Source organism: Meriones unguiculatus, chromosome X, assembly GCF_030254825.1.
Source record: "Meriones unguiculatus strain TT.TT164.6M chromosome X, Bangor_MerUng_6.1, whole genome shotgun sequence".
NCBI lineage: Eukaryota > Metazoa > Chordata > Mammalia > Rodentia > Muridae > Meriones > Meriones unguiculatus.
The window spans coordinates 111,156,500-111,228,588 of NC_083369.1; the positions used below are offsets into that span (position 1 = coordinate 111,156,500).

The 72,089-nt window shown below is 38.1% G+C and overlaps 2 pseudogenes; one reads left to right on the top strand and one right to left on the bottom strand.

The window, feature by feature from the left end:
• The first annotated feature begins 33,239 nt into the window (after positions 1 to 33,239).
• Positions 33,240 to 33,921, top strand: LOC110544101 (isopentenyl-diphosphate Delta-isomerase 1-like; annotated as a pseudogene).
• An 8,584-nt stretch (positions 33,922 to 42,505) lies between these two features.
• LOC110544095 (voltage-dependent anion-selective channel protein 1-like) lies at positions 42,506 to 43,476 on the bottom strand (annotated as a pseudogene).
• Between the last annotated feature and the right edge of the window lie 28,613 nt (positions 43,477 to 72,089).

Consider the following 72,089-nt stretch of genomic DNA (forward strand, 5'->3'; position numbering starts at 1 on the left):
AGGTCAGTAACTATTGTCATTCAAGGGTCTAAGAAAAGGTCAGTTACATAGTTGGAAAAGCAAAAACAAAAACAAAACAAAACAAAAAAAACAAGTCATAGACACTATGCATGGCAAGTAACTTATCGAACAAGAAGTGTAGCCTTTTACTAGTAAAGATGAAAGCTGAGACACCAGAAAAACTAGTTTCAAGTCACAGAAACAATCAGTAGCACTGCTTGGACAAAGACTTAGACTGGTGTCCTTTCAACTCTATCATGCACAAACTTGTTCCTCATGTTAGAAATGCATGTATCACAGTTTTTCAAATTGTACAAAGGAGAAATTATTCATTTTGAAATAAAATTATTTTGATTTTTAAAAATGTCATACCAGTGTTCCTTAAATAGCAGGTGTCTTCCTGAAATTGGAATCGGACCTAACCCTTCCAGAATGCAAGATGCTCCTGTAGTACTGGGGAGTCCTCATTCCCTTTGACTAAATAAAGACTCTGATGAATTTTGAAATTAATTCCATTTGCATAAATAATCATAGTCCTTCCAATATACGTATGTAAATCCAGAGATGTCTGTTGGTTATTTTTATATAAACAGGAAAACTGCAAAGTCAGAGGAGCTGTAGGGTTAGGCACATATGAGTTTAAGTTGGTGATTGTCCTCCTCCAGTTCAAGACAGTTTGCTACTTATTTAGCCAAGTGTGGCCCCTGGGAAAAGTGGGAGTTCCAAGTTTCACCATGATTGCACTGTAATTTCCTCAAGGGCAAGTACAAAACCTTGATGTTCTTATCTGTATGTTCCTGCTTTGATCACAGATAAAACAACCTGAAATGACTATTTGTTGAAGAGAAACTTTAAGGGACAACTAATGTTTCTTCAAAATAAGCAAGGACTGTGAATACTTAACTCTCTATACAGAGGAATATGTGATGATTTTGTATTTAGAAACCAACAATGAAAATAAAATATACCATTTATCATATGGGAGAAAAGCAGAGTAGGGGTACTGACGGTACTAGAAAGGAGTTGATATTTTAAGCAAGAAGATCAGGAAAGAACTTTAAGAAATTTAAGTGATATTTAAGCAAATATTTGAAGGAGTTAAACTATTAAACTGTACCATTGATGGGATGTTAAGCAACACTGATAAAAACGGAGGCCAGTGAAAAGGTTTTCATGTGAAATTATCCCTGTCTGAACGCCAGGAAGAAGGCTGCCGTGAATGAAGGAAAGAAGATGGGTAATCAGAAGGAAGCATAACAGAAGTAAAAGACTTAAGGTTAGAAGGGTAACTAGCATCAAAAATAATAAAATATTTATTATAGCCCAAATCAGTGAGTTCTTACGGTTTTCTAAATATCACCCTGTCTCCAATGAACAGATTATGTTACAGGGATAATGAGTGAATTGGGGAGATCTATCATATGACTATCGTTAAAAAAATATTGGTCCAAGAGACAGGTACTCAAGTCACTTTGGGAAATGGTTAGTTTCTGGATGAAATAGTGTTTCCCAATGGATTATATTTCACATGCAAAAGATAATAATTACATATGGATCGACATTTTTTTGCTTAAGGAACTAGCAGTGTAAAGTTTCCATTGTCAAAGTAAGTTTGGAGTATAGACATGAATACCTCTGTATAAATATCATAAATGTAAAATATCTAAAAGAAATCATAGAACAGACTTCTGGAATTCATGGCAGCGACACAGACATATGGATGTCACTTAAAGTTAAGTTATTTAATACAATCAAGTTATAAGTTGATTTTCTCCCATCCGAGAGTTCATACGTTAAAGTCCTCTTTTCTAATACCTTAGAACATAAACTCATGTTGAGGCAGGTTTATTCAAGGGATTCATAAATTAAAATGTGATATGATTATTCTTATCACAATATTATTAGGCCTGAGGGCCTAATAAAATCAGCAGTGAGTAGTAGCTTTACACAAATGCACAGACACCAAATGAATGTCATGCAAACATGAATACAGCCATTCAAGGACAAGGAGCAATGTCTCAAATAGGAGATCCTTTACCTCAAGAAAAGAAAAATCTCAGTATCTCCTTCAATAGCATGGTGGATAGAATCATTTAGGGGCCCTCTGTGGAAGGCTCCTGTCCTGTTCCTTGCCTACTCCTACTTACTATGTCTACCCTGTTTGCCCTTGTAAATGAGGATTAAACATCTTCCCTAGGGTCCTCCTTGTTGTTTAACTTCTTTAGGACTATAGATTTTAGTATGTTTATCCTGTAGTATTCGGTTAATATCCAAATAAAAGTGAGTATATAGCATATGTATCTTTCTGCTCCTGCGTTACCTCACTCAGGATGATTATTTCTAGTTCCACCATTTGCCTGCAAATTTCTCTTGATTTCCTTGTTCTTCAATTGCTGAATAGTATTCCATTGTGTAAATGTACCACAATTTCTGTATCCATTCCTCCTATGAGGGACATCTGGGTTGTTTCCAGATTCTAGCTCTTACATATAGAGATGCTATGAACAGGGTTGAGAAAATGTCCTTATTGAATTGACACGTCCCGTGGGCTAGTCAAACAGGGTCCACCTGAAAGAGGGAGTGGAAATTGGGTGACAGAGACACGAAGAATGGAGACAAGACAGATTCCTGATCAAGTCTCAGTTTGCTGAACGTGCAAAGAACACTTATAAAGCAAAGGGTACAAGCAAAATTTTCTCACAATAGCAACACATCTGTGCCACCTGACAAGGCAACCAAGAATTCACTCAAGGTTACACAAAGTTTGCTGTCTGGTTCCCAAGGTTGCAGGGAGCTTGCTATCTAATTCTCAGGCTCAGAGTACCCTGCCTGCAGAGACCGCCAAGGACAGTCTCTGAGAAATGGAACTATGGATAAGACCCACATCTGCCAAGGTCAGGAGGCAGAACTCCAATAACCAGACTCCTTCAGTTCCCCCTTCTTTGTTTTAGGGAGAGCCTGTCTTAGGTTGGCGAAATGTTCATTTTTCTCTTACCCATTATCAAGGTCTCGGATGCGATTTTCACGAGCCTTTGTCTTAGGTTGGAAAAAAGCACAATTTCAAACTTGCCCGTCTTTGACTTACCTCCATATCAAACAGGGTTGTTAGAGATCTTTCATTTAAATTCATGCAACTGCACTTACATGCGTTGAAGTTGTTGAAGAAGGAACTGTAACACACAAGGAAGGCTGGCACAGGCCAACTAACCCATACCTGCATGCCTGCAAGTGTCAGTCCCTACTTAAACACAAAGTTACAAGATGGAAAGCACCTCCCGAGACTAGTAAATATATCCCAGGCTGTATTGGCAAATTCCAACTTAGGTTCTTTGGCAGATTCTATGTCATGGATCTTATTTCTCATCATTAACAAGTCCAATGAGAGGTTTTTGCTAAACCAAATACCAGCAAGGTGATTCTGAACGGGAGTCCAATTAAATTCTGTTTCATCATACCAAGAATCAGAAACCCTAACAGGAAGCATAACAAAAGCAGGTTGCTTAACAACTAATACTGAAAGAGCATTATTCTCAGCACTAACACAATTAGCAAGATTGCAATATACACATTCAGTCAAATAGGTATCATTGTTTTTAAAATGTCTTACTACAATGTTTCCAATTAGCAGTAAATAAGGAGGATTAATACATGTCAAAACAGAATTATACTTGATTAATTTAGCAATGCTAATTGCATTCCCAAAGAGAGTGCCTATATATTCCAAGGTAGCCTCCAATTTCCATACATAGGTTTGCCAGTTTTTATTTGAAATCCTCCAAAGTCCAGCACTAACAGCTTTTTCTAAAACAAAAGAATTTTGACTCCCTTTATCAGAAGCCAAGTTCTTAATACCCTTAACGATAGACCAGTCAACGACTGTAAATGCAGGGTCATTGTCCCAGGCGTAGATGGTGGGCGTTTCTCCAATGCATCTTGTCCAAGGAACAATTGGTGGAGGACAAGTGCATTGATCCCCTTTCTCACAGGGTGGGTAACTCATTGGAGATGTAAGACTGTCATTCTTAACTCCCGTAGGAAGGGACAATACTATCCCTCCAATGTTTCACTTTGCCTGGTTTCAAAGGGAGGCTTGAGCTGCCACCCCAACTTTAGAGCAGTAGGCATTCCGACCTATGACCTGGACAGGGGAGACTGGTAAGCAGTCCTGATATATACCCTTTCTGGTAAAGCAAAGAGGATGACCTCTTCCCATTCCTGAAAAGTTAAGAGTCTGTTTTACTTGCGTTCCTTCAAAAGCAACCCAGCAGCCAAGTGTTTTTGACATAAACAAGGACTTCTAGATCATCCCAGGAAACTGGATGTAGTAAAAGTGGATGTATGTCCAATTAGCAATCATCTTTCCTGGAGGTGTCTTCATTGACATCATTATCATTGTTAGGAGAAAACTCATCCATTTGTCACACCAGGCATTCTGGTAGCCATCGAGCTGCATCATTTTCCTGTGGAAAAAAAAAACACAGACAAGTCCTCATTCCCATATGAGTACAGGGTCGGGTCCATGCCATTGATTTGTTAAAGGATCCCTCTATTTTACTTTAGCAAAAGGTTTTTTTGTTTGTTTGTTTGTTTATTTTATTTATTTATTTATTTATCTTAGTTTCTGTATGCCAAAATCTATCTGCTGCAGATTTACCATGCTTATCCAAATTAAAAAAAAAAAAAAAATCAGAATGAAAATAACATGATTAAGATGATTCTGAGGTGTCCAGGGGAGTAGCTCCCCCTTCTTTGTTTTTTGCAAGTAAATCCTAATTCTATGGTGGACATGTTCTACCATGCCTTGTCCTTGAAGATTGTAAGGTATTTCAGTTATATGAGAAACTTGAAATTGTTGACAAAATCTTTTTTTTTTTTTGCATTTTAAAAATTCTTTTATTTTTATTTTTTTATTTTTTTTATCAGTTACATTTTATTAACTCTGTATCCCATCCGTGTCCCGATCCCTCATTCCCTCCCAGTTCCTCCCTCCCTCCCTCATCTCCACCGTGCCCCTTTCCAAGTCCACTGATAGGGGGGACCTCCTCCCCATTCATCTGATCCTGTTTTAGCAGGTATCTTCAGGACTGGCTGCAAAGCCCTCCTCTGTGGCCTAACAGGACTGCTCCTCCCTTCGGGGGTGGGGAGACCAAAGACCCAGTCATTGAGTTCCTGTTAGAAATAGTCCCTGTTCCCCTCACTTTGGGAAACCAATTGGTTACTGAGCTACCACAGGCTACATCTGAGTGGAGGTTCTAGGTTATATCCATACATGGTCCTTGGTTGAATGTCAGTCTCAGAAAAGACCCTGTGCCCAGATATATTTGGTCCTTGTGGAGCTCCTATCCTTTCCCCATCAGACTAACTCCCCTTCTTTCTTATGATTCCCTGTACTCTGCCAAAGGTTTGGTCATGAGTCTTTGCTTTGAAAACACTGCTAGTTAGAGTCTTTCAGATGCGCTCAGTAGACTCCTGTCATACGTTCAGTGCACATCCCATATGTCTTTCTAAATGAGAATTGATCATCTTACCCCATGTCCGTTCAATTGATTATCTTTTTTAGGTGTATAGATTTCATTATGTTTATCATATCTTATAGGTCTATATAAGTGAGTATATCCCATGTTTGTCTTTCTCCTTCTGGAATATTTCACTCAGAATGATCTTTTCTAGATCCCACCATTTGCCTGCAAATTTCATGATTTCCTCCTTTTTGATTGCTGAGTAGTATTCCATTGTATAAAAATACCACAATTTCTGTACCCATTCCACCGTTGATGGACATCTGGGTTGTTTCCAGGTTCTGGCTATTACAAATAGAGCTGCTATAAACATGGTTGAGCAAGTGTCCTTTTTGTGTACTTGAACAATCTTTGGGTATATACCTAGCAGTGGTATAGCTGGGTCTGGAGGAAGCACTATTCCTATTTGTCTTAGAAAGCGCCAAATAGCTTTCCAGAGTGGTTGTACCAGTTTACATTCCCACCAGCAGTGGAGGAGGGTTCCCCTTTCTCCACAACCTCTCCAGCTTGTGTTGTCACTTGAGTTTTTCATCTTGGCCATTCTGATGGGTGTAAGGTGAAATCTCAAGGTCGTTTTGATTTGCATTTCCCTGATGGCTAATGAGGATGAGCATTTCTTTAAGTGTTTTTCTGCCATTCGATATTCCTCTGTCGAGAATTCTCTGTTTAGCTCTGTTCCCCATTTTTTAATTGGATTACTTGGATTGCTGCTTTTCAGCTTCTTTAGTTCTTTGTATATACTGGATATTAGTCCTCTGTCAGATAAAGGGTTAGTGAAGATTCTTTCCCAATCTGTAGGCAGTCGTTTTGTTTTGATGACAGTATCCTTTGCTTTACAGAAACTTTTCAGTTTCATGAGGTCCCATTTATTGATTGTTGCTCTTAGAGCCTGTGCTGTTGGTGTTCTGTTCAGGAAGTTGTCTCCTGTGCCAATGAGTTCTAGGCTGTTCCCCACTTTTTTTCCAATTGATTTAGGGTATCTGGTTTTATGTTGAGGTCCTTGATCCACTTTGACTTTAGTTTTGACAAAATCTTTTAAAAGATTTGCTAGTATACCTGTTCCATTGTCAGTTTTAAACTGCTTAGGAACACCCAGAACATAAAAAGCCTGTAGACAATGAGCAATAACATTCTCTGCTGCTTCTCCTGGTTGAGGAGTGGCAAAAATAAATCCAGAATAGGTATCAATGCAAACATATACATATTTTATTTTTTTTTAATTTAAGAATATGAGTAATATCCATTTGCCAAATTTGATTTGGAATCAGTCCTTTAGGATTGACTCCCAAATGAGGAACAGGCTGAAATTGAGGACAAGTGCTGCAAGCCTTGACTAAACTACCAGCCTGTTCCTTAGTCAACCCATATTTAAGTCTCAAGGTTTGACTATTAAGATGAGGCATATTATAGGCATCCTGGGCTCTTTTTAACTGTGAACAATAAACTTTGGTGGCTTTATCTCCCAATGTATTTTCTTCAGACAGGGGTCCTGGCAAATCAGAATGAGCCCTTAAATATCCTATGAAAAAGGGAAAGTTTCTTTCTTGTATCAAATTTTGAATTTGTAAAAATAAAATTCCAGCAGAAGAAGATGTCTGAATTTGACCTGCAGTCTCTAACCTAGGCAAAGACTGAGCTACATATGCACTATCTGTAAAAATGTTCAAAGACTGCTTATTAAAACTATGAAACACAGACAAAACAGTAGATAACACTGCTATTTGCCCAGATGTGCTTGACACTTGAAAAGAAACTGTTTTTCTTTCATAAGCATAGGCAGCAACACCAGACAATGAACCATCAGTAAATACCGTTAAAGCATTAACAATTGGGCTAACTTTTGTTTTAAATGAAAAAACTATAGGTTGTACCTTTACAAAATTAATTAACTTGTTTTTTTTTTTGTGCCTCAACAGGTAAGACTCTGTCATAATAAGCTTACATATGTTAAAATGCCATATTTATCAGATCTCTGACAAGTCTGAAGGCTAGCATATTTGAGTTACTCTTTGTCTAGCTTTATCATCTGCTCTAAACTACATTATATAAAACAGGATGTTATAATCTCTAATTTTGGCATATTTTTAAAATGTATGATTTAGAACCAAATTTTAGGTAGATCTATATAGGCAAAATTTATGGTTACCCATTTTAGATTTAACCTTAAAAAAAAGAAACAACCTAAACAAAGAGACTAGGTAAAACTCAATCTTGTACTCGACTATAATCTTTAGCATAACTTTAAATCTGCTCTTTTTAAACTAAAATCAAAGAAAAACTTTTAATTAAGCATAATTTATAAAGGGGCTAGCAAATCTTATTAATCCTATCATATTGTATTAAAACTTGACAACAAAAAATTGAAGGACAAAAGTTTTATTTAGCATTAAACAGAGAACTAAACTTAGCCTGCAGCCCTCAGCAAAAATGGACTATTGTGGCCATACCAAATCCAGAAAGAAACAGCATTAAATCATTTATTTAGGTACTGGCAGCCAGGCATATATTTTATATAATGGTTAACAATGATCTGAATATAACGCTGCATAAACCTGGGCTAACATGGAACTGTAGCTCTTTTTCTCCTGTAAAAGAGCATAAGCAAACATTTTGCATTGAAGAATCTCCAGCTGTGGCAGCCTTTTTGGAGTTAATGGCAAATTTGGAGTTAATGGCATCTGAATAGTGGAATTCGGCCTCTTGGCTCTGGCTATTTTCCAAAGTCCAGTCTCTCATAGACTGGCCTTGGTGGTCCTACAGCGGACTGCTTTGACCCTGAGAAACTGTGCAACCATAGTAACCAGACAGCAGCCTCTGTGTAACCTCGAGTGAGCCCTCTTATGTTTTGGCTAAGTAAAATTGCCTACGTGAGAAACTGCTTATACTTTTTTGCCTACTTAAGTGTTAACCTGACACCCATTAAATTGACACTTTGATCAGCATATAGACTTGGTGTCCTTCTCTGTGTCGCCCTGTCTCTCTCTCTCCCCAGCCCTCTCTCAGGTCGTATTTAGGTGTCACTGCTGGCCGGTGATATCTAGACTTTTTAAATGAAGAACAGCATATTTTATAGTTTTTTTTACATGATATAATGTAATAACTGCAGTTTTTGTTTAATTGGCTCAAACAGCATGGCTTGGTTTTAGTTTCTAAATTAATAAAATAAGTACCAAGGTCTTTTGACCTCCCCCGAAGTGTTGAGAAACTGTTTTAAATTTTTTGTTATTCTGTCCAAGGGTTATTATTTTAAAATACCCGATAAATTTTAAAATGTTTTATAGGATTTTACTCTGATGGTTCAGGACCAAACTCAGAGGTGTTGATTTAAACTGTCTCATGTCCAAAAATATTAATATCGTCAGTCAGATTTTCAAATATCGTCAAGTCCACAAATAAACACATACACACATAGAGACATAGCTAAGGAACATAGAAATCTGACATTGTCACCTTGGAGTAACAGAATACCCAAATACCAGGAATTGTCCAGCCCTTACCCGACACAAGTACCACAAATTGCAGAAGGAGTGGACCCCCTCATGGGTCCCCTCCACACACTTAGATACCAGAAGGAACAGAGCCCCCTTGGCCCTTTCCACAGCTTCCAGATGGAGAGTGGGCTGCAGCAGACTTCTTTTCACACAGAGTAGGGTCCCAGTGACCCTCTCTCCTGGTGCCAAAAGAAACAGAGCTTTTACAAATCCCTTCCCTGGGAATTGGAGCATCCTCCATATTCCCTTGACCAAATTGGAAACTGTCCAAGTTTCCCCAGACCTCGCGAGCAAACTGAAAACCAGAAACCAAAACAGACAGCCGGCAGACAAAAACAAAAAACACAGAGACAAAGAAAAAACAACCGTAGTACCTGCTTTTTAAACATTTAAATATTTTTTTAAAACCTGTTTTTGTAATATTAAAATAAAACATCCTCTTTAGTAGTAAAATCATAAAGCACATTTATAATTTTAAAAGTCAAAACTAGACTTTAAAATTTACCAGTGCAAACAATCCAATTTTGTTGTTATTATTATTTATTATTACTATTATTATTACTATTGTTTTTTATTTTAATTTTTCTAATTCCCTTAATAACTGAATTTGTTCCCTTTCTAATTGGACTTTCTCTTGGACAATAGTAATATTTTCCTGCAGTGGTCCCGTATCTCCTCCACATGTGGCAGGGAAAGCCATGGGGGCACAGGGCACAGGCTGCCGGTCTGAATTATGAGACTTGGCAGTTTCTTCCTCTGACTCTGTTTTATCCTCACTATCTAACTCTTAAATTATTTTTACACAAATCTGTTTGAGCTCTTTTATGAACATTTGAAATAACCTTAGAAGTACTTTTTTTTTTCCTGCCTGTTTGGCTGCTCTATTTTCTCCAAGCAACTCTTTAGCTTGTGAGATCAAATTTTTCATTTTATCACTCTCATGCCTAGGATCCAGCATGTCTCTAATTAGAGCCCACAGAGAAAAAGTTATAACAGGTACTTTCTCAGGACCATTATTAGCATAATATTCTTGCAATTTTTTCCCTACCCTCTCCCAAGTTTCCAGATTTACATACCTTCAATTGGGAACCAGGGACAAACTTCACTTACAAACTAAAGAGGTTAAGGGTTTTTCTCCCAATTCCTTGCGTTTATTAGCATTGACTTTAAAGTCCTCATAAATAACTCCCTGCTACTCCTCTGCCCCATGAATGAGCTGCCTGCCTACCTTGACTTCCTCTTTGCGATGGGCGGTCGTCACGAAGCACTTTTTTTACTTAGGAATCCGGAGCTCCAAAAACCAGCATTTCTCACTTTTGCCCCTCTTCTCAAGGTCCCTTGTTTGGGGACACCAACTGACCCGTCCTCCCGTGGGCTAGTTGAAAAGGGTCCACCTGAAAGAGGGAGTGGAAATTGGGGGACAGAGACACGAAGAATGGAGACAAGACAGATTCCTGATCAAGTCTCAGTTTACTGAACATGCAAAGAACGCTTATAAAGCAAAGGGTACAAGCAAATTTTTTTTTCACAGTAGCAACACATCTGTGCCACCTGGCAAGGCATGCAGGAATTCACTCAAAGTTACACAAAGTTTGCTGTCTGGTTCCCAAGGTTGCAGGGAGCTTGCTATCTAATTCTCAGGCTCAGAGAACCCTGCTTGCAGAGACTGCCAAGGACAGTCTCTGAGAAATGGAACTATGGATAAGACCCACATCTGCCAAGGTCAGGAGGCGGAATTCCAATTACCAGACTCCTTCATTGAATGGTGGGGTATCTTTTGGGTATACGCCTAACAGTGGTATAACTGGATATTGAGATAGCACTATTCTTAATTTTCTGAGGAAGCGCCATCAATAAATTTATGTTCCCACCAGCAATAGAAGAAGGTTTCAATTTCTCCATATCCTCTCCAGCATGTATTGTCACATTGTTTTGATCTTAGCCATTCTGATGGGAGTGAAGTGAAATCTCAGGGAGTTTTTGATTTGCATTTCCCAAATGAGTCAGAATGTCGAGCATTTCTTTAAGTGTTTCTCTGCCATTCAATATTACTCTGTTGAGAATTCTCTGTACCCCACTTTTATATTAATTACAAATTATTCACTTTGTATCTCAACTGTAGTGCCCTCCCTCATTTCCTGCCAATCCCACCCTCCCTTCCTTATCTTCTCCCATTCCCATCTCTAAGACCACTGAAAGGGGAGGTCCTCCTGCCCTTCCATCTGACCCTAGCTTATCAGGTCTCATCAGTACTGACTGCACTTTCCTCCTCTCTGGCCTGGCAAGGCTGTTCCTCCCTCAGGGAGAGGTGATCAAAGAGCCAGCCACTGAGTTCTTATGAGAGATAGTTCCTGTTCCATTATGATGGAAACCAATGGATACTGAGCTGGCATGGGTTACATCTGAGCAGGGTTTCTAAGTTATTTCCCTGAATGGTCCTTGGTTGGGTATCAATCTCAGAAAATACCCTTATGCTAGATTTTTTGTTTATGTTGCTCTCCTTGTGAAGCTCCTGTCCTCTCCAGGTCTTACTAACTACCCCTTCTTTCATAATATACCCTGCGCTCTGACCAATGTTTGGTTATGAGACTCAGCATCTGTATTGATACACTGCTGAGTAGAGTCTTTCAGAGGCCCTCTGTAATAAGATCCTGTCCTGTTTCTTCTTTTCTCCTTCTTCCAATGTCCATCCCATTTGTCTTTCTGAGTGAGGGCTGAACATCTTACTAGTGTCCTCCTTCTTGCTTAGCTTCCTTAGGTGTACAGATTTTAGTATGTTTATCCTATGTTATATGTCTAATATGCACTTATAAGTAAGTATATACCATGTGTGTATTTCAGATTCTGGGATACCTCACTCAATCTTTCCTAGTTCCCACCATTTGCCTGCAAATTTCATAATTTCCTTGTTTTTAATTGCTGAGTAGTATTCCACTGTGAAAATGTACCGCAATTTTTGTATCCATTCTTCTGTTGAGGGGCATCTGAGTTGTTTGCAGGTCCTGGCTATTATGAATAAAGCTGCTGCAAACATAGTTGAACAAATGTCCTTGTTGTGTACTTGAGCATATTTAGGATATATGCCTAGGAGTGTTATAGCTGGATCTTGAGGAAGCACTATTTCTAATTGTCTGAGAAAGTGCCAGATCGGTTTCCAAAGTTGTTGTACAAGTTTACATTCCCACCAATAATGGTGGAGGGTTCCTCTTTCTCTACATCCTCTCCAGCACGTGTTGTCACTTGTGTTTTTGAGCTTAGCCATTCTGATGGGTGTAAGGTGAAATCTCAGGATGGTTTCAATTTGCATCTCCCTGATGACTAAGGACACTGAACATCTCTTTAAGTTTCTCTGCCATTTGATATACCTCTATTGAGAATTCTCGTTTTGGTTCTGTACCCCATGTTTTATTTATTTTTTGTAAATTCTTTATTAATTACATTTTATTCACTATGTATCTCCCCTGTGGTTTCCTCCCTCCTCCCATCCCAATGCCTCCCTTCCTCCACCCTCTGCATGCATGACCTTCCCCAAGTTCACTGATAGCAGAGGTCTTCTTTTCTTTCCTTCTGATCCTATTCAATTAGGTCGAATCACCAGTGGCTGCATTGTCTTCTTCTGTGGCCTGGTAATGCTGCTTCCCCCCCAGGAGGAGGTAATTAAAGAGCAGGCCAATCAGTTAATGTTAGAGACAGTCCCTGTTCCTATTATAATGGAACCCACTTGGATACTGAAATGCCATGGGCTACATCTGTGCAGGGGTCTTAGATTATCTCCATGCATAGTCCTTGGTTGGAATCTCAGGAAAGACCCCTGTGCTCATATTTTTTGGTTATGTTGCTCTCCTTGTGGAGTTTCTGTCCTCTCCAGATCTTATTGTTTCCCACTTCTTTCCCAAGATTCTCTGCACTCTGCCCAAAGGTTGCCCATAAGTCTCAGCACCTACACTGATAATCTGCAGGGCAGAGCCTTTCAGAAGTCCTCTGTGTCAGGCTCCTGACTTGTTCCCTCTTTTCTCCTTTTTCCGATGTCCATCCTCTTTGCTTTTCTGGATAGGAATTGAGCATTTTAGCAAGAATCCTCCCTCTTGAGTAATTTCTTTAGGTGCACAGATTTTAGTAGGTTTATCCTATATTATATGTCTATATGAGTGAGTATATACCGTGTGCATCTCTGTACCCCATGTTTTAATTGGATATATATTTTTTGTATTTAACTTCTTCAGCTGTTTATGTATTCTGGATATTAGTCCTCCATTTGATGTAGGGATGGTGCAGAGTGCCAGAATAATTATAGAAGAAGAGAAATATAGGAAGACCTGGAGGAGACAAGAACTCTACAAGGATAGCAGAAGAAAGAAAGTACCAGGGACCAGAGGGGCCTGCAGAGACCAATAATCTAATTAAGGACCATGCATGGAAAGGACCTAGATTCACTGTTAAAAGGAAGCTCATTGGCTACAACATTTCCTAGGGTGTCTTCCTAGTAAGGGGAACAGGGGTTGTCTCTGACATGAACTCAGTGGCTGGCTGTTTGATCACCACTTAATACTTGACAAAGTAGCCAAGAAAATACAACAGATAATAGAGAGCATCTTCAACATGTGGTGCTGGTGCAACTGGATATCCTAATGTACAAAAATGCAAATAGATCCATACTTATTACCCTGCACAAAAATAAAGTCGAAGTGGATGAAAGTCATCAACATAAAACCAGACACACTAAATTTGTTAGATGAAAAAGCGCCTTGAACTCATTGGCACAGGAGACAACTTCCTGAACAAAACACCAACAGCACAAGCTCTAAGATCAACAATCAATAAATGGGACCTCATGAAATTGAAAATCTTCTGTAAAGCTAAAGACACTGTCACCAGAACAAAAGGACAGGTACAGTTTGGGGAAGGACCTTCACCAACCCTCTATTTAAATGAGGGTTATTACAAATAGAGCTGCTATAAACACGGTTGAGCAAGTATCCCTTTTGTGTACTTGAATAAAGTTTATCCAGATGTCCATCAATAGAGGAATGAATACAGAAATTGTGGTATTTTTACACAATGGAATACTACTCAGCAATCAAAAAGGAGGAAATCATGAAATTTGCAGGCAAATGGTGGGATCTAGAAAAGATCATTCTGAGTGAAATATCCCAGAAGGAGAAATACAAACACGATATATACTCACTTATATAGACCTATACCATATGATAAACATAGTGAAATCTATACGCACAAAAAAGATAATCAAGAGAGCAGACATGGGGTAAGATGATCAATCCTCATTTATAAAGACAGATGGGATGTGCACTGAACGTATGACAGGAGTCTACTGAGCGCATCTGAAAGACTCTAACTAACAATGTTTTCAAAGCAAAGACTCATAACCAAACCTTTGGCAGAGTACAGGGAATCATATGAAAGAAGGGGAGTTAGTATGATGGGGAAAGGATAGGAACTCCACAAGGACCAAATATATATGGGCACAGGGTCTTTTCTGAGACTTGACATTCAACCAAGGACCATGTATGGATATAACCTAGAACCTCTGCGTGGATGTAGCCCTTGGTAGCTCAGTAACCAATTGGTTTCCCATAGTAAGGGGAACAACGACTATTTCTAACAGGAACTCAATGGCTGGCTCTTTGACCTCCCCACCCCCCAAGGGAGGAGCAGTCCTGTTAGGCCACAGAGGAGGACTTTGCAGCCAGTCCTGAAGATACCTGACAAAATAGGATCAGATGAATGGGGAGGAGGTCCCCCCCATCAGTGAACTTGGAAAGGGGCAGGGTGGAGAGGAGGGAGGGAGGGTGGGAGTGGGAGGGAATGAGGGAGCGGGATACAGCTAGGATACAGAGTTAATAAAATGTAACTGATAAGAAACAATAAAAATTAAAAAAAATAAATGAGGGTTATTATCCAAAATATACAAAAATTTAAAGAGTTAAACACCAACAAACCAAGTAATCCAATTTAAAAAATGAGGTACAGAGCTAAACAGAATTCTCAAAAGAGGAACATCCAATGGAAGGGAAACACAAAGAAATATTCAATGTCCTTGGTCATCAGGGAAATGCAAATTAAAATGACCTTGAGAGTTCACCTACACTCATCAGATTGGTTATGATAAATACACAAGTGACAACACATGCTGGAGAGGATATGGAGAAAAGGGAACCCTCCTTCATTGCTGATAGTAATGTAAACTTGTACAACCACTTTGGAAATCAATCTGGTGCTTTCTTAGACAATTGTGAATAGTGCTTCCTCAGGATCCAGCTATACCACTCTTATGGATATATTTAAAATATGCTCAAGTACACAGCAAGGACATTTGTTCAACCATGTTCATAGCAGCTTTATCCTTAATAGCCAGAATCTGGAAACAACCAAGATGTGCCTCAACTGAGAATTGGATACAGAAACTGTGGTACATTTACACCATGGAATACTACTCAGCAATTAAAAAAAAAAAAAAAAGAAAGAAAGAAAGAAAGAAAGAAAGACAGAAATCATAAAATTTGCAGGCAAATGGTAGGAACTAGAAAAGATCATCCTGAGTGAGGTATGTCAGAAGCAAAAAGACACATATGGAACCTATTCACTTATAAGTGGATATTAGACATATTATATAGGATAAACATTAAAATCTGTACACCTAAAAAAGCTAAAGGAGAAGGAAGACCCTGGGTAAGATGATCAATCCTAACTGAGAAAGGCAAATGGGATGGACATCAGAAGAGGGAGAAAACAGGAAGCAGGAAAAGATCCTACCACAGAAGGCTTTTGAAAAACTCTACTAAGCAAGGTATCAAGGCAGATGCTGAGTATCATAGCCAAACTTTGGGCAGATTGCAGGGAATATTATAAAAGAAGTGGGAGATAGAAAGATCTGAAGGGAACAGGAGCTCTACAAGGAGAGCAACATAACCAAAAAATCTGGAAACAGGTGTCTTTTCTGAGACTGACACTCCACCCAAGGATCATTCATGGAGATAACCTAGAACCCCTGCACAGATGTAGCACTTGGCAGCTGTGTTTCTAAATAGGTTCCCTAGTAATGTGAACAGTGACTGTCTCTGAGGTGAAATCAGTGCCTGGCCCTTTGCTCACTTCCCCTTGGTGGGGGAGCAGCCTTACCAGGCCACAGAGGAAGACAATGCAGCTAGTCCTGATGAGACCTGATAAGCTAGGGTCAGAGGGAAAGAGAGCAGGTCTTCCCCTCTCAGGGGACTTGGGGAGGACAATGGGAGGAGATGAGGGAAAGAGGGTGGGATTGGGAAGGGGTTAAGGAGGTGGCTACAGCTGGGAAACAAATTTAATAAGCTCTAATTAATTAAAAAATAAATTAATTTTAAAAGAGGTGGGTTCTACCAGGAGGAAGTAAAGACGTTTCAGGATGTTATAGCCTATTCTCCTACTTCTAGCATTCTCTCAACTTACTGGTTCTCCATGGTGTAAAGAAGTTTCATATTCTTCACTGCATGTTCTAATTTCATGATCTTCCCCTTTAGAATGAACTTGTAGCCTGTGAAATCATATACACTAATGAACATTACCTCAAGTCATTTTTCACAGGTATTTTGATCACAGTGATGCTGTGATGGCTGTAGTGTCCTCCTCTATGACCTAGCAAGGCTGCTCCTCCCTCGGAGATGGGGAGGTCTAAGAGTCCGCCACTGAGTTCATGTAATAGACAGTCCCTGTTCCCCTTACTAAGACACCCATTTGGATTCTGAGATTCCATGGGCAATGTCTGAGCAGTAGTTCTAGGTTACATACATGCAAGGTCCTTGCTTGGAGAATCAATCTCAGAAAAGACCCCTGTGTCCAGATATATTTGGTCCTTGTGGAGCTCCTGTCCTCTCCAGGTCTTACTAACTCCCCCTTCTTTCATATGATTCCCTGAACTCTGACCAAGGTTTGGTTATGAGTCTCAGCATCTGCTTTAATACACTGCTAGGTAGAGTCTTTCAGAGGCTCTCTATGGTAGGCTCCTGTCCTGTTTCTTGTTTTCTCCTACTGCCAATGTCCATCCCATTTGTCTTTTTAAGTGAGGATTGATCATCTTACCTGGAAACCTCTTTTTGTTTAGCTTCTTTAATTGTACAGATTTTAGTATGTTTATCCTCTCATATGTCTAGTATCCACTTATGAGTGAGTATATACCATGTGTGTCTTTCTGCTTTTGAGATACCTCACTGAGGATGATCTTTTCTAGATCCCACCATTTGCCTGCTAATTTCAAGATATCCTTTTTTTTTAATTGCTGAGTAGTATTCCATTGTGTAAATGTACCACAATTTCTATATCCATTCTTCCGTTGAGGGACATCTGTTTTTTTTCCAGGTTGTGGCTATTACAAATAAAGCTGCTATGAATATGGTTGAGCAAATTTCCTTGTGTACTTGAGCATAATTTGGATATATGCCTTAGAGTGCTATAGCTGGATCTTGAGATAGCAGTATTCCCAATTTTCTAAGAAAGTGCCAAATTTATTTCCAAATTGGTTGTACAAGGTTGCATTACCACCAGCAATGGAAGAGAGTTTCCCTTTCACCACAACCTCTCTAGCATGTTTTGTCACATGAGTTTTTGATATTAGCCCTTATGATGGGTGTAAGGTGAAATCTCAAGTTCGTTTTGATTTGCATCTACCTGATGGCTAAGGATGTTGAGAATCTATCTCTTTAATTGTTTCTCTGACATTCTATATTCCTCTACTGAGAATTCTCTTTTCCTCCATACCCCATTTTTAATTGGATTGCTTGATTTGTTGCTTTTTAACTTCTTTATTTCTTTATAAACTCTGGTTATTAGCCCTCTGTCTCAAATAGAGTTGGTGAATATTCTTTCCCTGTCTGTATGCTTTCATTTTTTGTTTTTTGTTTTTTTTTCTGATGACTGTGTCTTTTGCTTTACAGAAACTTTTTATTTCATGAAGTCCCATTTATTAATTGTTGAAATTAGACTCTGTGCTGTTGGTGTTCTGTACATGAGTGACCCCCAAAATTCAACCAGAGAACTCCTTCAGCTGATAACATCTTGAGTAAAATGGCTGGATATAAAATTAACTAAAAAGAAAATCAGAAGCCCTCATATATACCAAAGACCAAAGTGCCGAGAAAAAAATTAGGGAAACAACACCCTTCCTGATAGCCACTAAAAACAAAAAGTACCTTGGTGTGACTCTAACCAAATAAGCAAAAGACATGTTTGAAAAAAAACTTCAAGTCTCTTAAGAAAGAAATTGAAGAAGATATCAGAAGATGGAAAGATCTCTTGTGCACATGGAATGGTAGGATTAATGGAGAGAAAATGACCATTCTGGCAAAAACAATCTACAGATTCAATGCAATTCCCATCAAAATACCAACACAATTCTTTACAGACACTGAAAGAAAAATTCTCAACTTCATATGGAAAACAAAATCCCAGAATTTCCAAAACGATCCTGTACAACAACAGATCATTTGGAGGTATTTCCATCCCTGATCTCAAGCTGTACTATAGAACAATAGTAATAAAAACTGCATGGTATTGGTATAGAAACAGAGTGGCGGATCAATGGAATGGAATAGAAGACACAGAAATAAACCCAGACACTTATGTGTACTTGAATTTTTACAAAGAAGCCAAAACCGATCAATGGAAAAAAGACAGCATCTTCAACAAATGGTGCGGTTCCAACTGGATGTCTACATGCAGAAAACTGAAAACAGATCCATATTTATCGTGGTGCACAAAGCTGAAGTCCAAGTGGATCAAAGACCTCAACATAAAACCAGACACACTAAATTGGTTAGAAGAAAAAGTGGCCAGAGTCTAGAACTCATTGCCACAGGAGACAAAATCCTGAAATGGTATATCTTAAGTTACTTCCAAACAAGAAGGAAGATTCATGATCTATGCTTAAAACAGACAGATAAGTAATAAAGAAGAATGCCCAAGGTACCATAAGTTAAGCATTCAAGTCTGAAATTAAAACTTAGGGTCTGTAAATCTCATTACTAAAACATAGTTTCCAGCATCTTGGAAAAAAATACTATCTATATCTATATCTAGATCTACATATCTTGAGGAAAGGTAAGGGGAGTTTACATATGTGAAAACAATAAAGTGATGTTTTTGTATTCAGTCTCAGTTCAAGCAGAACATAACTCTCTGCATTCAGTGGCAAAGGAGAAGGAAAGTGTCTCACTCAATAAAATAATCTACCAGGATTTTTGTTTGTTTGCTGGCGTGGGACAACCTTATTCAAATTCTGTATAAGAAAGTTTCTTTGCTCTTACTGAGTTAGGGTTAGTTACTTCCTCGAGCTACGACTATTGCCATCTCTGTGGTGTAAATATGTTCATACACAGAGACAAACACAGCAAGAAAATATATAATTTTTTAGGAGACACCCACAAACATTCAGTACTAGTGTTGAAGACCAAACAAATTTATGTAGTCTGTGAATACTATAACAATCTTGGCCTGCTCAATCTGCATGCTTACCTCTCTGTAAAAGTATTTTCTAATTAGAACTTAAGTGTGTGTGTGTGTGTGTAATGGAATGACACAACCATGACTTTCAAACTGCAATATGAGATAATCCTGGTTTGGGTAAGTACCAACTTTCTTCTTTTCTTTTCCTTCAGGGCTCTTTTGAAATAGCATTGGCTAGAAGAATAATTTCTTAAACTTTATTTAATAAGAGTTCATCCTTATCTCATTAAAACTTAAGTTCCCTGAAAGACTGAGCATTGTCAGTTTGACTGCTCGTGCCAGCACATAAGAAAGTACCAAGCACTTAATAATAATCCAAACAAATTTGTTTCATGAATGGGAAACTGGAAATATAAAAGCAAAATGTAGACTTGTGCCTCAACAACCTATGTAATACCAATTTGTCTATGACTGCTCTGTTAACTGACTGTATAGAACATAATGTGTTGAAATGTCCAAGGCTTCCAACAAAGAGGCAAGAATGAAATTCTTGTAGTTAATAAAGTTCCTAAGTGTCCTTAAAATATTTGGTGTTCCTCCAGATATACCAACTTTCAGTACGATAGAACTTTGGTAGCCACTACATTTTGTTGAACATATAGATGTTGTAATGATTGTGTACATTAAAGACATAATCACATCCTTTTAAAAATAGTATACAGTCAAAATTAGGCACACTGGATCTAACTTCTTGGAAGGGGCATATAATACTTATCACTTTCACGGTTCAGTTTTCTTTTGTTACCTACACTTTACAGTAGTTATTATATTGCAGCCTCTAAAGAGTCTTAGTGGGTGAAAAACTGACTAATACATAAAATAACATTCACCCAGTAATTTTTGCATGTGAAATACTTGATCAGCATTAGTTTTTGCATTCATTGTTGCTACTATGGTTGCTACTATTAACACATGGTAAAGTTATGAGAAGCACTGACTCTCTGTTAAGGAAGATGAATTTTGATTTTCCTATTCACTCCAGGTGAGATCACTAATCCATGACCACAAAAGTCCTGAAAGCCAAAGGTTTGGTATCTCTACTTGTCAGACAATGGCTTCTTCAAATCTCTCTGTCTTTTTCTTTGACTAATTAACTGTTCTACACTAATTGCTTATAATCATTTTCTGATGCATAGTTTTATATTTATTATGTTCACATGGTATAAAAATACAGTATCTCATCATTATATGTCCAAGTCTCATGATCACAGTGCTTTGCCTTCTATTTAGAATCTTCCAAAATGTCTCATGACAGGACAAACATTTTTTATATATATTTTATTTCAGTTTATTTACTTATACCCCAAGGATACCCTCTACCTCCTCTCGTTCCAGAAAATGGGAACCCCTCACACCCTGTATCAACCCTCCCCAACACATCAAGTCACATCAGGGCTGAGCATATCCTCATTCCCTGAGGTTAAGCAGAGCAGCACTGCCATGGGGAAGTTAACCAAAAGAAAGAAATATTGTCCATGTTAGAAACAGTTCCTCACCCCCTCCACTGGTCAGGTGACTCACATGAAGACTAAGCAACCCATGGGCCACATATGTGCAAGGATATAGAAATTGTGTAATGTAATACTACTCAGCCATTAAAAACAAAGAAATCATGAAATATGCAGGCAAATAGATGGAACTAGAAAAGATAATCCTAAGTGAGGAGGTAACCCAGACCCAGAAATACACACATGGTATATAACCAACTTATAAGCGGATATTAGACCTATACTACAGGTTAAACATACTACAAGCCAAATACCCGAAGAAGCTAAGTAACAAGAAGGGCCCAAGGGAATGTGACAGAATGTCATTCAGAATGGAAAATAGGTTAGGCAGCAGAAATGGATGAAGAGAAGGAACTGGGCAGGAGATGGAATGGGGAGAGAAAACAGGGTAGGAATCAGATGTGGGGAACACAGGGATAGGATGTGAGAGGTCTGGGAATAAGAAGGGAAATGGTGAAGGGACATCTCTTTGTCAAGCTGGAGGCCTGCAACAGGATAAGCTCATGGGAGGATTATGGATGTGACTCCAGCTCAGACTCCTAGCAAGAGAGGACATGAAGACTGAAGTGACCACCTCCTAGCCAGTCAGGACTAGTGGAAGGAGAAGAACAACAACCCACCCACACATTAGATCCAAAAATTACCCTGCTTACAAGAAGTGCAGGGATAAAGAGGGAACAAAGATTGGGGGAATGTCCAACCAATAATTGGCCCAACTTGAGACCTACCCCACAGTAGACAGTCAGCCCCTGACACTCTTAATCATACTCTGCTATGCTGGCATACAGGAGCCTAATTTGACTGTAGTCTGGGAGACTCCACTCAGCAGTTGGTAGGGACCGATGCTGGGACTTGCAGCCAAGAATTGGGGGGGAGGGACTCTGGGGGTCTTGTGGAAGTGTTGGGGGAAAGATGGAAGGACCTGTACGGTACAGGAACTCCACAATAAGACCAACAAAGACAACTAACCCAGACCCATGGTGGTTTTCAGAGACTGAGACATCAAATAAGAAGCATGCATGGTCTGGACCTAGGACAGAATGATTTTGTTGTGTCCTATATACTTCTGTCTCTTGCTTCTGTATGTTTTTTTCCAGAAAGAGTTTGTAGCAGATGAAAGAAATGAGATTATTAGCAAATAAACTGAAGTAATTAAATTATTCAGATATGATAATTTACAAAAGATGGTAAAATGTTTTTTTTTCTTGTTGAAAGTCCACTGATTGTTTATATATTTCCCTATTTATCATAACTAGGTTCAAAGTCTGGGTATTTGTGTGACCAAAAATGGCCACATTTCTCCTTTTTCACGAAGCATATATTCTAGTAGCTGAGATGACAAAAAAAAAGTATGATCAAATAGTTATCTGTGTTCAGGAAAATAAAACAAGGTATAATATCAAACTGATAAAAGCTCTTTCTTAGCACAAAATTCAATCAGCATGCATCATACTCCTAACCTTAAAAAAATGCTATATAACATTGGACCACAAGGGAGAATGACTTTAGATGCAGAGATGTAGGAAGTACTCCTCAGCACATCAAGTATCTGTTCTCCAGAATTGGTTCTGTGGAGGTTTTTTCTTCACCTAGTGAATTGCACAAAACTCAGGCTATGACCTTCACGCTTCAAGTATCAGGTCTCCAACTATTTCAAAGAACATGAAATTCAATACCAACATGGATACAGAATCTATGATAAGAACTGTTTGGGGAAGAGGAAGACTAAATAGCAACAAGTTTCCAAATAATACACAAGCCCCCGATTCAGTATATTTTACTCTTCTCCCACTTCCCACAACCTCTATCAATTGCATTTCAGGATTCAAAAGAGTTTTATTCTAGCATTTGGAATCCTGTGTACCAAATGTGTGTTTGAGGTCAACCTGGACATCATAGTAGAAACTGTCACTCAAGATACATACATAATAAAGGTTAGTTGGATCTGGCAATTAAGTTTTTTGAATACTGTGATCTCTTGGACTTTCAATTTTCTTCTTTATAAAATTAAAATTATGTCTGTTACACTTGCCATGATGTACCACAGGATTAATCAAAGGAGACATGAGTGTTTGCATAGCACTATGGCATACACTACTAGCATCTACTAGTGTAAAGAAAATGACTTCTTACAACAATAATCAGTTCATTTCTTTGTAATTTTTCTTACGAAGTGTACTGCAGTCTTGGAAAGGGGCAGGGAGGAGATGAGGGAGGGAGGGAAGGCTTGGGAGGGAATGAGGGAGCGGGATACAGCTGTGATAAAGAGTTAATAAAATGTAACTAATAAAAAAATGAGTAAGAAACAAACATAAAATGCCACTAAAAGTAGAAAGAAAATAGATTATGATTCACATTCAGTGAGTCATTAACAACCCAGGGAACAAACAGAAACTGGCATTGAAACATAGCAACCATCTCTAAAATTTTTAAATTGGAGCCACGTTTAGAAAATCTGTATAGGACAATTTTCTGTGTCAAAATTTCTTTTCATTTCAGCCAAACTTCAACTTTGTTTTCAAAAATAAACTGCTTACAAAATTGTACCATGTCACTTTTACATAAAAAATAACATCATGGCCAGATTTTGTAGCTCTTATGTCAGCTAAAACCCTCAGGAATCTGAGACTTCTTTCTGTCTTATTCTTTGATGATCCACTCTTTGAGTACATTCAGCGTGATTCCATTTTCCTAAATCACAAAAAACCTAAAGAAACACGTAAAGCTAGGTGATCCTTGCAATTCATAAGCTTCATGAAATCACCAGAAATAGGGGATGAGGAGCTATACACAGGAGTGCTGGTGTGAAAAGATGTTACAGGTGGATAAACCTCCTGCCTGCAATTAACAGTCTAACTGGGTAACAGGAGCTCAATGCAACAAAAGCAAGTATGGAGCTCCTGAAAATCTCATACAGCTTATGAGAGGTATGTTTGTAGTGAACACAGCAGAGAACTCAAAAGCATCAAAGCCAATAAAGGAGATGAAACAGAGAATAGGTATCAACCATGCTGGGAGTCTCTGAAGTGTCTGGAATCATAAAAGCTTTAGGACCAACAATGAGGCTAAGTAGTGCTTGAAAAGCAAAAGAGGAAAAAAGAATTGAAAAGTGTGGTTTCTTTGTAATGAAAGCTCTCAGTAGATTTGCTCCTAACAAGTAGTTTATTTCCATTCAAGCAATTGCCACACTATACCAAATGTTTGTTATCCAGCTACCCTTTTGAACTTCCTGTACTAGCTGCAACTGAAATAAAAAAATCTAACTGACATTTTTTGGGCTATCAGGCACTCATACAGAACAAGACAATTCACTTCAACACCAGGGAGACCAAGTAAAGGGCATGTATGTTAGCAACAATTTACTCCATTCTCTTGCAGTACACACAGTGAGTAAACAGAAACATTCATTATGGAGTGTAAACTACCTGTATTCCCTCCCCAGTTTTGCCATCTTCTAACTGTATACGCACTACTAACATGTCCGTAACCTGTGTGTTTGCTTCTTTCTGGGGCCTTCTAGGCCATAGGAGATTTCTTTTACTGCCTGAGCCTTTGAGCTTCTTTTTCTAAAATAAGAATACAAGCAAAGCCTGTACTTCCCTGTTACATAGTTTATCTCTGCCCCTGCAAGCAGAAACAAGTGTGGGTTTGTTTTTCTGAGGGAGACTCTTAGCATACATTCTATTCTGACAGCATCCTTGACAAAAACAGGAAGTCACAGATAAGACAGCAGCTTCTGAAAGAGTTATAGCTACAGAACACAATGAAAATAAAACAGTCTTTGGCAATGCAAACTTCTTAGAATAATTTGTCTAAGTAAACATAAATCTGACTAGGGATGGGGCAAACCTTAAAGGTCTTTTTCAAAATAAATGTTGCAAGAATAAAGATTGCAACTTCTCTTTTTTTGTCAGAATATTTTTCGTACCTGAAAAGAGATGTGCCTAAATATAATATTTCTTTCAAACAAACCATATTTATAATTCAGGTGTTACTTATGTTACCATTTCTTTCTCTATTAAAACAAATAAAACTGGATTTTAGAACCTCTCGAAAACAACTGTTGGGATCAGTAAGCAGGCACCTCTACAGCCAGCCCCAAGGGACCTGACAAACTGGTTATCAGGCATTTGTGAAGACACACAGACCACCTGCTGACCACCTGGAACTACCTGCGCATGCCCTGGGTCACCCTATAAGAGAACTGGAGCCCCCTCCTCTCTCTCTTCCACCTCGTCTCTCTGCAACCCCCTTCCCTCTTCCCCTAATAAACCTCTCACGTGGAACCGATCTCGTGGTGTGATTTGTGAACGCCGTATAACCTTCACAGGTGCACATTTCCTAACAACAACCATTATAATTTGATCTCAATGTATAAATTGATGATATATGCAACTGTATACACATCAATTTTAGTTAATATGTTAAAATTGATGAAATAATTGCTTTTGTCAGAAATATGAGACTAAATACAGCTTCAAAGCATGTTCAAGAAAGGAAACTTTTCACAGGGAGCTATGGCAAACCCAGGAATTTCAGTTTAATTTATGTTTTCAAAAGAGAGTCAATGGTCACTGCCCTTGTTTTGTAGGCTAAGATCCAGATACACAAATAAGTTTCTTCTTTGACTCAAACAAAAGTAATTAAATAAAAAAGAGACATGTACAACAAAGTCGTCCTACTGAGGACACACTCTTTCAGAGAAGAGCAAACACTGGAATCTGAATGGGAAATATGTGATGTGAAGTCTCTGTTCTGACACTAAGCACTGGGATATTGGGGAATGCCCAAACCCTCTCTACAGAAGGAGGACTTTGGACTAAGTCATCTACAGAATACTGGGTGCTCTAGATGATGAAGGGAAAATAATGCACCACAAATAGGTGTCTTCAGGCAATCCTGAATACCAGAGCTCTCATTTGGAATTCCTCAAATGAACATTGCTACATCATTACATATTATGTATCATTAAAATAAAGATCCTATTCTAAAATAAACAGGTGTGTTTTTAAAATGAAATGAACTGTTCTTAGTTTACAAAGCCTCTTGTGTTTTTTATTTTTTATTTATATTTAATTTTTTTATTTATTAAAATTAATTTACTTTGTATCACAGCTATGACCCCCTCCCTCATCCACTCCCAATCCTGTCCTTCCTCCCTATTCTCATCCCATGCTCTCTCCTAGTCCACTGATAGGGGAGGCCCTCGTCCCCTTTCATCTGACCCCAGCCTACCAGGTCTCATCAAGATTATCTGCATTGTCATCCTTTATGGCCTGGTAAGGATCCCCACCCCCTTACAGGAAAGTCAGCCACTGAGTTCATGTCAGAGACAGCCTCTGTTCCCATTACTATGGAATCCACTTGGAAACTGAGCTGCCTTGGGCTACATCTGGGCAGGGGTTCTAGGTTATCTCCATGCATGAACCTTAGTTGGAGTATCAGTCTCAGAAAAAACCCCTGTGCCCAGATGTTTTGGATCTGTTGTTCTCTTCATGGAGCTCCAGACCCTTCCAGGTCTTTCTAGCTCCCAATTCTTTCATAAGATTTCCTGCACTCTGCCCAAAATTTAACTATGAGTCTCAAAATCTGCTTTAATACTCTACTGGGTAGAGTCTTTCAGAGGCCTTTTGTGGTAGGCTCCTGTCCTGTTTCCTGTTTCCTCCCTCTTCCAGTGTCTGTCCCTTTGGCCATTCTGAATGACAATTGAACATCTTACCCAGGGTCCTCCTTCTTGCTTAGCTTGGTTAGGTGCATAGATTTTGGTAGGGTTATCCTATATTGTATGTCTAATATCCACTTATGAGTGTGTATATACCCTGTGTGTCTTTCTGCTTCTGAGATACCTCACTCATTTCTAGTTATAACTGAATATATACCAAGTGTATGTCTCTGTGTCATGATGATCTTTTCTAGTTACCACAATTTGCATATAAATTTCATAATTTCCTTGTTTTTAATTGTTGAGTAGTATTCCAATGTGTATAGCACAATTTCTGTATTCATTCTTCTGTTGAGGGACATCTGGGTTATTTCCAGGTTCTGGCTATTATGAATAAAGCTGCTGTGAACATGGCTGAACAAATGTCTTTGTTGTATTGTTGAGCATATTTTGGATATATGCCTAGGAGTGGTATGGCCTCTTGAAGACACACTATTTCTAATTTTCTCAGAAAGCACCAGATTGATTTCCAAAGTGGTTGCACAAGTTTACTTTCCCACCAGAAATGGAGGAGGATTCCTCTTTCTCCACAACCTCTCCAGCATGTGCTGTCTCTTGTGGTTTTGATCTTACCCATTCTGATGGGTGTAAGATGAAATCTCAAGGTCATTTTGATTTGTATGTCCCTGATGGCTAAGGATTTTGAGCATTTCTTTAAGTGTTTCTCTGTCACTCAATATTCCTTTATTGAGAATTCTCTGTTTCCTTCTGTACCCTATTTTTTAATTGGATAACTTGATTTGTTGCTGTTTTACTTCTTGAGTTCTGTATGTATTCTGAATATTAACCCTCTGTCAGATATAGGGTTGGTGAAGATCCTTTCGCAATCTGTAGACTGCTGTTTTGTTCTGATGACAATGTCCTTTCTTGACAAAAGCTTTTCAGTTTCATGATGTCCCATTTATTGATTGCTGATCTTAGAGTCTGTGCTGTTGGTGTCCAGGAAGTTGTCTCCTGTGCCAAAGAGTTCAAGGCTTTGCTCCACTTTTTCTTTTAAGAAGTTTAGTGTGTCTGGTTTTATGTTGAGTTCTTTGATCCACTTGGACTTTAGTTTTGTATGGATCTATTTGCATTTTTCTACATCCAGTTAGACCAGCACCATTTGTTGAAGATACTATCTTTTTTTCCATTGTATGGTTTTGGCATCTTTATCAAAAGTAGGGTATCCATAAGTGTGTGGGTTTATTTCAGGGTCTTCTACTCAATTCCATTGATCCTCTAGACTGGTTTTCTGCCAGTACCAGGCCATTTATGTTATTATTGCTCTATAGTATGCATTGAAATCAGGGATGGAGATACATCCAGTGTCGGGAGCCGTGACTCAGCGGCCTGCTTTGATATTTAAATCTCGGCGGAGAGATGGCTTTTAGGAGGCCTTTACTAATGGCAGAGGAGAACTTGCAAGTCCATCTCCTTTTGTTTGTGACAACAGGTAGGATATCTTGTGAGGGTTACACTTCTTCCTCAGGCTCCTTGTGCAAATTAACCTATTGTTCTGAGATGTTTTACTGGCAAAGAGTAACTACTCAAAAAATAAAGTGGTCAGAAGGCTGGAGGCAGAGGAGGCAGGCAGAGACTTGAGACTTGCTGCTGGCACTGCTGTGGCTGTCGAGTCTGGACCTTTAAAAAGTTTCCTGTGTGCTGTGTGTTTATTTTATTAATTTTAATCCTCACACCCAACTCAAGAACCATTCGACTCTGCCTGGCTGGCCCTGGCAATCCAGAAGATCTGTTATTGTACAGGGTTGTTTTATCAATTCTGGTTTTTTTGTTTGTTTGTTTTTCCATTAGAAATTGAGAATTGTTCTTTCAAGTTCTGTAAAGAACTGTGTTGGTATTTTTATGGGAATTGCATTAAATCTGTAGATTGCTTTTGGTAGGATAGTCATTTTCACTATGTTCATCCTACTGAACCATGATCATGGGAGATCTTTCCATCTTCTGATATCTTATTCAATCTCTTTCTTCAGAGATGAAGTTTTTTTCACATATGTCTTTCAGTTGCTTGGTTAGATTCACATCAACGTATATTATGTTATTTGTGGCTATTGTACAGGGTGTTGTTTCCTTATTTTCTTTCTCAGACATTTTGTGTTTTGTATACAGGACAGCTACTATTTTTTTTCCATTAATTTTGTATCCAGCCACTTTGTTGAAGGCATTTATCCACTGCAGTAGTTTTCTGGTAGAATGTTTGGGGTCATTTATGTATACTGTGATAGCATCTGCGAATAGTGATACTTTGAGTTCTTCCTTTCCAAACTGATTCCCCTTGATCTCCTTTAATTTTATTATTGCTCTAGCAAGGATTTAAAGAACTATGTTGAAGAGATATGAAGAGTGGGCAGCCTTGCCTTGTCCCTGATTTCAGTCGAATTGATTTAAGTTTCCTACTTTTAGATTGGTGTTGGCTTGCTGTATATTGCCATTACTATGTTTAGGTAAGTGCCTTGTGTCCCTGATCTCTCCAGGACTTTAAACATAATGAAATGCTAGATTTTATCAAATGCTCTTTATCATCTTGGCAGATTATCATGTGTTATTTTTTCTTTCAGTTTTTTCATATGGTGGATTACATTGATGGATTTCCACATATTGAACCACCCCTGCGTACCTGGGATGAAGCCTACTTGGTCATGGTGGATGATATCTTTGATGTGTTTTCGTATTAGGTTTCAAGTATTTTGTTGCATATTTTTGCATCAATGTTCATAAGGGAAATTGGCCTAAAATTCTCTTTCTTTTTTGAGTCTTTGTGTTGTTTACTTATCAAGGTGACTTTGGCTTCATAGTTTGTTAATGTTCCTTCTGTTTCTATTTTGCTTCTTCTGTTTTATACACCGCCACTAAAAGGTTTTGAGGAAGGTACTGCGACTTTACAGATGAGAGCAATTTTACTACCAACAAGATAGCTTTAAGCAAATCAAAATAATTATAATTTCCAAATTAGATGTGTTTATATTTTAGAGCAGATGCAACTCATGTTTGAATTCTCATCCCACTAACATAAATATGCACTAAACATGCTTCTAAAATATGTCATTGAATAGCAAAATCTCACTGTTTACTAAATAATAAGTTGACATTGCTCTACAAAAGAGGGCAATAGCTATCTCACATGTAGCTATGGCAAGAAATCAAATTGTGCTTTGTTCATGCATATTATTTTCTTTCCTCTACTAAATCCTCCTACTCATAAAGTCATTTCCAGGAGCAATTATATTTTAAATCATTTAATTTTCAACATAATGCATTATTCAAAATGTAATAACATTTTTCATCTGTTACTTCATGGATTCTCTTATTTTTTAATGTTGAAAATAAAAGTCAAAGAATTAAAATTTGAAAATACCCATAGACTTAACAAAGATAACTTATCATATAATTACAAACATAATCACAAAGAGAGTCTTAGTATACTATGAACAAAGAGAAAAATGCCTGCATTATTTTAATAGGGAAGGAACATTTCGGTTTAATTTATAGTAATCTTAAAAAATACATAACACACCCATATAAGATATTTTACCAAAATGATGAGTTACTGAATAATTGTTATATTTCAGCATTTTTTCTTCTCTCACATACTTTCTTGCTTCTTAATCTCATGATTTTAGAACTATTTTATTCATATATAAAATAAACTAAATAATAATCTATTATTTATAATCTACCTCCAATGCCATGAATTTAAACTGTAAAACATAACTAAAGTTTAAAATATAACATGGTGAAACTGAAAAGCACCTCAGTAAAATATAGTTGGAAATAAAATATGCTGCATGCTTCCATTTCTTGTAAAAGAACTTAATATACAACAACACATTCAAAAAATAGTTTAGCTCTACCACGATTAATGAAATGGACGTTAAAAGACCGTTCAAACTTTTTGTACTTTCCACCAAATATTTCCAATCATCTCTTTCAATAAAACTTGACTTCCCATGAATCTAACAAAATAAAATTCATGACCTCACTACTTATGATTTTCTGCTCTTGGAACTTTTCAGACATATCAATCTAAAAATATTATTATGAAGCTGAACTGCCCAAAATTGTCTGCTTTATTGATGATCATCGGCATTATCAATTGATATAATAAAATACTTAGATCTTCTACCTCATGACTGTTTTACTGTAATCAACTCATCTGGCAGTGTAATTTAATATTTATGCTATTAAAGCCTTGCAATACAGAAAGATCTTTTCCCTGTTCATTTGTTCTGTGATCTGTACTTTATAGTTCTGGTAGTTCAAAGACTGCATCCTCTGTTTAGTAATCAAATCAAACTGTTCAGTCACCAAAGATCACATTGAGACTAGCATAGTTTTGATTCAAGGGTTGTGAAAATGGAGTGAGTGATAAGGAAAAGCTTACCAATAAGACATACATAGGAGTAAGAAGGTCTGAAACACTATTAGAATAGGTTCACTATAGATAACATTTTGCAGCACATTTTTTCAAAAGTAAAAGAAAATATTTGGAATGTTTTCAAAATAAAGAAATAATAAATGTTTGAGAAGACATATATAGTTAACTTTATTTTAACATTACATAATGGATGCATATGTGATCAGCATTTGTAAAAAGGAAGGAATTAGATGGACCTAGCATGATGAAATTCCAAAGTAGTACACTTATTTGGCATAGAAAGGGAAGGACCTTAGAAAAGCTTTTAAAGGGGCTTTGAAATAAAATTGAGGGGTAGAGCAATGGCATGACATATATTAATGTTTTTTTACTTCAGTGGTTTTTGTTTGTTTGTTTATGTTCTTATGGAGTTCAGATCCACTTTGCAAGACCCAAAGGCTCAATCCAAATTTAGATTAAAATTAACTGAATTTATTTTTACTGCTAGCTGAAGGACAACATCCTTAGAAACCAAATGAGATCATATCTTGCTGTAGAGGGCTAGGGGAAAGGTATCTAAATGTGGACATTGCAGATATCTTCCATCTATGGAATCTGTAGCTGCATGGGAAAATTATTTTACTCCCCTAACTATCTCTCACTCCTGTTACATTGGGAGAGAGAAAACCACTTTGTCTCTTTCCCACAGTGATAAGAAGTTTACAAAACCCAGAATGAGCACTTAGCTAACTCATAACAAGCACACTATTCTTTAATTTTTTTGTCTTGTAGCAATAACAACATTCCGGGGAGGATGCAGGCTACTAGGAGCCCATGGAAATTATAGGGAAAAGATCAATAGCTATTAACAGGGTGGCTGGTACAGAATAACGGTATATTTACATATTGATTTGGGTGCTAAAGCTAGAATCCAAGGCCTCATACATGATAGGTATGCACTCTACTGATTTACATCCCCACTATCCTGAGTGATTTTTTCAAAAGTAATAATTATGATAATAGTAATCATTACTTGGTAAATTAAAAATATTTCTGACTCATTTTTCTTTATTTACAGCTCCTTGCCAAGTCTGCATTCTCAGAAATGTGAAAATAATTTGTTCACACTAAATGAGTTCCTTAGTAGAAGAAATCAACTGTGTTTCATCAAATCTATGTAAATGTCACTCTGAATAAAAGTTCCATAGCCTCAGAAGTAGAACATGTCACAACCACCTATGCATTAGAACTTTTTTTTGTTGTAGAAAAAATATAATAACTAGATAGCAACAAGAATTAAGGGAAAAGGTCTAATAAACCCAGAAGCATCAGCAAAGTGGAAGGCTACTTATATTAAAGTTCCCCAACCCTGGTCAGTATGTATGGGTTGCAGAGATCCTGAGAAGCTTGCAATTGCAATCTAAGAGCCACTACTTAAGAACCAAAATACTCAAACTTTTAGCTGCCCACTCTCACTGCAATTAAGATAGGATGGGTTAAAATGTACTCCCACTGAAAACAAGAACCTGAGGTCAGATTCAGCTAGGTCATAGGCCTGAGGGAAATCTAATAGTATTATTCTGCTAAATGAATATAGTAAAGAAATGACTCTTAATGGCATTTTGCAATACCCATAGATCAGGGAGCCAATCAGTCCTCATCAGAGAAGCTTCTTCTTGCAGTAGATGAGAATTAACATAGAATCTCACCACTGAACAATATGAAGAGAATTAGATAGTTTGGAATGCTGATCCCTGGTTGTATCACATCCTTCTTCTCAACCCTCAGGAAACTACTCAGAAGAGAAGGTAGAAATATTGAAGAGAGAAAGTTGATATCTTCACAAAAAACAGAAATTTCCAGACCTAACAAGGCAGATGCATATAGGAACTCATACAGACTATAACATCATGTATGAGACATACACAAGTTCAAGCCAGAAAATCACAGCACGGAGGAAGGTAGGTGAGCCCAAAGGCTCACAAAGAAGTCATTTACAACTAATAGCTACAGGATGGGTAAAATAACTTTTCTTCAGTGAAATGGCATTCTAGAGCAGGTACCATGCTCAGGAATAGCTGATTAACATATATCAGACTTCGTTGTCTTTTTTTGTATATTTTCTTTTAAGAGAGAGAACAGAGCATCTATCCCTGGAATCTCTGTGTTCTAGGTCGGATCAGACATTCTGTTGCAATGCATGAAATAAATACCAACCATATTAATGAACAACAGGTTCGACTTCTAGCAGAGATGTATATTCTTATTGATAAAAATGACAATAAAATTGGGGCTGACAGCAAGAAAAATTGCCACCTAAATGAAAACATTGACAAAGGATTAATACATCGAGCTTTTAGCATCTTATTTAATACTGAAAATAAGCTCCTGTTACAGCAGAGATCAGATCCTAAAATTAACCTTTCCAGGTTGTTTCACCAAGAGTTGCTGTAGTCCTCATTAAATAATCCAGGTGAGCTTCAAGAAAACAATGCCATTGGTGGTGTAAAACAAACAGCACAGAGGCACTTAAAAGCTCAATTGGAAAATGCATTATCTAACACGAATTTACTACAATTTCCAATCTGATGGTATGTGGGGTGAATATGAAATTGACTATATTTTTTTTCTGAGGAAGGATGTAACCTTGAATCCAGATCTCAATGAGATTAAAAGCTATTGCTATGTATCAAATGAAAAACTCGAATTGTGAAGAAAGCAGCCAGTGGTGAAATTAAGTTAACTCCATGATTTAAAATTGTTACAGACACTTTTCTCTTTAAATGATAAATTAAACCATTTGAGTCAATTTCTTGACCATGAGAAAATACATAGAATGTGAATGTATAAATGAAGTGAAAATTGTTCTACCTACTAAGAATGGTTTAGTTTAAAATCGGGCTCCCTTGTATAATACATAGATATTTTACAACCAGAATCATTTGAGAAAAAACCCAACTGACTTACTTTTATAGTATATCCCTTATATGTGCACTAATGTTGGTAAAAAAAAACATTTATGAGAGATTATTATGAAATTATTCCATTAATAAAACAATTTAGGAGGCAGGGCAAGATGGCTGCACCGGGAGGGCTCTCATTCTGAACAGCAGCACAGTAGGACAGGCATAGTGACCAGCAAGCAGAACTCGCGGCCATAAAACACAAGTGATTGTGTTTCTCAGGTGAGAGGATACCCCACAGTTGGGGATTCAATCAGCTTTAACTCACCTGGCTAAACCGCAGAAGAGACCCTAGTTCCAACAAGGCACTTGGTCGACAGCCCAGAGCTTCATGCCAGCATGATCTGGTCACTGTCCCAGACTGAACTATGGGCCCACAACATCACAGACTAGATTTTCCAGTTGAGAGATAACCCCACAGAGCAGGAAACGATTGGGACCGACCTTAGGTCACCCAGACATTCCCTGGAAAAGACTCAGATTCCCCAGGCGCCCCAGGAGCCAGCCCAGAGTCAGAGCGGGGGACCCAGGCGCCTGCACGGAGCCCTGCCTGGGCGCCTGATTCGCCACCTCAGATAGAACTGTGGGCCCCAGGGCACCAGAGACTCAGTTTCACCATTGGGTGCAAACCCACAGGGAGGGAAACGGCTGGTCTGATCTCAGAACACTCAGCTGATACCACCACCACGAAAAGGTCTCGGGAAAATTATTCAGTTTAGGCAGACATTCAGGCTCCCAACGGCCAGAAAGGCGGAGGCACGGGAGGGCTTTTGTGCCTGTGGGTTCTACTCGCCACCACCCCAGACAGAATGGCGGTCCCCAAAGCAAAGATTGGGTGACCCAGGCAGGAGGAAACCGCCAGCGGGGGGGATCATCAAGTCTAACGCTCAGGACACCCAGCACCAAAAGACTCTCTGTATTCATGCAGACTCTAGGCTCTAGTCTTCTACTGCAGGCAGGAGCACTGTGCTCAGCCACCATTATTGAGTACCCTTAGGGCACTGGGGCACACAGCTGCATCCTCAGACCTACAAAAGCCAGAGAGCCATTAAAGCAGCCCTCAGATACTGTGCCAAAGATCAACCAGTTACCCCTAGCTAGACTGACAAAACCGTGGGAATACCTGGTCCTTCAAGAGGGCTGCACCCACAGCGTCCAGACCAGAGCAGTGCCTACAACCGACATCCCAGACAGGGACACACAGCTTCCTGTCCAGACTGAGGCACCCAGCCTCCAGACCACAGCAGCACCCCCAGGTACCAACTCAACCTAGGTGCACATTCTCCAGTCCCAGAGCAGAGCACTCAGCCTCTGGCCCAGAGACTTGCTGGGCACTCCTCTCACTTTCCCGGACAGAACTGTGTGCCCCAGGATAACAGACTGAGTTTCCCTGTTGGGAGAAAACCCCACAGCTAGGGAATCAGCAGGTTCTTCAAGAGGACTATACCTGGAAAAGGTAACAACAGGAGCAGCTCACTAAATTTATAACAAGAAACCCAGCAGTGGGACAGCTGTCTTGAGAACCTCTATGGGTAAGAAGAGAGCCCCCGCTGCCTAACAAAGACCACAGCTACTACTCAGGGTTAAACACCTGAGGTGAGCAGTAGCAATTCCTGAGAAACACTGGCCATACAGTGACCATAACCAAAAAGCAGAGGAGGACTCCTTCAGGAAAAATCATCTTTCGGCCAAGGGGATTCTCCCTACCTCAGGACCCAGGAAGTACAGAAACTAACAGCCAACACCTAAAACAGCCCAATGGGTAGAGGTCAGCGTAAAAGCTCAACCAACAAAAGACAGAGCAATATGAAATCTCCAGAACCCAGCCATCCAGGAGCGAACAGCCCTGGACAATGCAGCACAATAGAAAATCAAGAAGATGACCTTACATCTATGCTGATGAAGAGGATAATAGAGGAAACAAATAAAATACGTAAAGAATTAGAGGAAGATAAAAAAAAAAAAAAAACAGATCATGGCTATCCATAAAGAAATGGAGGAAGTTAAAGACAAGCAGATTATGGCCATCCATGAAGAAATACAGGAAGATGCAGCCAAAGAGTTTGTGGCCTTCAGAGAAGAAATAATTAAATCACTGAAAGAAGTAAAAGAAACAGAGTTGAAGGAACTAAAAGAAAAAGAGGAAAATAAAATCAGACAGGTGAAGGAAGTAAACAAAACAAATCAAGACCTGAAGATAGAATTGGAATAATTAAAGAAAACACAAATGGAGGAAATAAGGGAGAGGAAGAATTTAGGGAAGAAAACAGGAACTACAGAGGTAAGTATAACCAACAGACTACAAGAGATGGAAGAAAGAATCTCAGGTGTAGAAGATACAATGGAAGAAATCGATGTATATGTCAAAGAAAATGTTAAATCCAAAAAATTCCTGACACAGATCATCCAAGAAATCCAAAACAATATGAAAAGACAAAACCTAAGAATAATAGGTATAGAAGAAAAAGAAGACTCCCTTCTCCAAGGCCCAGAAAATGTTTTCAACAAAATCATTGAAGAAAATTTCCCCAAGTTAAAGGAGAAGTCAGTAAGAATACATGAGGCATTCAGAACACCCAACAAATTTGACCAGAAAAGAAAATCCTCCCACCACATAATAATCAAAACAGTAAGTATACAGAACAAAGAAAAAATACTAAAGCGGCAAGCGAAAAAGGCCAAGTAACATATAATGGCAAACCCATTAGAATCACGCCTGACTTTTCAACAGAGACTATGAAAGCCAGAAGGGCCTGGACGGATATCATGCAGACACTAAGAGAACACAGATGTCAGCTCAGGATACTATACCCTGCAAAAATCTCAGTCCTCATAGATGTAGAAAACAAGATATTCAATGACAAAAACAAATTTCACCAATACCTACAAACAAATCCAGCATTACAGAAGACACTGGAGGGGAAAATACAACGAAAGAAAATTAGCTTCTGTCAAGAAAACACAGGAAATAATTAACCTCACTTCAATAAAATGAAAAGCAACCAAGCACACAACCTTATGACCAGAGCCTACATCAAATTCAAAGGATCTAACATCCACTGGTCATTAATCTCTCTCAACATCAATGGAATCAACTCTCTAGTAAAAAGACACAGATTAACAGAATGGATACATAAACAAAACCCAGCAACATGTTGCATAGAAGAAACACACCTAAGGCACAAAGATAGACATTATCTGAGGGTAAAAGGTTGGAAGACGACTTTCCAAGCAAATGGACCCAAGAAACAGGCAGGAGTAGCCATTCTAATATCTGATAAAATAGACGTTCAACCAAAATTAATAAAAAAAGATGGGGAAGGATACTTCATACACATCAAGGGAAAATTCCACCAGGAAGACATCACAATCCTGAACATCAATGCCACAAATACAAGAGCACCCACATTTGTAAAAGAAACATTGATAAAATTTAAACCACATATAGATCCCCACACATAGATAGTGGGAGACTTCAACACCCCACTCTCAACAAAGGACAGGTCAACAAAACAGAAATTAAACAAAGAAACAATATCTCTGACAGAGGTCATGAATCAAATGGACCTCACAGACATTTACAGAACTTTACACCCAAACACAAAAGAATTTACCTTCTTCTCAGCACCTCATGGAACCTTCTAAAAAATGGAGAATATAGTTGGCCACAATTCAAGCCTCAACAGATACAAGAAGATTGAAATAATCCCTTGTATCTTGTCTAATCACCATGGAATAAAGTTGGACTTCAACAACAACAGAAATAGCAAAAGGCCTACACACACATGGAAACTGAACAACGTGTTACTAAATGACAGCTGGGTCAGGGAAGAAATAAAGAAAGAAATTAAAGTCTTCCTAGAACTCAATGAAAATGAAGACATAACATACCCAATCTTGTGGGACACAATGAAAGCAGTGCTAAGAGGAAAGATCATAGCACTAAGTGCCTTCAAATAATCAAGCTCAGGGCTGAAATCAATCAATTAGAAACAAATAAAACAATTCAAAGAATCAATGAATCCAAGAGCTGGTTCTTTGAGAAAATCAACAAGATTGACAAACCTTTATCCAAGCTAACTAAAAGGCAGAGAGACACCACCCAAATCAACAAAATCAGAAATGAAAAGGGGGCCAAAACTATAGACACTGAGGAAATCCAAACAATCATTAGGACTTACTTCAAAAGTCTATATGCCACAAAATTTGAAAATCTAAATGAAATGGACAATTTTCTTGATCGATTTGACTTACCAAAGCTGAATCAGGACCAGGTAAATCAATTAAATAGTCCTATATCCCCCAAAGAAATAGAAGTGGTCATCAAAAGTCTCCCATCCAAAAAAAGCCCAGGACCAGATGGCTTCAGCACAGAATTCTACCAGACCTTCAAAGAAGAGCAAAGTCCAATTCTTTTCAAACTATTCCACAAAATAGAAACAGAAGGAACATTATCAAACTCATTCTATGAAGCCACAGTCACCTTGGTACCTAAACCTCACAAAGACTCAACAAAGAATAAGAATTTCAGGCCAATCTCCCTTATGAACATTGATGCAAAAATACTCAACAAAATACTCGCAAACCGAATACAAGAACACATCAAAGATATTATCCATTTTGACCAAGTAGGATTCATCCCAGGTATGCAGGGGTGGTTCCATATAAGGAAATCCATCCATGTGATCCACCATATTAACAAACTGAAAGAAAAAAATCCACATGATAATCTCTCTAGATGCTGAAAAAGCATTTGACAAAATCCAACATCCATTCATGTTTAAAGTATTGGAGAGATCAGGGATACAAGGCACATAACTAAACATAGTAAAGGCAATATACAGCAAGCCTATAGCCAACATCAAACTGAATGGAGAGAAACTTAAAGCAATCCCACTGAAATCATGGACAAGACAAGGCTGCCCACTCTCTCGATATCTCTTCAACATAGTGCTGGAAGTCCTTGCTAGCGCGATAAGACAGTTGAAGGAGATCAAGGGGATACAGATGAGAAAGGAAGAAGTCAAATTATCACTATTTGCAGATGATATGATAGTATACATGAGTGACCCCAAAAACTCTACCAGAGAACTCCTACAGCTGATAAACACCTTCAGCAAAGTGGAATAAAAAGAAACCAAGAATTGCTAAAACAATCCTCTACAATAAAAGATCCTCTGGAGTACCTCCTTTCCTTATCTCAGGCTGTACTATAGAGAAAAAGTTATAAAAAATGCATGGCACTGGCATAGAAACAGAATGGTGAATCAATGGAACCGAACAGAAGACCCAGAAATAAACCCACACACTTATGGACACCTGATTTTTGACAAAGATGCCAAAACCATACAATGGAAAAAAGATAGCATCTTCAACAAATGGTGCAGGTCCAACTGGATATCTACATGTAGAAAAATGAAAATAGATCCATACTTATCACCCTGCACAAAACTGAAGTCCAAGTGGATCAAAGACCTCAACATAAAACCAGACACATTAAATCGGCTAGAAAAAAAAAGTGGGGTATACCCTAGAACTCATTGGTACAGGAGAAAACTTTCTGAAGAGAACACCAACAGCACAGGCTCTAAGAGCAACAATCAATAAATGGGATCTCATGAAATTGAAAAGCTTATGTAAAGCAAAGGACACCGTCATCAAAACAAAGAGACTGCCTACAGATTGGGAAAGAATCTTCACTTACCCTTTACCTGATAGAGTGCTCGTATCCAGTATATACAAAGAACTAAAGAAGCTGAAAAGCAGCAAACCAAGTAATCCACTTAAAAAATGGGGAACAGAGCTAAACAGAGAATTGTCTGTAGAGGAATATGGCAGAGAAGCACTTAAAGAAATGCTCAACCTCATTAGCCATTAGGGAAATGCAAATCAAAACAACCCTGAGATTTCAACTTACACCCATCAGAATGTCCAAGATCAAAAACTCAAGTGACAACACATGCTGGAGAGGTTGTGGAGAAAGGGGAACCCTTCTCCACTGCTGGTGGGAGTGTAAACTTATACAACCACTCTGGAAATCAATCTGGTGCTTTCTCAGACAACTAGGAATAGTGCTTCCTCAAGATCCAGCCATACCACTCCTAGGCATATACCCAAAAGAGGCTCAAGTACACAAAAAGGACATTTGCTCATCCATGTTTGTAGCAGCTTTATTTGTAATAGCCAGAAGCTGGAAACAACCCAGATGCCCCTCAACTGAAGAATGGATGCAGAAACTGTGGTACATCTATACAATGGAATATTACTCAGCAATGAAAAATAAGGAAATCATGAAATTTGCAGGTAAATGGTGGGACCTGGAAAGGATCATTCTGAGTGAGTTGTCCCAGAAGCAAAAAGACACACATGGTATATACTCACTCATATAATCATACAACATAGAATAAACCCACTAAAATCTGTACATCTAAACATACTAAGCAAAAGAGAGGACCCTAACTAAAATGTTCAATCCCCATCCTGAAAGGCAAAGAGGATGGACATCAGAAGAAAAAGAAAACAGGAAACAACCTAGGAACCTGCTACAGAGGGCCTCTGAAAGTCTCTGCCATGCAGACTGTGAAAGCAGATGCTGAGCCTGATGGCTAACTGATGGTCAGAGTGAATGGAATTTTATGTAAGAAGTAGGAAATAGTAAGAGCTGGAGAGGACAGGAACTCCACAAGGAGAGCAACAGAACAAGAAAATTTGAACACAGGGAACTTCCCAGAGACTCATACTCCAACCAAGGACTATTCATGGAGATAACCTAGAACCCTGACAATGCAGCGACTTCTGATGTGAACTGATAGACTAAGATCAGAAAGGAGAGGACGACCGCCCCAATCAGTAGACATTGAGAGGGGCATGCATGCAGAAAGGGGGGGCGGACTGGGAGGGGAGGAGGGAGGGGCTTATGGGGTGATACAAAATGAATAAAGTGTAATTAATAAAATTTAAAAAATGATAAAAAAAAAACAATTTAGCCTGTCCAAATACATGGCTATGACAAGATTGAGGAAATAGTAGAACTCCTCATTTTTTTTTTTTTTTTACATTTTGACAAACATTTTCAGAACACTTTATTAGCCAAGTGTTTTTTATAGTATTAAATTTTATCATAGGCCTGAAAATGAGCAAAAAAATAAAATTGCTTAGCTGCTTCAGAACAGCACTAATACATTAAGAGGGCAGGGCTGAGGATACAGCTGAGTGGTACCACGATTGCCTTGTAGGCATGATGTCATGGTTTGTTGAGTCCCTAAGCCTATAAAGATAATTATAACTATAATATCGACAGGGCAGGTTCAAGGGAGAGTCAGTGGTGTCCCTCTGTCTTTACATGGGGTGATTAATTTTAGGACCCCCTTCATAACCAAAATGTTGGATGCTCAAGTCTTACAAGATGTCATCTTACAAGATGACATTGCATTTGCATATAACTTATGGATATCTTCTTTTACACTTAACATTTTTCCAGGTTGATTAGTAGCACTAATCGCAGTGTAAATGTTAACAAAAATGATTATTATACTATACTTTATGATAAGGAAAAGTTGGATGTGCTGTACAGATCAATTATTTTTTGAGGTTTCAATATTTTATTCAGGTTTTATTTTTAAGTGATGTTCATTACAGCATTCGAAGGGGAGGAGCTAATTCCACAGAGAATGGAAGACTTCATAATGTACCCATTAACCTGTTAAAAAATAGAGTGGTGAGGCTGTAACAGAAGTCGGTCTAAATGTCTAGTGTTGTCAGGGTGTGAACATGATCACCTACCCAGCACAGAGTTGGGGGAAAAAAAAAAAAAACAAAAAAAACAAAACAGAAGCTATTTCATACTCTGGTGCAGTGGCAAAAAAGAAAAGGATTTTTTTTTTTAAATAAGAAGAAAGAAAGAAAACCACGGCACAACACAAGGAAGGATTAAATTCTTAATGACTGGCTCCATCATGCCCACCCTCTCCACCCTAAAACAACACAAAAGAAATATCTAATCACACCCTGAATACCACTTTTGGTGTAATCCAGGTATCTGATGGGTTTGGATGGGAACAAGGCATGACCATCTGTCTAAAACATCCCTTTCACATAGGTGTGCACATGCTTCCCAGCAGTTAGGATCGGGACAGCAGGGTTCAATGTTTGGGAAGTCACAATTTCATCTGGGGATTGGAGACAGACTTACAAAAGGGCCCGCACATTCCCAGCTTGCTCTTGCAGTCTGGCTCTTCCCCAAGCCACACCTACAGCTAACAGGACCCTGTCTGGAATGGGGTCTCTGCTGTACCTCTGAAATGGTAAACAACTTAAAACTGAGTCATCCTTAGCCTGGAGGTCTAACATGGTATTTATCAATGCTTGCATCCCCAACATACAATATTAAAAGGTACACTAAATTCTGAATATAGCAGCTATGCTGCAAAATAGTTTGAAATTTAATGATTATAAAATATTCATTCATGTTTGAAATTCCAGTACTACACCAAGCTTGTGGCCACCTGAATTGACGTTCTTGCCATCCAGCCGGGCTGACAGCTTCAGTTTGATACCTAGCTTCAGGGTCTGAGTGTACCCTAAGCCAATCAGGCTAGAGTTGTTTAGTTTGGCCTAAAAGCTAGCATACTTGGTTGAAATTGCAAGGAGAGTGTTACTATTTCCGCTGTCCAATCGAAGTTGACATCTGTCTCCAATTCCTTGTTCACCTGCTGGTAAATGGAACCACCAAACTCTGTCCCATCATTCATGTTAGTGTGAAGCTGGAATTCGTCCATCTTGTAGCCAATTGCAAAGTTGCGCTGGGTCACTTGAGACTTCGCAGTCTCAAAATTCATCTGATAGTCAGCCAGGCAGCCCTCATAGCCAAGCATCAGAGGCCTCAGATCGAGGGCCCAGCAATGTCAAATTTCACATCACAGCCTAGGTTAATATGCTCCCTCTTGTACCCTGTCTTGATTTTACCATTTTTTTCTTAATGTTAGGCGAGAAGGATGAGTCAGCCTCAACCCATGAGTGAGCTGGTCTTCCACAATGATCTCAGTGCCCAGGATGTTGTCTGTGTTCCATTTCTCTGTAAACGACAGTACATACTCGGTCCACCTGGACTTGGTTTCCAGGCTGCCATTCACTTTGGTGGTTTCTGTGTTGGCGGAGCCTGAGCTGGTAAATTACAATCCATTTTCGGACTTCCTTTTCAAATTGAGTTTATTAAGCCAAAGCTTAATAAACGACATCCCTGGTGACGTTAAGTGATGGTAAATACAGCATTCGAAGGGGAGGAGCTAATTCCACACAAAATGGAAGACTTTATAATGTACCCATTAAACTGTTAAAAAATAGAGTGGTGAGGCTGTAACAGAAGTCAGTCTAAATGTGACGACATCCCTGGTGGACTGGTCAAGATCAGCATATGTGGGAATCACAACCATTTTCTCAGAGGTGGTGACGGTGGGAGCAGAGGCAGCTATGGTGGAGACTGCAGCGAGCAGCCTGGCCAGATCAAATATTAATATACAATTGCTGTGATTCCCCAGGTGTTTGATCCATAGATTTGAAAGGCCAGTTCCATATACTAATTTTTGTCATTCGCAATTGATTTTGTGCTTTAAACATCCTCAAATTATTATTTTACTACTGAAAGTTAATGATTTTGGTGGTAATAGTAACTAATTAACTCTGTTATCTGCTATTTAGCAAAATCTATTTAAAATTATAGTGGAAGAGATGTTAAATCATACAGCAGGAGTAAGTTCTACTTTACAAGAGTTGAGAAAACCATCTGCACCAACATCACTGGGGCTGGATCATCGGGGAGCGGTCTGACCTGTGTTTGGATGTTTAGTAACATCTCTGAGCCCTGTACATGCAATGTCATTTAACAAGCTTTTGTAAAGACAACCCAAAATTAAGTAAGTGAGTAAATAAATAAATAATAAAACTGGGGGAGGAGGATGAGACAGAGTTTCTATGTGTAGTCCTGGCTGTTCTAAAACTCAGTCTGCAGAGCAGGATATCTACATTACTCAGAAATCCACCTCCTTCTGTCTCTCAATTGCTGGGAATAAAGGCATGCACCAGCATGTACAGCAACCAAGGTTTTTAAAGGATGATGCCAAGTGTTCTGTAGTAGGCAGAGACACCTCTAGCAGTGAACGAATCACTGTTCTATAGTCAGGGTATTTTAGAGGTGGAAGTGGGAGGGAACAGCAATGAGGAAGTTTCTGATGAGTAAATTAATGTTACATAATAGGCACATATTAAGATTTTGAGTTTATAGTCTAGGTATATATTGGCCCTGGGTCTTGGGTGAAGTATTTTTCAAAACTTGCCACAGGTGTGTCATATTTGAGATCTTCAAAGAGCTTTATAATTAAATGCTGTATAATAAATATTTTTTTCTTATAAAATTTTATAAATTTAATTTCTCTCAAACTCAGAACAGTTGTCTTATCATTGGAGATATGGCTATGTATTAAGTATTTATTTAAAATAAAAAATAAATATTTTTTTTTTAAAAGGAGAGAGAACAAACATATAGTAGATTGAGTAGGGAGGTAGAGGAAGACCTGGCAGAAGTTAGGAGAGGGGAACAAATATGTTTAAAAACATGTTATATGAGATTCTCAAAAATAAATTTAAAAATTATTTTAAATGTACTGTATCAGTACTCATATTTTAAGTAACTGGTGGTCATAAACAAACAGAAGTTATCACATTTTATGAGACATATATAGAATATTTACATTACCACAGAAATTTACATTGAATACCATTGCTTTTATTCTGTCTTGTGTGGTTAACATAATTACATAAATAATATAAATAAAGTCTCCATTCCTTGTTTCATTTCTTGGAGGAAAAATGTGGAAAATTATCATTACACAGAAATAAACTGAATTCAATTCCCACAACAGAGCCAATCACGCCGATCAATAGCTACCAGTATGACATGTTATCTAAGGACCTGAGAAAGTAAGTGTGTAGCAAATGGCAAACCTCAACATAAAATTGCTAACCACCAGTCAGCTATGTATTCATTATAGGTAACTTATTTGCATATTTATTTTAAAGAAGGTAAGTTGTACTCATAATGTCTTAAGAATAATCCTTCCTGGCACTAGTTAACCCCTTCCTTAGCTACTCACTCTTGTTCTTAGTTTGTAAAAAAAAATAGCTATAGTAAGATGAAAAAATTAAACCATCACAACATTCAGTGTTTTCTTTGTGTAGCATCTAGAAGCCATTTTTTAAATTTTGCTAAAGTATAAAAGCACATAAAGCACATATAACAACCTATGGGTCTCATGGGGAGAATCATTGTTTAAAAATAAAACATGTATCCAAGGCAAAAAAAAAATCTGAGGAAAGCTTTATGTATTTCCAGAACCCAAACATAGAAAAATATGTTTATTTGATGATAACAGCTAATAACAAGAAACAAAACAAGTTCCATTTTACTTGTAAAATGATAGGCTAGCACGAGAGCATCCAGACTTGTGAGGAGATAAGAACAAGAGACCATTACCTAGAGACTGAAAATTAATCCAAAGCATTCAGTACTAGAAGACAAGCGAATGTAGAAGATATTCAAACTTATAAGGACAAAGTTTATAGTACGCCAATGAATGTCTCAAGTTCATGCTCTAAGTTTGAACTTAAGCTTGTGTTGGATAAAAGGTTGTCCCAAGGAAGCCTGAATACATAGGGCTTCTTCAGTGTCATGCAGTATCTCAGGAAGCCCCCAAATTATAGAACAAATACAATGGACAGCATATAGAAAGGAAGAAAACAAGAGGAGACAGACGAGTGGGGCACCAGAACTATGGTCTAACTAGTCCCCATATTTAATGGACTGCTGTTCCTGGAATATTGCAGGAAACATCCAAATGATTGCTTTGTATTCAAGTAAATGCAAACTAAGGCTTGAGATTCATAACACAATCTATACTCACATGTTACCTTGTATATGGCTAATATTATTCATAGACCTGTCTATATATAGCAACAATATTGTAGCTAGACATACACACTGAAAAAACAGGATGCATTCTTTAGGAAAATGGAAAAATAGATTACTCATAAACAAGACCATGCCATAGGAAGTAGAATGCTTGATTTGGGAATTTCAAGACCTGAATAAGTTTAGCAAAAAAAGCAAATGCAGAGAATGAGAGGGAAGGAAAGCTGAAAATACACTGCTGACTGGATATCTAGTACTAGTTAGAAAAACTATCTTTATTTCAGAACCTCATGAAAGGACACGGTGAATAAGAGGCTATTGATATTATCAAAGTCCTTCATTGTCTGTTTAATCTAAGTATACTAAGAAAACCTAAGACATATATGTCTGCATGTGTACTATATTTACTTAGGTTTCTGCTTGTTGTGATCAAAGTACCAAAAGTATGACACACTGAGATTCTAACTGCTACTATAACTAGACATCCCAGGAGGATTTCAATCTGAAAACAAAAATAGTTCAGAACATTCAGGAAAGAGTTGGATACTATAACATTTTAATTTTTTCTTTTTAATTAATTTTTTTTATTTTTTATTAATTATATGTTATTCACGTTGTATCCCCCCTGTGGTTCTTTCCCTCCTCCCGTCCCAATCCCTCCCTTCCTCCACCCTCTGCATGCATGCCTTTCCCTAAGTCCACTGATAGGGGAGGATTTCTTTTCCTTCCTTCTGATCCTAGTCAATTAGGTCTCATCAGGAGTAGCTGCGTTGTCTTCTTCAGTGCCCTGGTAATGCTGATCCCCCCCCCCCAAGGGGAGGTAATTAAAGAGCAGGCCAATCAGTTCATGTCAGAGACATTCCCTGTTCCTATTACAATGGAACCCACTTGGATACTGAACTGCCATGGGCTACATCTGTGCAGGGGTCTTAGGTTATCTCCATGCATAGTCCTTGGTTGGAATCTCAGAAAAGACCCTTGTGCTCAGATTTTTTGGTTCTGTTGCTCTCCTTGTGGAGTTCCTGTTCTCTCCAGATCTTACTGTTTCCCACTTCTTTCATAAGATTCCCTGCACTCTGCCCAAAGGTTGCCCATAAGTCTCAGCATCTACATTGATAGTCTGTAGGGCAGAGCTTTTCAGAGGTCCTCTGTGTCAGTCTCCTGACTTGTTCCCTCATTTCTCCTTCTTCTGATGTCCAGCCTCTTTGCCTTTGTGGATAGGAATTGAGCATTTTAGCAAGAGTACTCCCTCTTGATTAGTTTCTTTAGGTGTACAGATTTTAGTAAGTTTATCCTATATTATATGTCTATATGAGTGAGTATATACCATGTGCATCTTTCTGCTTCTGGGCTGGCTCACTCAGGATGATCTTTTCCAGATCCCACCATTTACCTGCAAATTTCATTATTTCCTTGTTTTTTATTGCTGAGTAATATTCCATTGTGTAGATATACCACAATTTGTGCATCCATTCCTCCACTGAGGGACATCTGGGCTATTTAATTTATTTTTATTAATTATAGTTTATTCACTTTGTATATCTGCTAGGACCCCATAAATCATCACTTCCTGACCCCCCCTTCTCCCATGTCCTTCCCTTAGTCCCCATAGATAAAGGAGGTCCTTTTTCCCTTCCCACTGACACTATACTATAAGGTCTCATCAGAACTGGTTGCATAGTCTCCCTCTGTGGCCTGGTAAGGCCGCTCTCACCTCAGGGGAAAGAGATCAAAAATCCAGCCATGGAGATCATGTCAGAGACAGTCCCTGATCCCATCAGTAGGGAACTCATATGCAGACTGAGCTGTCATGGGCTGTATCTGTACAGAGGTTCTAGGTTATCTCCATGCATGGTTCTTGTTTGCAATATCAGTCTCAGAAAAGACCCCTGGGCCCAGATTTTTTTGGTTCTGTTGCTCTCCTTGTGGAGCTTCTGCTCCATCCAGATCTATTTCCCCCTTCTTTCATAAGATTCCTTGAACTCTGCACAAAGTTTGGCTATGTGTCTCAGCATTTGCTTTGATATCTTGCTGGGTAGTCTTTCAGAAGCCCTCTGTGGTAGACTCCTGTCTTATTCCTTGTTTTCTCCCTCTTCCAATGTCCCTAATATTTGCCTTTCCAAGTGAGGATTGATCATCTTACTCAGGGTCCTTCTTCTTCCTTAGCTTCTTTAGGTATACAAGGAAATCATGAAATTTGCATGCAAATGATGTGAACTAGAAAAGGTCATCCTGAGTGAGGTATCCCAGAAGCAGAAAAACATACATGGTATATACTTACTTATAAGTGGATATTAGAAATATAATATAGGATAAACATATTAAAATCTCTACCATAGGCAATTTGACAATCACATTTTTTTCTAAGTTCTTTGCCACACCTATATGGCAACTACTTTTGTGCTTGGAATAAAAAGCAATAAAAATGAAGACGCTCAGCCAGGGTTTGTTAGATCACAACAGAATTTAGAACTTCAATAACTTTAAAGAAGGTTCCCTGCTGAGAATCTCAACCTACTCACTTTAATCAGCCATGTAACCTGAAGAATGTCAGCCAACTGGCATAGACTGCTAGAAACTTCCACTGCTCAGTCTTGGACACAAGATCTCCATCCAAATGCCACATGAAAACCACAAGATTTTACAAAAGAAAAAGATGTCTTTTACTCTATACTACAAATAAATTTGAACTGTAAACATTTTCTTTAGTCACCAGGAAACAAAAAGAAATAATAGAATTAAAAAAGAAAAAAACGAATTAAAGGGAAATGAAGGAAAGGCAGAAGGAAAAAACAAAGAATCAAAGGCAGGAGCTAACAATCTTCTTTTTAAGTAAAGCATGAAACAGCATCATCTTGAAACTCTTGTAAGAAGGGGGTGCATGAGAAATAAAAAGATCAAAACATTAGAAGTGGGATGATGCCAAAAATTGACAAGTTTAATAGAGAAGACATCTAAATTAAACAAGAAAATTAGAATTGAATTTTCAGAACATGAAGAGCAATTGAATGTGATTATATTTTACCTGAAATTGAAATTTTCTTAAAAGAAAAATAACTATTTCCTCCATAGAGACTCTCCAGTACTAGCAATCAATAACAACTCAAATTATGTTAAATGTGATTACCAATATAAAGATAGCCATTAAGACATTATGGGTAAGGAGAAACATGATAACAATGTCAGTGTTACATAAATAATAATAATAAGACTATGATTAGTTCTGGTATTTCCCTAAGTGAGCAAAATATATCAGGATATAATGAGAGACAAGTACTCAGGAAACTGGGTTTCAGAATTATAAGCAAGGAACAGAATAATTAGTTCAGGATTGAAGGAAGAAATCATAGCAATAAAGCAGGCAGTCAGCTAGAAGACCACAGAAACAGAGACCCAAGTACTACAGGCTAAAGTTAAAGAGAAGAAAGGCAGTAGCAATTACTATGTGTGCAGATGACATTGATGAGATGTGTTGGGTAGGAGGACCTTATAACATATCTGTGAAGGAAGGAAAACCTTTTGAAGTAAGAATAAAGACACATAGGAGAGGTTTGAATGTTTTGGTCAGTGACCTAGATTCAGATGTTTGCTAAGCTGAAGCAAAATCTACATAGTGTTCTCTTTGTTTCTGGTGCTATCTATAGTTGTCTAAACATCTCACTTCCTATAGTGATCAGAAAGATAGCCCCAAAAGTCTACTTTATAATCCCTGGAACCTGGGCATCACCTTATAAGAATAAAACAACACAATCTCAAGTGTCCTTATAAGAAGAAGGAAACAATCAGTAGTGATCATAGTGATGTGATAAAGTAATGTAGGCAACCTGCAGAAACAGAAAAAGAGCAAGTACACAAATTCTCCCAAGGATTATGATGAAGGATTACAGCCTTAGTCTTTTGTATTGTAAAATTATGCTGAAATTCTAGACTTCCAAGTTCCAAAACTGTAACAATCACTCTCCATATGCCACAAGTGAAAGACCTTTTTGAAAATAAACTTTAAGTCTCTGAAGAAAGAAACTAAAGATATCAGAAGATGGAAAGATTTCCCGGGCTCATGGATTGGTAGGATTAATATTGATAAAATGGTCATCCTGCCAAAAGCAATCTACAGATTCAATGCAGTTCCCATCAAAATACCAACACAATTCTTTACCGACCTTGAAAAAAAGATTCTCAGCTTCATATGGAGAAACAAAAAACCCAGAATCTCCAAGAAGATCCTGTACAACAACATATCATCTGGAAGTATCTGCATCCCCGATCTCAAGCTGTACTACGGAGCAATAGAAATAAAAACTGCATTGTCTTGGCATAGAAACAGAGAGGAGGATCAATGGAACCAAATAGAAGACCCAGAAATAAACCCACATACCTATGAATACTTGATTTTTGACAAAGAAGCCAAAACCATGGGAAAAAAAAGAAATGGAAAAAAGAGAGCATCTTCAACAAATGATGCTGATCCAACTGGATGTCTACATGCAGAAAAATGAAAATAGATCCCTATTTATCATTTTGGACAAAACTAAAGTCCAAGTTGATCAAAGACCTCAACATAAAACCAGATACTCTAAATCGGTTAGAAGAAAAAGTGGGGAAGAGCCTAGAACTTATTGGCACAGAAGAAAACTTCCTGAACAGAACACCAAAAGCACAGGCTCTAAGAGCAACAATCAATAAATGGGACCTCATGAAACAGAAAAGCTTCTGTAAAGCAAAAGGCACTGTCGTCAGAACAAAACAACAGCCTACAGACTGGGAAAGGAACTTCACCAACCCTATATCTGACAGAGGGCTGATACCCAGCATATATAAAGAACTAAAGAACTTAAAAAGCAACAACCAAGGAAACCAATTAAAAATGGGGTACGGAGCTAAACAGAGAATTCTCTGTCGAGGAATAAAAAATGGCAGAGGAACACTTAAAGAGATGCTCAACATCCTTAGCCATCAGTGAGATACAAATCAAAACAACCATGAAATTTCACCTTACACTCATCAAAATGGCTAAAATCAAAAACTCAAATGACAATACATGCTGCAGAGGGTGTGGAGAAAGGGGAACCATCCTCCATTGCTTGGTGGGAATGTAAACTGGTACAACCACTTTAGAAGTCAATCTGGCACTTTCTCAGACAATTAGGAATAGTGTTTCTTCAAGATCCATCTATGCCACTGCTAGGCATATACCCAAATTTTTCTCAAGTACACAACAAGGACATTTGCTCAACCATGTTTGTAGCAGCTTTATTTGTAATAGCCAGGACCTGGAAACAACCCAGATGTCTCTCAACGGAGGAATGGATACAGAAATTGTGGTATTTTTACACAACGGAATACTACTCAGCAATCAAAAAGGAGGAAATCATGAAATTGCAGGCAAATGGTGGGATCTAGAAAAGATCATTCTGAGTAAAGTATCCCAGAAGGAAAAGACACACATGGTATATACTCACTTATATAGACCTATAAGACATGATAAAAATAATGAAATCTATACACCTAAAGAAGATAAAAAAGAAAGAGAACACGGGGTAAGATGATCAACCCTCACTTAGAAATACAAATGGGATGTGCATTGGATGTAGGAGAAAACAAGTAATAGGACAGGAGCCTACAGAAGAGGGCCTCTGAAAGACTCTACCTAGCAGTGTATCAAAGCAGATACTAAGACTCATAACCAAACCTTCAGCAGAATGCAGGGAATCATATGAAAGAAGGGGGAGTTAGTATGATGTAGAAGGATCAGAACTCCACAAGGACCAAATATGTCTGGACACAGGGGTCTTTTCTGAGACTGACCCTCCACCAAGGACGATGTATGGTTATAACCTAGAACCTTTGCTCGGATGTTGCCCGTGGTAGCTCAGTAACCAATTGGTTTCCCATAGTAAGGGAAAGGTGACTATTTCTGACAGAAAGTCAATGGCACGGTCTTTGACCTTCCCATCCCCCAAGGGAGGAGCAGTCCTGCTAGGCCACAGAGGAGGACTTTCCAGCCAGTCCCAAAGATACCTGATAAAACAGGGTCAGATGAAAGGGGAGGAGGTCCTCCCCAAGTAGTGGACTTGGAAAGGGGTAGGGAGGAGATGAGAGAGGGAGGATAGGATTGGGATGGAATGAGAGAGTGGGATACAGCTGGGATACAGAGTTAATACAATGTAAATAGTAATAATAATAATAATAATAATAATAATAATCAAATAGATGTTATGCACTTGAGAGTGAGCAGGGGACAAAGTGGGAGACACTGCAGAAGTTGGGAAGAAGAAATTTAATAATACAAATACAGCATGTAAAAATGAAATTTTCAAAATAATTTGATATTCATATTATTGAGGTGTGAAAACATATATATGAAATGTCACAAAGAAAACTGTTATTTAGTGTTTTGTCTTAAAAATAATAAAATAAAGATATTTCCATTTTAACAGTAAATTATAAAACTGTTTTAAGCAAGTATGTTTATAATATAATTTTTACTATACCCAGACAGAGTTAATATAGTCCTAGAATACTCCCCCATGAAATGTAGGAAAGAGCTGTCACTACAGGGTGACATGACAAGTTTCAGGCAGCTGTTACTTTCATCTAATCCTGAACTGAAACTGTACTTCTCACCAGTCCCTTCACAATCCTTTTCACTTTATACTTAACAAAACACTTACTATTTTTCTCAATAAAAGTAAATTAAACAATTTAATTTGAAGACAATGTAATGGACTCTAGAGTAGTTATAAAATATTTATAAGAATTTACCCACCTTCAGATACAGGAAGAAGTTTCAGCGTTATAAATTCTGAGCAGAGATAGATAAAAATCAACAAACAGCTAGGTAGAGTCCTTCAGGGGCCCTCTGCTGTAGGCTCCTGTCCTGTTACTTGTTTTCTCCTATGTCGAATGCACCTCCCATTTGTTTTTCTAAATGAGAATTGATCATCCTAACCTGGGTCCTCTTTCTTCTTTATCTTCTTTAGGTGTATAGATTTCATTATGTTTATCATGTTTTATAGGGCTATATGAGTGAGTATATACCATGTGTGTCTTTCTCCTTCTGGGATACCTCACTCAGAATTATCTTTTCTAGATCCCACCATTTGCCTGCAAAGTTCATGATTTCCTCATTTTGATTGCTGAGTAGTATTCCATTGTGTAAAAGTGCCACGATTTCTGTATCCATTCCCCCATGAGAGACATCTGCATTGTTTCCAGGTTCTGGCTATTACAAATAAAGCTGCTACAAACATGGTTGAGAAAATGTCCTTGTTGTGCACTTGAGAAAAATTTGGGTATATGCCTAGGAGTGGCATAGATGAATTTTTTTTTCTTGTTTAAAACTTTATTAAAAAAATCTGTTATATGAAATTTTATATGGAGATAACCTAATTTGTTTATGATAGTTTCATGCTCTTCCCTATCTAGGTAAAATTCTACCTAAGCTGTATTCTTTCCATTCAACACTTTGCAAGTGACAACAAAAAAGAGATGACCATAGGACTTAGAAGCTGATCATTTGTTTTTTGTTTGTTTGTTTGTCAGTTTTTAATTTATTTTTTGTATTTTTTTCTATTACAGTTCATCTCAATGGATATTCATTTGTAAAGTATGCTAAAACACCCAGTCCTTCATTAAATGAGTGTCTGTTGAGCAGACTGTATTCAAGACACAAATGAACATATGGGTGACTTAAGCAGAAATTATAAGTGGATATTGGGTCAATTACAGAAGCTTTTATAATTTGGAAAGCCAAACATGGGCCTGAGTTGCCAAAAATATTCTTTTTTTTAAATTTGCTCATACATATATTATTATTATTATTATTATTAATAACACTGTATTTTATTACTTTTTTCCATAATTTTATTTTTCTCATTAGTTACATTTTGTTAATTCTGTATCCCAGCTGTATCCCTCATTCCCTCCCCAATCCCACCCTCCCTCCCTCATCTCCTCCCTGCCCCTTTCCAAGTCCACTCATAGGGGAGGACCTCCTCCCCTTTCATATGACTCGCTTTTGTCAAGTATTTTCCGGACTGGCTGCAAAGTCCTCCTCTGTGGCCTAACAGTACTGCTCCTCCCTTGGGAGGTGGGGAGGTCAAAGAGTCATAGATGAATCTTGAGGAAGCACTATTCCTAATTGTCTGAGAAAGTGCCAGACTTCCAAAGTGGTTGTACCAGTTTACATTCCCACCAAGCAATGGAGAAGGGTTCCCCTTTCTCCACAACCTCTCCAGCATGTGTTGTCATTTAAGTTTTTTATTTTAGCCATTTTGATGGGTGTAAGGTGAAATCTCATGGTTGTTTTGATTTGTATCTCTCTGATGGCTAAGGACGTTGAGCATCTCTTTAAGTGTTTCTCTGCCATTCTATATGCCTCTACAGAGAATTCTCTGTTTAGCTCTGTACCCCATTTTTAATTGGATTACTTGATTTATTGCTTTTTATGTTCTTTAGTTCTTTATATATTCTGGATATCTGCCCTCTGTCAGATATAGCATTGGTGAAGTTCCTTTCCCTGTCTGAAGGCTGTCATTTTGCAGTGTATCAAAGCAGATACTAAGACTCATAACCAAACATTCGGCAGAGTGTAGGGAATCATATGAAAGAAGGGGGAGTTTGTATGACATGGAAAGGATAGGAGCTCCACAAGGACCAAATATGTCTGGGCACAGGTGTCTTTTCTGAGACTGACACTCCACCAAGGACCTTATATGGATATAACCTAGAACCTCTGCTCGAATGAAGCCTGTGGTAGCTCAGTAACCAATTGGTTTCCCATAGTAAGGGAACAGGGACTATTTCTGACAGGAAGTCAATGGCAGGGTCTTTGAACTCCCCACCCCCCAAGGGAGGAGCAGTCCTGCTAGGCCACAGAGGAGGACTTTGCAGCTAGTCCTGAAAATACCTGATAAAACAGGTTCAGATGAAAGAGGAGGAGGAGGTCCTCCCCAATCAGTGGACTTGGAAAGGGGCAGGGAGGAGATGAGGGAGGGAGGGAGGATTTGGGGGAATAAGGGAGCGGGATACAGCTGGGATACAGAGTTAATAAAATTTAACTAATAAAAAATTGTTTTGTTTCTTATGCAATATATCTTGATCAGTTTTACCTCCCTCTACTCCTCCAGGTTCCTCCCATAGGCACTATCATCTGTATTCACTCGTTTTCTATCTCTCATTAGAAAAGAACAGGCTTCTAACATAACAAACATAACAAAATAAAGTATAGTAACTGAAAACAAACAGCATCAAATCAAATATGGACAAAGCAATCCAAAAATGTTAAGAGAAGACACAAGAGTCAGAGATCCACTCATTCACACACTCAGATGTCTCGTAAAACCCACTAAACAAAAGTGTAATTGATGAAAATTTTTTTAATAAAAAAGGGAAAAAAATAATTTAAGAACCTTAAATAACTTTCAAAAATGGAGGAAAACATGGAGTTAGTCAATTTACATGGAGCACGTCTCGCCCCTGGGGGCAATGGTCTCCTGAACCTACTCAGACCTCGGACACCACCACTGCTAGTTCTAGAACTGATGCAGGATGTTCCAACGAGGGTGTTAAGGCTTCTCATAATATTTCCTATAAGCCCACACCTGATTGTTTATATCCCCCATTTTTATTCATTATTAGCCAGATAGAGCCAAGTAATTGTGGTAATGATACTTGCTTTTTTGCCCAATGCTGTAATGCTAGTAAATTTACTAGCTGGTTACTCGCATGCCTCGCTGGGTGCCTGTGCCCGTTGATGCCCTCACGCTATGACTCTCTTCAGACAGAAAAGGGATCCTGGAATTACAGCTGCCATTGTTACTGCCATCTCATTGGCGGCTGTTGGAGCTACCACCACGGCATTAGCCATGAGTCATACTGGGCAGACTGCTCAGACCCTGAATAACCTTTTAGCCAATGTAGCTCATGCCTTAGATGTACAAAAAGGAATTAATGCTCAACTAAAAGGAGGTTTGATGGTGTTCAATCAGAGGATTGACCTCGTACAGGAGAAAATTGATACCCTATGGCAAATCGCTCAACTTGGCTGTCAATGAAAGTATGCTGGACTTTGAGTCACTAGCATACAACATGAGAATTTTCCCTGTGCTGCAAATTTGTCTAAACAATTGTCTAGCTATATTTTAGGTAATTGGACTGGAGAATTCGATACTACGATGGAGCAGCTGAGAGTGGCCATTGTCATGGTAAATTCTACCAGAGTGGACACAGGACTAGCCACAGGATTATCATCATGGATTGCTGCAGCCATGAATCATCTGAAGGAATGGGCAGGCATGGGAGCGTTAGCAGGCCTTCTGGTGTTGGTCACCTTGGTTTGCCTGTGGTATATACATATATATATATATATATATATATATATATATATATATATATATGCAAGATTAGAGTCTCACAACAGCGTAATGCAGCCATGACCATTCAGGCCTTTACAGCCATTGAAGCAGGACAGTCTCCCCAAGCATGGTTGGCTACCATAAAAAGCCAAAATGTTACGCTCAGGATGCGAGGCTAAGCACTGCACTCAGGGTCAGCCACTTTGGACCCAGAGAAGAGCATGTCTGATTGCATGCGGGTTGATGCCCCAGGTCCCGACTCTGAGAAAAAGGTATCGGACGGGTCTGATGCTCTTTGGGTGGATGACACCTAAATGAACATCAGTACAAAGTCCCAATTTATTTCTAATATCAGAGATCAGATCTCTACTCTTGCCTGATGCGCCCAAAACAAAAAGGGGGAACTGTAGAGAGCTGCGTAATGCTGTGCCTGAAAGATGGAGCTGGTTTCCCACCTTCCACCTTCCCGATGGTGAGTGCTCTCTGTCACAAACAACTCCACATTTGGCTAAGGCTGAGGATCTGGCTTGCTTCCATGTATGTGGACCTATCTGCATTGCCCACGTGGCATGCTGAGGTTGGCTACCCAGAGGCTATTTAAAGTGGGCTGGCTTTACACAGGGTCAGATGATTGTTCAATGTTCCTGAATAAACTGCATTGAAAAAAAAAAGTCCTAATACTCATACAACCTGGTGCAGACCCATGCAGGCTCTGTGCTTGCTGTTCAGGTTTCTGAAAGTTCCTATGAGCTTTGCTCAGTTGATTTAGAGGACCTCATTCTCCCAGTGTCCACCATCCTTCTGGCTCTTACACTCTTTCTGCTTCCTCTTTTGAAAGGCTCTCTGAACTCTGAAGAGAGGGATTTAACAGAGATATCATATTTATAGCTGAGAATACCAAGATGTCTCGGTCTATGTCTCTGTTTCTGTCTCTGTGTGTGGGTCTCTGTTCCCAATATGCTGAAGCAGGAAGCTTCTCTGATGATGGCTGGGCAGAGTACTTTTCTATATCAAACACATTAGAACACAGGGTTGAAGAGTCAAAGGCTTCTTAAATTTTTTCAAAAGTGTTCTTTTATCAGTGAGAAAATTTTTTTTTTTCAATGCAGTTTATTCAGGAACATTGAACAATCCTTGGACCCCGGGGAAAGCCAGCCCACAGCTTAAATAGCCTCTGGGTAGCCAACCCAGGCGTGCCACGGGGGCAATGCAGATAGGTCCACATACATGGAAGCAAGCCAGATCCTCGGCCTTAGCCAAATGTGGAGTTGTTCGTGACAGAGAGCACTCACCATCGGGAAGGTGGAAGGCGGAAACCAGCTCCATCTTTAAGGCAGTGAGAAAATTTTAAGTCACACATGTATACAGGAATCAAGATATACAATTAATAAATCATAAAGGTGTTTATTTTAAGCAAATTGCTTAGTATTCATATAGATTTACCATTTGGTAAAGATGAAAACAATTTTTTTCTGCTAATAAAATGGTTGACTGTTTATTTCTGTTTTAAAATTTAAGTATTGCCAAAATATTTGACACCAATACACATAGAAAAACTTAAATGTTTTTCAGAAGTGGTCAAAATTTTAATCTTATTATTGTCAATGTTGAGAGTGCCACATCATGTAAATATGTAGTACAAAATGGCAAAAGTATATTTACAAGGTCATTGGAAAAATTCTGTGTTAATTTCAAGCAAAATTTAGTTGGCAACCCAAATACCAGTTTTTAAAAACAAATATTCTAACACAGTAAAATCCAGAGGTACATCAATTTTTATATATGGTGAGAAATACTTGTAGGTAAATAGTGTTTTTGTTTTCTATAAAATATTATGGTTCAAAAAATTATGGTTCTATAAGAGGAGAAAGAACTGTGTACAATAAATATTGAAATTAAGAACGTACAACTTTCACACAGTGGAACCTATCCACCATAACCGATTGGGCTTCATCCCAGGCATTCAAGGTGGTTCAATATACAAAAATCCATCAATGTAATCCACCATATAAACTCATAAAGAGAAAAAAACACAAATGATAATCTTCATAGATGCTGAAAAAGCATTTGACAAAATCCAACACCCATTCATGTTTAAAGATTGGAGAGTACAGGGATACATGGCACATACCTAAACACAGTAAAGGCAATATACAGCAAGCTTATAGTCAGCATCAAACTAAACAGGGAAACAACACCCTGTACAATGCCCACAAATAACATAGAGTACTTTGGTGTGAATTTAACAAAGCAAGTGAAAGACCCATATGTAAAAAACTTCAAGTCTCTGAAGAAAGAAATTGAAGAAGATATCAGAAGATGAAAGATCTCCTGTGCTCATTGATCAGTTGAATTAACAGTGAAAATGGCTGTCCTACCAAAAGCAATCTACAGATTCAGTGCAACTCCCATCAAAACCAAAACACAATGTTTTTACAAACCTAGATTTTTGACAAAGAACCCATAACATTACAATGAAAAAAAGATCTCATCTTCAACAAATAGTGCTGGTCTAACTGGATATCTACATGTTGAAAAATGCAAATAGATCCATATTTATCACCGTGCACAAAACTAAATTCTAAGTAGATCAAAGTCCTCAAGATAAACTAGATACACTAAACACATTAGAAGAAAAAGTGGGGAAAGAGCCTTAAATTCATTTTCACAGGAAACAACTTCCTGAAAAGAACAACAACATCACAAGCTTTAAGATCAACAGTCAGTATATGGGACCTCATGAACCTGAATAGCTTCTGTAATGCAAAGGACACTCTACTCAAAACAAAACAACAGCATACAGATTGGGAAAAGATCTTCACCAACCCTGTATCTCACAGAGGGCTAAAATCCAGGATATAAAGAGAACTTAAGAAGGTAAATACAGATTCGACAAGATGGTGGTGCCAGGAGAACACTGCATCTCAGGAGCAGGACAACATTTTCCATACAGCGACCAAGAGACTGAACTCTGGGCCATAAAACAACAGGGATCATGTTTCCCAGGTGAGAGGAAACCCCCATGGTGTGGGACTCAGTCAGATCCACTCTCAGGTCACACAGCCAGAACCCAGAAGTGATCCAGGATAGCACAAGCACTGGGTCACCAGACGAGAGGAACACACCTGCATGTACTGATCACCATCCCAGGCTGAATGGTGTGCACAAAAACAACAGAGACTTGGAGTCTCAGTCTCGAGAAAACCCACGGGGAAGAAAAGAAATGGGACTGGCCTAGGGTCACCCAGTCTTTCCCGGGAAAGGTCTTCCAGAATGGCAGGTTTGCACCACCAGCACTCAAATGAGCTCCAGCTGCAAGGACAGACTTGCTTGTGCCCAACTCTCTTCTCCATCATAGACAGAACTGTGCACCCTAGGGCAACAGAGACTTGGAGTCCCTGTCTGAAGAAAACCCCACAGGGAAGGATGCAAATGGGGACAGACTTAGGCCACCCAGTTTATCCCTGGAAAAGGTTACACAGACCAATGTGCCTACCAACATAGGGACCTGCTGTGTACCAGATAGCCTGCTGCTCCCAGGAGTGTGGTATGCACCTGCCACTAATTACCGCTTCGGTACTGGGGCAAAAAGCCCCAATCTCAGACCTATAGAAGCCAAGAATCCCTGAGATCAACACTCATATACTGCTACAAGGGGCAACCAGTTTTCCCTAACAAAACTAACCAACCCACGGAACACCCAGGTTACAGCAGCAGCTCACTGAATTTACAGCAAGAAAACCAGAATCAGGGCAGCTGTCTCCAGGACTTCTAGAGGTGAGAGGAGAGCCCTCTCAACTACCAAGGACCACAGTTACCACTCAGTTCTGTACGCCTGAGGTGAGCTGTGGCAACTCCTGAAAAACACCAGCCATACAGTGACCGTACCCAAAAAGCTAAGGAGGCCTCCTTCAGGAAAAAACATCTTCCTGCCAATGGGAATCTCTCCACCACAGGATTCCAGGAACCATCAGAAACTAACACCCAACACCTAAGATAGCCAGGTAGGAAGAGGCCAGTGTAAAAGCTCAACCAACAAAAGACAGAGCAATATGGCATCTCCAAAACCCAGTTGTCCAGGGGAAAGTAGACCTGGACACCCAGCATAATTGAAATTCAAGAAGATGACCTAACATTTATGCTCATGAAGAGGATACTAGAGAAAACAAATAAAATGCATAAAGACCTAGAGGAAGATAATGGCCTTTAGAGAGGAAATACTTAAATCACTGAAACAAATAAAAGAAACAGAAGATTGTTCAAACAAACAACTGAAGGAATTGAAGGAAAAACAGGAAAATACAGTCAGACAGGTGAAAGAAATCAACAAAACTGCTCAAGATCTGAATATAGAATTGGAAAAATTAAAGAAAACACAAATGGAGGAAATTGTGGAGAGAAAGAACATAGGAAAGAAAACGGGTACTTTAGAGATAAGCATAACCAATCGACTACATGAGATGGAAGAAAGAATCTCAGTGTGGAAGATACAATAGAAGAAATCGATGTATCCATCAAAGAAAATGTTAAATCTAAAAAATTCCTGACACAGAAAGTCCAAGAAATTCAAGACAACATAAAAAGACAAAACCTAAGAATAATAGGAATAGAGGAAAAAGAAGATTCCCTCCTCCAAGACCCAGACAATATCCTCAACAAAATCATTGAAGAAAATTTTCCCAACGTAAAGAAGAGGCCAATAAGAATACAAGAGGCCTACAGAACACCCAATGTATTAGACCAGAAAATAAAATCCTCCTGCCATATAATAATCAAAAGAGTAAGTATGCAGAACAAAGAAAAACTACTAAAAGCTGCAAAGGAAACAGGCCAAGTAATATATAATGGCAAACCCAGCAAAATCACACCTGACTTCTCAAAAGAGACTGTGAAAGCCAGAAGGGCCTAGACAGATATCATGCAGGCCCTAAAAGAACACAGATGTCAGTTGAAGCTACTATACCCAGCAAAACTCTCAGTCCTCATAGACGTAGAAAACAAGATATTCAATGACAAAAACAAATTTCATCAATACACACAAATCCAGCACTACAGAAAACACTAGAAGGAAAAATACAACCCAAGAAAACTAGCTACTTTCAAGAAAACACAGGTAATAATTAACTTCACTACATTAAAACAATAAGCAACCAAGCACACAAACTTATTACCACAGCCAACATGAAAATCAAAGGATCTAATATCCACTGGTCATTAATCTCTCACAACATCAATGGACTCAATTCTCCAATAAAAAGACACAGACTAACAAAATGGATGCTTAAGCAAGACCCAGAAATCTGTTGCATAAAAGATGCATACCTAAGTCACAAAAATAGATATTATCTAAGGGTAAAGGGCTGGAAGACCGCTTTCCAAGCAAATGGACCCAAGAAGCAAGCAAGAGTAGCCATTCTAATATCGGAAAAATAATAGACAATATTAATAAAACAATATTAATAAAAAGAGATGGGGAAGGACACTTCATATTCATCTAGAGAAAATACCACTAGGAAGACATCACAATCCTGAACATCTATGGTCCAAATACAACGGCACACACGTTTGTGAAAGAAACGTTGATAAAACTTAGACCACACATAGATTACCATAAATAAATAGTGGGAGACTTCAAAACCCCACTCTCAACAAAGCACAGGTCAACAAAACAGAAATTAAACAAAAAAACAATGTCTCTAACAGAGATCATGAATCTAATGGACCTAACAGACATTTACAGAACCTTACACCCAAAAACACAAAAGAATTTACCTTCTTCTCAGCACCACATGGGACCTTCTCCAAAATAGACCATATCGTTGGTTCCAAAGAGAGACTCAACAGATACAAGAAGAATGAAAAAATCCCTTGTATCCTATCTTATCACCACCAGAAATAGCAAAAAACCTACATACACATGGAAAATGAACAACTTGCTACTAAATAACAGCTGGGTCAGGGAAGAAATAAAGAAAGAAATTAAGTCTTCCTAGAACTCAATGAAAATGAAGGCACAACATACCCAAACATTTGGGACAAAATGAAAGCAGTTCTAAGAGGAAAGTTCATAGCACTAAGTGCCTTCAAAAAGAAAATCGAGACAGCTATTTCAAGCAATTTAATGGCTCACTTAAAAACCCTAGAAAAAGAAGAAGCAGACACACCACAGAGGAGTAGACAGCTGGAAATTATCAAACTCAGGGCTGAAATCAATCAATTAGAAACAAATAAAACAATTCAAAGAATCAATGAAACCAAGAGCTGGTTCTCTGAGAAAATGAACAAGATAGACAAACCCTTAGGCTACTAACTAAAAGGCAGAGTGACACCATCCAAATCAACAAAATTAGAAATGAAAAGGTGGACAAAAGTACAGACACTGAGGAAATCCAAACAATCATTAGGACTTACTTCCAAAGTCTATATGCCACAAAATTTGAAAATCTAAAAGAAATGCACAATTTTCTGGATTGATTCCACCTACCAAACTTGAATCAAGAGCAGGTAAATCAATTAAATAGTTCTATATCTCCTAAGGAAAGAGAAGTAAGTGGTCATCGAAAGTCTCCCATCCAAAAAAAGCCCAGGACCAGATGATTTCAACACAGAAATCTACCAGACCTTTAAAGAAGAGCTGACTCCAATTCTAATCAAACTATTCCACAAAATAGAAACAGAAGAAACAGTACCAAACTCATTCTGTGAAGCCATAGTGACCTTGGTACCTGAACTTCACAAAGACCTAACAAAGAAAGAGAATTTCAGTCCAATTTCCCTTTTGAACATTGATACAAAAATACTCAAAATACTTGCAAACCGAATACAAGAACACATCAAAGATATCATCGATTTTGACCAAGTAGGCTTCATCCCAGGTATGCGGGGATGATTCAATATATGGAAATCCATCAATGTGATCCACCATATTAACAAACTGAAAGAAAAAAACACATGATAATCTCCTTAGATGCCGAAAAATCATTTGACAAAATCCAACTTCCATTCATGTTTAAATTATTGGAGAGATCAGGGATACAAGGCACATATCTAAACATAGTAAAGATGATACATAGGAAACACTGAATCCAACATCAAACTGAACGGAGAGAAACTTAAAGCAATCCCACTGAAATCAGGGACAAGACAAGGCTGCCTACTCTCTCCATATCTCTTCAACATAGTTTTGGAAGTCTTTGCTAGATCAATAATACAGTCGAAGGAGATCAAGGGGATACAGATGGGAAAGGAAGAAGTCAAATTATCACTATTTGCAGATGATATGATAGTATACCTGAGTGAACCCAAACATTCTACCAGGGAACTCCTATAGGTGATAAACATCTTCAGTAAATTGGCCAGATACAAAATTAACTCAAAAAAAAATCAGTAGCCCTCCTGTTTACAAACAACAAAAGGGCTGAGAAAGAAATTAAGGAAACAACATCCTTCACAATAGCCACAAATGACATAAAGTACCTTGGTGTAACTCTAAACAAGCACTTCAAAGACTTGCATGGAAAAAACAACAACAACAAAAACAAAAAACAAAAAAAAAAAAAAAACAAAAAAAAAAAAAAAAGAAAGAAAAACCTTCCAGTCTCTGAAGAAAGAAGTAGAAGAAGATATCAGAAAATGGAAAGATCTTCCATGCTCATGGCTTGGCAAGATTAACATACTAAAAATGGCCACCTTAGCAAAAGCAATCTACACATTCAATGCAATTGCCATCAAATTACCAACACAATTCTTTACAGACCTGGAAAGAAAAATTCTCAAATTCATATGGAATAATAAGGAACCCAGAATTACTAAAACAATCCTTTACAATGAAAGATCTTCTGGAGGTTTCTCCATCCCTGATCTCAAGCTGTCTTATGATCAACAGTAATAAAAATTTCATGGTACTGCATAGAAACAAAATGGTGGATCAATGGAACCAAAGAGAAGACCCAGAAATAAACCCATACACTTATGGACACCTGATTTTGACAAAGATTCCAAAACCATACAATGGAAAAAGATAGCATCTTCACCAAATGGTGCTGGTCTAACTGGATATCTCTATATAGAAAATTGCAAATAGATCCATACGTATGACCCTGCACAAAACTAAAGTCCAAGTGGATCAAAGACCTCAATATAAAACCAGACACATTAAATCGCTTAGAAGAAAAAGTGGGGAAGAGCCTAGAACTCATTGGTACAGGAGACAACTTCCTGAACACAACACCAACAGCACAGGATCTAAGAACAATAATCAATAAATGGGACCTCATGAAACTGAAAAGCTTCTGTGAAGCAAAGGACACCATCATCAAAACAAAGCGACTGCCTACAGATTGGGAAAGAATCTTCACCAACCCTCTATCTGACAGAGGGCTAATATCCAGTATATAGAAAGAGCTAAAGAAGTTTAAAAGCAATAAATCAAGTAATCCAATTAAAAAATGGTATACGGAGCTACACAAAGAATTCTCTGTAGAGGAATATAGAATAGCAGAGAAACATTTAAAGAGATGCTCAACATCCTTAGCCATCAGGTAAATGCAAATCAAAACGACCCTGAGATTTCACTTTACCCCTATCAGAATGGCCAAGATCAAAAACTCAATTGACAACACATGCTGGAGAGGTTGTGGAGAAAGAGGAACCCTCCTCCACTGCTGGTGGGAATGTAAACTTGAAAAACCTCTCTGGAAAGCAATGTGGCACTTTCTCAGACAACTATGAATAGCACTTCCAGAAGATAGGGCTATGCCACTCCTAGGCATATATCCAAAATATGCTCAAGTACACAACAAGGACATTTGCTTAACCATGTTTGTAGCAGCTTTATTTGTAATAGCCAGAAGCTGAAAACAACCCAGATGCCCCTCAACTGAAAATTGAATGCAGAAATTTTGTTACATCTACACAATGGAATATTACTGAGCAATGAAAACAAGGAAATCATGAAATTTGCAGGTAAATGGTGGGACCTGGAAAGGATCATCCTGAGTGAGCTATCACAGAAGCAGAAAGATACACATTTTTACATACTCGTATAGACATATAATAAAGGATAAACTTACTAAAATCTGTACACCTAAAGAAACTAATCAAGAGGAAGGACTCTGACTAAAATCCTCAATCCCATCCTGAAAGGCAAAGAGGATGGACATCAGAAGAAGAAAAAAACGGGAAATAAATTAGGAACCTGCCACAGAGGGCCTAAGAAAGCTTCTGCCTTGTAGATTATCAAAGCAGATGCGGAGACTTACGGCCAACTGTTGGAGAGAGTGCATAGAATCTTATGAAAGAAGTGGGAAATACTAAGATCTGGAGAGGACAGGAGCTCCACAAGGAGAGCAACAGAACCAAAAAATTTGAACACAAGGGTCTTTGCAGAGACTCATACTTCAACAAAGGACCTTGCATGGAGATAAGCTAGAACCCCTGCACAGATGTAGTCTACGGCAGTTCAGTGTCCAAGTGGGTTCCATTATAATGGGAACAGGGACTGCCTCTGACATAAAATGATTGGCCTGCTCTTTGATCACCTCCTCCTGAGTGGGAGCAGCCTTACCAGGCCACAGAAGTTGACAATACAACCACTCCTGATAAGATCTGATATACTAAGTTCAGAAGGAAGGAGAGGAGTACCTCTCCTATTAGTGGACTTGGGGAGGGAAGGTGGGATTAGGAGGAGAGGAGGGAGGGGTTTATCAGGGGATACAAAGTGAATAAAGTGTAATTAATAAAAGTTAAAAAATAAAAATTAAAAAAGAATGTAAATACCAAGAAACCTAGTACTCAAATTAAAACATGGGTATAGAACTAAACAGAGAATTGTCAATAGAGAAATATAAAATGGCAGAGAAACTTAAAGAAATGTTCAATGTCCTTAGTCATCAGGGAGATGTAAATTGAAACAATCCTGAGATTTCACCTTACACCCATCACAATGGCTAAGATTAAAAACACAAGTGTCAACACATGTTGTAGAGGTTGTGGAGAAAAGGGACTGCTCCTTTGCTGGTGGGAATGTAAACTTGTGCAACTTCTTTGGAAATCAATCTGGTGCTTTCTCAGAAAAAAAAAAATGGGAATAGTGCTTCCTCAAGACCCAGCTATACCACTCTTAGACATATAACCAAAATATGCTCAACTCTACAACAAGGACATTTGCTCATCCATGTTCATTGCAGCTCTATTTGTAAAAGCCAGAAGCTGGGAGCAACTTAGATATCTCTCAACTGAGGAATTGATAAAAACATTTCTGTACATTTACACAATGGAATACTTCTCAGCTATTAAAATCAAGTAAATCATAAAATTTGCAGGCAAATGTTGGGAACTAGAAAAGATCATCTTGAGTGAGGTCACCCAGAAGCAGAAAGATACACATGGTATATACTTACTAATAAGTGGTTATTACACATATAATATAGGATAAACATACCAAAAATCTATACTGCTAAAGAAGCTAAGCAACAAGGAAGACTCATGCTCAGTCGTCATTCAGAAGTGCAAACGAGACAGACATCGGAAGCAGGAGAAGACAAGGAAGAGGACAGGAGCCTCTGAAAGACTCTACTGATCGACTTACTGAAGCAGAGGCTGAGATTCATAGCCAAACTTTGGGTAGAATGCATGGTATTTTATGAAAGAAGGGAGAGATAGAATGACCTGGAGGGGAAAGGAGCTCCAAAAGGAGAACAGAGCAAAAACAAAAACAAAAACAAAAACAAAAACTGGGCCCTAGTTGCCCTGAAGTGACTGATACCTCAATCAAGGACCATGCATGGAGAAGACCTAAAACGTGTTCAGGTGTAGCCCATAGACTCAGTCTCCAAGTGGAGTTCATAGGAAGGGGAACAGGTGTTGTCTCTTGCATGAACTCAGTGGCAGGCTCTCTGATCACTTTCCCCTGGGGAGGGGGGCAGTGCAGTCTTGCTAGGCCACAGAGCAAGACAATGCAACCAGTTTTGATGAGACCTGATAGTGAAGGGTCACATGAAAGGGGAGGAGGACCTCTCCTATCAGTGGATTATGTGAGAGTCAAAGGGGGGTAAGGGGAAAGAATGATACTGGGAGGAGAAGAGGAAGGCAGCCAGATCTAAATACATTTAATAAATTATAATAAAAATAATTTAATAAAGAAAATAAAAACCTTCATCTCAAAGCAAGAATCCATTCAAACTGTATTAATAAGTAAGTGCACTGAGAAAGAGAAAGGTGGTATTTCAAAAACATTGAATATTTTTACCTTTTATTTTCCTTTGAAATCCACATAAAAATAAAAATTTCGAGTTGACTCAAAGGATTTCCATTTGTTCAATGTAAAGGTGAGCTCTGATTTTTGAAATTGCTTTATAAATTTTATTTAATCTTTAAAACATATAGCAATAGATATTGCTTTTGCCTTTATGTCATGGGCAATAGATATAGTTTTCTATTGCCCTATAGAAAACTCTTTTGCTCTTCTAAAGTAAAAAGGGTATAATGTATAATCTATGCAAATTGTTGTATTCCAAAATCTAGATGAAACTTTTGCAACATTTAATGATCAAACAAATCTAGATGTAGAGATTTAAAATGAAGTGACACAATTACTTTTAACTATTTTAATCATCTCTTTAATTAGCATAGAAAAATTGTGCAAAATAAAGTCAGAAGTTGAATCTCTACTCTGTTATCCAGTAACTTGGTTACCTTGAGATGGGTCCTTCATTTTTTATGTATTTTAAAGTTCACCTGACAGAGATTGTCATGTTATATATTGGCAGTGTGCTTTATTTCACACTAGATTTTTAATGGACAAATGAAAAAAATATATGAAGATATATTGAAACTTTAGAATATACGATTATAAATACATAGGCTTCCTCTTTTCACAATGAAAGACGAGGCATTGATTTATACTACATATGTTGTAAAAATGAATACACTGCTAGATTTCTTATCGAGAGAAAGTAAACAGCTCATGAATCTACTTCAGGTTTATAAGGACTACAAAGAAATAAAAATGAATAAAGTGAACATCAAACAATAATTGCTTCAAGTCCAACTACACAATTTATATATATGACAAACTATCAGTGTTCATCTTGAGTATAAATACTCTTTGAAACTCTAATTAAATTTTAACTAAAATAAAAGAACTTAGAGAATCTCAATCATAATTCAGTACTGAAAGAATGAGGAAATTACTAGGCTTTGTGAGTTCAAATGTGGAAATTCAATGTCTTTCTATCTCAAGCAACAATCTATGCTCTGCAGCTCACTGAGAGAAAGCAAATAAAGTTAAAGATGTACATGAAGGAAAGAGAATGGGAGAAGCCTGGGTTTTTGTATAAAATGAACAGAATGTCTGTCCCTGAAAATTTACAAGATGGATGTGAGCTGAAGCAAGGAAATAATTGGTTTCCTGGCTTTAAAAGATATTTCATCACCGATATGTTTTCCTAAAGGGAAGCAAGTTGCTAACTAGCATCAGAGATGACATAAGGAAGAAGAAACTATCTTCCATTGAGGATAAGGCATGAATCAACAACCCCAAGGCAAGGATGGTTGGCAGATAAATTGGAATGCCTCTTGATCTAAGTTGAATTACAAACTAAACTCAAAATCACTTTACTGGGACCTCCCTGCTTAGCTTCTTTAGGTGTACAGATTTTACTATGTTTATCCTATATTATAGGTCAAGTATCCACTTATGAGTATATATTGTGTTTATCTCTCTGTCAGAAGAAAACAGGAGCTCCACAAGGAGAGCAACAGAACCAAAATATCTGGGCACAGGGGTCTTTTCTGAGACTGATACTCCAACCATGGACCATTCATGGATATAACCTAGAACCCCTCCTCAGATGTAGACCATGGCAACTCAGTATCCACGTGGGTACCTTAGTAAAGCAAACAGGGACTGTCTCTGACATAAACTCATTGGTGGGCTCTTTGACCACACCCTCCAGAGTGGAGGGAGCAGCCTTGCCAGGCCACTAAGGAGGACAATTCAGCCAGTCCTGTTGAGACCTGATAAGCTAGGGTCAGATGAAAGGGGAGGAGGATCTCCCCTATCAGTGGATTGGAGAGGAGAATGGGAAGAGATGAGGGAAGGAGGGTGGGACTGGGAGGGAATGAGGGCAGCGGTTACAACTAGGATACAAAGTGAATAAACTTTAATTAATATAAAACATAAAAATTAAAAAATAAAACAAAAACTCAAGGGAGGACAAAAAGTACTTATACTGAATATATAATATATATATATATTAATATGTATAATAATAATATATATAATCACTACCCTGAGAATAAATGATTTATGCCATGTAGAAAAGCAGTGGCAACAAAACTGCCCATTTTACCAGAAATGGCAAATGAATTTCTCTCAAAGGTCTGTGCTCTAGAGGTAACTAGACTTCTGCATCAACAAAGTCTAGGAAGCAAGCCTGCCTCAAGAAGAAATGGCTCTAGCACCATCTAGTGTAAATGCTGTTGGAGTAGATGTACATGAAAGGAGAGGTATTCACAAGTGCCATCTAGTGACAATGAGAAAAATGTGCACCAAGACCAGGACATTCAGAAGTCCTAGTAAACTGAAGCTTAGCTGGAGATGATACATAGGTATGTTTTTATTCTCTTACCAGTAGATAGGAATTGCAAATTACATTACATTATCAATCACAGTGTGTTCCCTGTGAGTTTAGGTGATAAGAAAATTTCCCTTTTTGATCTGCTAAACCAATTCAGTCCAATGAATGATCACATTGTCTTCTGGCTCCCCTACACTTTGCCCATGCCTCCTATCTGCGTTCACAACACAGAAAAAGAACTCTGTGTGTGTGTGAGTGTGTGTGTGTGTGTGTGTGTGTGTGTGTGTGTGTGTGTGCAAGACATTTTATTATTATTCTCAAAGACTTCCCATGGCTCCTATTTTCACTAAATTTATTAGCCAGCATTCTTCAAAAATGCCTCTTTTCCTCACTACACACTTCTTTCTTCTCTGTGGTTCCCTCCCTCAATTTTAGCCACATTTCTCAATGGGCTATACTAGAACACATCAAAAATACCCTTGCTTTGAACTTATTCATAATTATCTCATACCTTGGTGAAAATATCTTATATGTGATGCTCATTTGGACTTCAGAAGACTGGCTTTTCAAGAAAAGTCTATGGTGTAGTATATTAAAAAATAGCTTGGACATTGTTGTCAAACACACTTTGGTTAATTATTTCAGCCAGTGTCCATCTTTTGTGTGACTTTGAGAAGGCATTAATTCTCTATAAGCTTATGTTTCATCTATTGAAAAGTGAGTATGATAACAAAACTTAAAAGTTTTGGCACAAAATACCCAGGAAGAGACTTATTTGTAGCAGAGACCAGAATCCTTGAAGCTCTATAAATAATATTTCATTGATTATATTAAGACAAACAAAGACCAACTTGTGATTTATTTGATCAGGTGGCCCTCCACCTGGAAAAGGAGCTAGATGAAAACTTTAGTGCTCAAAGAATGTAGCCTGTACACATTTTGCTTTATAAATTTACCAAAGAAAAATATAAATGGTATACATATAAAAATCAGAGGTGTTAGTTAAAGATTACATCAAATGAAAGGCTCAGGACATGCAAAGATCATATAAAGCATGAATGTTGGCTCTGTGATCTCACTGTGAATGATAAGCATAATATTTGAGTTTAGAATCTTGAATGCCTAAGGAATAAACAGGGTGAAATAACCTAGAAGCAGCAAGTACAAGCCTGATAAGAATTTTTAGTCATCTGCACATTCAGTAGGATTGAGGAATATTGTGTGACTGCCAAGACTAAACTGATCTTGCATTAATCAAAGCACAAATTTAAGAATAAGAGAGAACATAGTTCCAGCCTACCATGCTTAGGTGAGAATAAACTCTTTTTTTCAGAAGTATTTTTTAAATGGACATGTTTAATAAACAGCCATAGAGGGCACTTGGCTTCATCAGTGATTATGATATTAATGATTAAATGAAACTCTTGCCTTTGAATGAATTAACCATATCTTATTTAAATATTTCCTTCATGGTAAGGGCTGCCTGGTAACACAGTCAACTTCTATCAACTCCATATGCAAATTAGCAAATATATAACCAGCAAATTTGATTTAAAGTGTTTTGATATCTATTCTTTAATTATTGTATAGTTGTTCGTTGGGGATAACTTTTTTCATGTCATGATTTATCTCAGCTTGAACTCTGGCCCTAATTTTTCATTTGTGGATACAATCTCCCCACACAGGGAATGAAGATAGCAAAGCGGGTAGCACACATACATTCTTTCTATTGCTAATATGTGGTTAGACACTGCTAATCTTCCAGTTTTAACTATCTTATATGGTAAGGTGATGGATCTTATCTTAACCAATAAAAACAAAAATGTTTTTTTTTCTGATATGATTTAAATGTTCAAATATAAGTGGGCAATCCAACTCTTTTGCATTTAATATTATTTAAAATCCATTTATTTGAATTATTCAAACAAACTCTGTGTGCACGAAGTTTTATGTTGTATATACTCAGTTACCAGTAGTAAAAACAAATCAAATTTTCATCAATCAAGGTTGAAAAATGAACTACCTAATCTTAATGAATATCCACAATTTCCAGAGCAGTTTTAAATTAATACCAAATTCACAAAATACAGAAAATTTACATGCTCCTTTTTTTCCCTTCCCTTCCATCCTCCCCATTATTATCCAAGGAA